This window comes from Arachis ipaensis, chromosome B8 (genome assembly GCF_059453495.1).
Source record: "Arachis ipaensis isolate K30076 ecotype BB chromosome B8, ASM5945349v1, whole genome shotgun sequence".
NCBI classification, from domain to species: Eukaryota; Viridiplantae; Streptophyta; class Magnoliopsida; order Fabales; family Fabaceae; genus Arachis; species Arachis ipaensis.
In genome coordinates this window covers 63,151,249-63,223,337 of record NC_142443.1, presented here as the reverse complement: position 1 = coordinate 63,223,337, position 72,089 = coordinate 63,151,249, and the positions used below count along the sequence as shown (strand labels likewise).

The 72,089-nt window shown below is 40.5% G+C and overlaps 2 non-coding genes across 2 annotated transcripts; both read left to right on the top strand.

The window, feature by feature from the left end:
• The first annotated feature begins 31,224 nt into the window (after positions 1-31,224).
• Positions 31,225-31,332, top strand: LOC148548338 (small nucleolar RNA R71). Its single transcript, XR_015898846.1, has one exon. It is a non-coding gene; the product is annotated as a small nucleolar RNA R71 (small nucleolar RNA).
• A 7,321-nt stretch (positions 31,333-38,653) lies between these two features.
• LOC148548337 (small nucleolar RNA R71) lies at positions 38,654-38,760 on the top strand. The gene has a single exon (XR_015898173.1). It is a non-coding gene; the product is annotated as a small nucleolar RNA R71 (small nucleolar RNA).
• Positions 38,761-72,089: the final 33,329 nt, after the last annotated feature.

Sequence of the window (72,089 nt, the reverse complement as noted above, 5' to 3'; positions counted from 1 at the left end):
AGTGAGCTAATAAGTGAATCCTTGATTAGTCTAAGATCTCACCTAACATACATATTTTGTAATTCAAAGTTTCTTAACCTATTTGCCCAACTTTTCTCACTTTGTACTGCAAGCTCATGCATTAACTTTAATTTTATCCCATGTGCATTGATTCTTTTTTTATTTTGCAGTTGGGGAATTTTTTGTGTCCCCTTAATTAAATACCGAAAATAAATTTTTTTTAATGCACATGGTAATTCAATTGTTTTGAATTTACATGAGCATGCTTCCCAAATTTTTGAATCATCTTTATTCTTTTTAACTTTCCACCTTTGTATCTATCATCCATGTTCCCATAAAGTTTCCCACACTTAAACAATACACACTTTCTATCTTAAGCTAACCAAAGATTCAACTTGGGATTTTTATTTTGTTTTTCTGCTTAAGGCTAGTAATGTGGTTTATAGAATAAGAGGGGATTAAAAAGCTCAAGGGGGCTAACAAGGGTGATGTAAAAGGTAGGCTAATTTGGGATAAGTGAGCAAATATTTCAAGCAACGGCCTCAATCATCTCTTAGTATGTATCTATATTCTATATTGGACATATAGATTAAAACAAAGCAAAGAACATCAGAATAAAAAGAAGGGCGAAATACACGGAAATAAAAATTATGGTTTGAATGTCACCATACAATTAAGCTCAAAACTCACAGGCTATGTGTTTTCTAGCTCAAAAATCATATATCAGTTACACATGTCATGCAAGTAGAATTTAAGAGTTCCCATTATTCTCAATGTAAAATTTTTTTTTGGGTGGCTTTAAAGTTTTAGTGTTCCTCCTTGATGAAATGTTGTTAACTAACTAACATGTTATGTTCTATATACAAGGTGTGTGGATTGTTTTTGATTATGTTAAAGTCTCTAGTTTACTTCCTTTTTATTTTCAATTTAAACCAAACTATCATATGCTAAAAGGGGTAAACTATACTAATTAATCCACATATTCTATAACTAATAAGTTTAGAATTGCAACTAAACTAAATGGATAAAATATAAACTAAAGTACAAAATGCGGAAATAAAGTAAAAATACCGCAAAAGAACAATGTATAAGTACTGAAAAGTAAAAATAAAGATAAAAATATAGAAAAATAAATAAAATAAAATAGAAAGAGTCTGTAGTGGTTCACCAAAAAGATACGCCAGAGATGGCGACCTCCCCACACATAAAATAAAGCATCGTCCTCGATGCTCACTCAAGCCGGGAGTGAAGGAGTGTCATCACTGGAAGGATGGGCTGCTGGAGTCTCGGTGGTGGCCTGAGGATCTGCAGACTGGATAAGGGTAGGAGGATCTGTCTGCTGCAGCGGAGGCTCTGACTGGATGGGAATCTCTGGAACTACGGCCTGAATCTGGTATGGCTCCTCCTGCTGTGGCGTAGCCTGCTCCGGGCCTGCCTGCTCAGCCTGGGCATGTGGCTCCTCCTCATGAGCGCTCGCCTCCGCCTTAAATGTGTCAGAAGGGGTGTCAGGTTCGGAGGAGATGTCGCCGCCGGATCGGATCATCAACTTGAGGTACAAGCGACGCTCTATACGGTCCAAGCGGGCGAAGAGTCGATGCACTAAATGGTAAATAGGCTCAGGAGCAGGTGGAGGTGCAGTGGGTGGGGCTGGTGCAGCAGTGGAAGAAGAGGGGGCAGCTGAAGGCATGGCTGTCTCATCAGAAGCAGTAAGGAATGGAGGTCTGTAGCCTAAAGCCAGAAACTTCCTGCTATGAGGAATGATCTTCTTGCAGTCGGCAGCAGTTGGCTTCACATCAGCATCCTCTCAAGGCACGTCAGCTCGACGGCCTAGCTGGGTAACCAGGTAAGGGAAAGGAAGGGTGCCTCTGATATGGACCCTGGCCATAAAGTGCCGGATGAATCGTGGGAGGTACAGGTCCTTACCCTCCATCACACACCAGAGAAGGGTGATCATAGTGGCAAGAAGCTCTGTCTCATGAGTGCTCGGCATAAAAAGTTGCTCAGGATCTGGTGCCAGAGCCGAGCCTCATCATTTAGGCATGGTGGTGTTCTTACCCATGACCCATGGGACAGTAGGGTCAAGGGCTATCCTCTCCTTGACAGCATCCCAGTCAAATGTCAGAAAGCGCATGTCCTCTTCAACCTTTTGGTAACCGTCAGGCTTATCTGACTTAGGCTGAAGTCGTAGAATATCCTCAACGGCCTCTTCAGTGACCAATATCTGTTTCCCTCTGAGGTGCACTGAATCCAGGGAAGTCTTGAAATAATTGCAGTAAAACTCTCTTACCCAGGAAGCATTGACCTCAGTCAAATTTCTCTCCAAGAAGAACCAGCCTCTTTGTTTGATCTGATCGGAGGTGTACTGCTGTAGTTCTTCTGGAATTTTCAAATTCCTCTCCAGGTACAGATTTCTGGAGGTCGCAAATACTGGATACTTCAGCTCACAGTATTGGTTTGCAAACTTAATTGGATCATTGGCAGGGAGGAGCTGGTCAGCCTTCTCCTGCGGGGTAAAGTACTTTTCCTGCCAGGAGTCATCATGCATAAGCTCCAGGAGAGTCATAGAGGATTCACCTCTTTTCGGTTTGCCAGTTATTGCCTTGCCTTTTCCTTTACGCTGAGGGTCAGATATCCTGAAAAACAGAAATCTAAGATATAATAAAAGCAGAAAAATAGGTAGGCAGATAACAAGATAAGCACAAAGTGGCAAAGGAGCAGTAGAATTATGACATGAGTTGAATAATTGTGCATTTTGGATTGTTTCGGAGTTAAAAAGCTAAGATGAGAGATTACAATCCAAAATGTATTATAAGGAGAATACTTTTTAATTAGGAGCAATAATAATCATGCCATGAGTTAAAAATTGAAAGAGTTAGTCAAAAAGCAGAGGGGAAAGTTAGAAAGTTAAAAGTGGTGAAACTTGAAAAAGAGGTTAGAAAGCGAAAATCAGTGAGTTAGTAAAAAAAAAGTCAGAGTAAGTGGCATGATGATTGGTTTCTAAGTAACAAGAATTTCACAATTTTAAGCAACAGACAACTCATATTCAAGCAAGGAAATCAAGTTGTTGATGATTCATATAGATATAGAAATAGCGAAAAGTGAAATCTAATCATCAATAATGTGATTTATTAACCGGGAAAACAAATGAATAGGAATGCTGGCCCGTGCATTCATAAATTGGTTTGGTAAAAGCTGAGGAGTGCCAAATTCAAATTGCCAAAACCAAAACATGAATGAATATCAAAACAATTTACAGAAAATTGGGCAGCATTCCGGCTAAAATTGGATGTTCTCGGGTAATAAACAGCAAGCAAAATAGTTCATATAAATTAAAGTAAAGCTGCAATTACATATACGGAATATGAATCATGAAAAAGCAGTGTAAAAAGCAACATGAAACAGAAAAGAACAGCATATGAATAGTACTAACATCACAGCAACAGCAGAATTACGAAAATGATAAAACAAGTAGCAAGAACAGCGCAATTAAACAGGCCTAAATCCACTAACCACATCCTAGCTACCTAACCACCTAGAATCAACTACAAACATGCATCTCTAACTAGCCTAATTTGAACATAATTGAAAACATATGCAACTATTTATGAATGAAAGAAAAATGGCGTTCGGCAGAACCTAGTAGGCGTATGAATGAAGCTAGGGAATAGAGAGATGGCGGGGGTGTGGTTGAAGAAGAATGGGGGTAAGGTTGGTGGTGGTGGAAGGCGCGGTGGCGATGGCGTGGTGGTGGTGGTGGTCGCGGAGGGGGTCAGTGGTGGTGGAGGGAAGAAGAAAAGAGAAAGAGAAGAAAGAGAGGGAAGGAAGAAGGGGGGTGGCGTCGCGGTCGTGGTTGAGTGGTCGAGGGTGGTGCAGCGGTTGGAGGTGGTTGGCTGGGAGTGGTGGTGGTTGGGGGGTGGGTTGCAGAGAAGAAAGGAAGAAGAAGGCGAATGGGGGGGTGCGCCAGGTAGGGTTTCGCGTCACTGGGGGTTAGTGAATTTGAATCCACGCGAATGCGTGGCGCACGCAGTCGCGTGGCTAGGGTGGACAGGGGATTGACGCGATCGCGTGAGTGACACGAACGCATGGAATGGGTAAAAGCGTGAATGACGCGGTCGCGTGAGGCATGCGACCGCGTCGCTGGAAATTGTGCTAAACGCACAATTCCAGCGTCGTTTCAGCGCAACTCTCTGTCTCCTTTGGGGTGTTGTGCAATCCACGCGATGCAAACGCGTCGCTCACGCTTTCGCGCGGGATGGGTGTTTTACAAGTGACGCGTTTTCGTGATGGACGCGAACGCATGGGCCCTTTTGTGTTACACGCACAACAGCTGCACGATTCCAGCCCAGTTTTCTGGGCGTTGGATTTTTATGCCGATTTCCAGATCACGCGGCCACGTGAATGACGCAGACACGTGGGGGTGTTTTTCGCAACTAACGCGAACGCTTGAGCGATGAGATCGCGTCGCACGCCTTCCTCCTTTTTTTTAATGCAATTATGCAGTTATGCAGTATGTAATGCTAATGCAAATTCTTACGAATAATATCCAGGTTTAATGAAAATAAAACAATATAAAAATAAACAAAACGAAATAAAATGGAAACAGGAATGATCATACCATGGTGGGTTGTCTCCCACCTAGCACTTTTAGTTAAAGTCCTTAAGTTGGACATTGGATGAGCTTTCTGTTATGGTGGCTTATGCTTAAATTCATCCAGAAATCTCCACCAATTTTTGGAATGCCAACAGCCTCCGGGGTCCCAAACTAGGCATGTGAAGCCTTTGAGTAGCTTCAAACAAGTTCTCAGGCTCCCGGGGTGGCGAATGTCAGAATAGATTCCAGGATCCCAAACTTTGCTTTTAAACTGCCTTTGTCTTGATCTATATTCTTTGATCCGGGCGATTTAGAAATTGTATTCTCACCAAGATAACCAAACTTTTCCCGAGATCCTTTCGATCGAACATGATACCAATCCGTGCACTTCGAATTAAAGCGTGGAACCTTATTGAATCTTGCACACCAGCTCTGAGTACGAGCCATTTCTCTCTTACTCTTAAAGCCGCAGAGAGATCTAAGCTGGCCATCTGTTTCAAACAAACCATATTCAAGTGGAAAAGTAAAGTTAAAGGTTAAGGATTGTACTCACTTGAAGCTTGTGTTGGGTGGTAATGGCCTTGGGATAAGTGTTTCCAGTGGTTCTGTAAGTTCTACTCCCTTGTAATCTTTTGTGAATTCCTCCACTTCCTTGCAAACTTCTTCAAATGCAACCACATCTTGATCAAATTCTTCGATATCTTCCGCATCACTCAAGTCATAAATTGGAGGTCGAGAAAAATCTACCTCGACAACATCTTTTTATTCACTTGGATAAGGTTCTTCAATCTCAGAGAATTCACTTGCGGATGCAAGTTCATGACTAGGAGAACTTGACTTGAGATTATCATCATCAAGAAAACGCGTTCGCGTCGCTGTCCTTTCACGCTAGGCATGCGGCCGCGTCGTCCATGCGTTCGCGTCGCTACCAGTTTCTTCAAAAACTCCATTTTGTGCTTTCCTTCTAGTTTTGTATGTTTTCTTTCCATCCTTTAAGTCATTCCTGCCTTAGAAGATCTGAAACTTCTAAACACACAAATCACGGTATCGAATGGTAATAAAGGGTAATTAAAATAAATAATTTCAAAGCATAGGAAATATGTATTTCACATATATCACATAATAAGGGAGAGTAAAACCATGCAATTTACATGAATAAGTGGGTGAAGGATTGAATAAGTCACCTAAATTGAGCACAATATATATCATAAAATATGGGTTTATCAGGGACCCCGGAATTCATTCTACCAATCAACACTCTTGGGGTCTTGTCACTTGCTTTAACTTGCTTGAAGGCTTTCTGCGTCTAGTTTGGGATCCCGGAGGCCATTGGAATCACAAACATTGGTGGAGATTTCTGGATGAATTCAAGCACAAGCCACCATAACAGGGAGCTCACCAAATGTCCAACTTAAGGACTTTAACTAAAAGTGCTACGTGGGAGACAACCCACCATGGTATGATCATTCCTTTTCAATTTTAATTTTATTTCATTTTGTTTATTTTTGAGTTTTATTTTATTTTATTGAACCTGGAATTATTCATAACATCTGCATCAGCATCTGCATACTGCATTCTGCATTTTGCATTAAATAAAAAAAGGGAAGCACGCACACGACGCGGTAGCGTCGCTTACGCGTCCGCGTCACAAGTGCATTAGGAAGAAAAGAAAGTAAACAGAGAGTCACGCGAAAGCGTGGCTGGAGGCGCATTTTAGGCACAAACATGCCCACGCGTCTGCGTCACCCACACGAACGCGTGCTCCAACAAATCGACGTAAAAGGAGTGCATGGCCGAAAGTTGTGCTGGAGTAAGGCTAGAACCGCGCTAGAAGCACAGGCCCTACCACGCGAACGCGTGCCCCACGTGTCCGCGTCGTTTTCCAAAAATGGCCATCCACGCGATCGCGTCAACCACGCGACCGCGTCACCCAAAAATTTGGCTAAAAGAGTTTCGACCAGAGAGTTGCGCGAACGCGAGGCTGCCCTCGCGCCAGTAGCACAGAACGAGTCACGCGTCCGCGTGACCGACGCGTCCGCGTCACTTGAACACATCGCATACCACGCGACCGCGTCACTCACACGTCCGCGTCACATGCGTCGCACAGCTTAACCAGATCAGTGCCAATTATCTTATCTTTTCTTCCCCAATCCTAATTTTCCCTCCCTCCTTTCTTACATACTACTTCTTCCGTTCTTTCCCTTCTCATTCTTCTTATCTTTCATTTTATTTTACTTAATTTATTTGCATATTTAATTCATTGCATCTTAATTTTGTGCATATTTTGTTTTCTTTTCTAAATTCATTATTTTTCGTTTGGTGTTAAAATTTTCTTATTTAACTGTTGCATCTTCTCTTGAAATATTTTGGGTTCTTAGTGACTTGTGTTATTCTTGTTAGGTAATATTATTTAAATCAATGCCAATCTTTTATACCTGTATTACTTTTGCATTGACATGAATTTATATTATCTTTCCTTACCCACTCTCTTCCCCATTGTTGCAAATTTTTGCACTCTTGATTTGCCATGTACTTCTACTGTTTTCTCACTTGCATGTTGTAGCTACCATGTAATTGGGACCCTTATTATCTGGCATTAACACCCATATTTTATTTATTTTCTATCTTTATTTTTAGGTTACTTTCTTCTTTTTCCTCTTCTTTCAGGATGGCCACCACGAAGGGAGAGGAAAAGCTTCTAAATGGAGAGACAAACAAGTCTATCAGCACAATCCTTGGAGAAAAGCATCAGTTAGAGAGACCCGTCCACTTGTACAACTTAGCATGCACCGAGGATGGTGCAATCTTTAAGTGTGGGGAGGTCGATACCGATCTCCATGGGTTAGCTATTTTCTTCTTTTCAACACCATTGTTTTATTTTCTTTGTTTGTTCATTATTGCATTTGCATGTTTTAATTGAATGTTTGTTTGATTTTATGCATTTAGCTACTGCTTGGTTGAGAAATAATAAGTTTCTTTTTAAAGACCCTATTTTTGAAAAATTTTCACTAATTTAAAATCAAAATTTTTGTGTTAAGGTAAAGGTGAGGATATATATAAAAAGCTAAGTGAGCTATAAGTTGAATCCTTGATTAGTCTAAGATCTCACCTAACATATACATTCTCTATAAAAATTTAGAATTATCCTGGTCTTCCCAATTTTCCCACTTTCTTATTACATACTCATTTACCAACTTTATTTTGATTTTACCTCATGTGCATTGATTTCTTTACTAAACTTCTTATTGGGGTAATTTTGTCCTCTTATTTATTTATATAATTAAAAAGAATTTTTTTAAACGTAAACACAACATATATCAATGCACATGGTATTTTAATTTAATATTGGTTTCACATGAGCATGCTCCCAAATTTCTGATTATTTTACTAATTTAATCCTTTCCTATCAACCCATGTTCCCACGTTTCCCAACACTTAGTGGATACACAATTTCTATCTTAAGCTAACCAAGGATTCAACTTGGAATTTTAATTTGTTTTTCTGCTTAAGGCTAGTGATGTGGTTATAGAATAAAAGGGGATTAAAAAGGCTCAAGGGGACTAACAAGGGTGATGTAGGAGGTAGGCTTTATTGGGGATAAGTGAGCAAAAATTCAAATAATGGCCTCAATCACATGCATGTATGTATCTACATTCTATATTGAACATTGGTGGACGAAATTGTGATTACACTTTGATTATGTAAAATTCATTGCTCTTTCTTTCCCTGGCAATGGCGCCACAAACATGATGCCAATACCATGGTTCACAACTTCGCACAACTGACCAGCAAGTGCACTGGGTCGTCCAAGTAATACCTTACGTGAGTAAGGGTCGAATCCCACGGAGATTGTTGGTATGAAGCAAGCTATGGTCACCTTGTAAATCTCAGTCAGGCGGATATAAAATAGTTATGGAGTTTTCGAAAATAAACAATAAACTAAAGATAGAAATACTTATGTAAATCATTGGTGAGAATTTCAGATAAGCGTATGGAGATGCATTCGTTCCTCTGAAACTCTGCTTTCCTGCTGTCTTCATCCAATCAATCTTACTCCTTTCTATGGCTGGCTTTATGTAAGGATGTCACCGGTGCCAATGGATACTTTCGATCTCTCTCGGGAAAATGGTCCAAATGCTCTGTCACAGCATGGCTAATCGTCTGGAGGCATCACCCTTGTCGTTGGTTGCATCCTATTCCTCTCTGTGAAAATGGTCCGATGCGCTGTCACTGCATGGTTAATCATCTTAGAGGTTCTCGATCATACTGGAATAGGATTTACTATTCTTTTGCGTCTATCACTACGCCCAGCACTCGCGAGTTTGGAGTTCGTCACAGTCATTCAATCCTAGAGTCCTACTCGGAATACCACGGACAAGGTTTAGACTTTCCGGACTCTCATGAATGCCGCCATCAATCTAGCTTATACCACGAAGATTCTGATTAAGAGATCTAAGAGATACTCATTCAATCTAAGGTAGAACGGAAGTGGTTGTCAGGCACGCGTTCATAGGGAATGATGATGATTGTCACATTCATCACATTCAGGTTGAAGTGCAAATGAATATCTTAGAAGCGAAATAAGATGAATTGAATAGAAAACAGTAGTACTTTGCATTAATCTTTGAGGAACAGCAGAGCTCCACACCTTAATCTATGGAGTGTAGAAACTCTACCGTTGAAAATACATAAGTGAAAGGTCCAGGCATGGCCGAATGGCCAGCCCCTCTGATCTAAGAACCAGGCGTCCAAAGATGTTCCAAAGATGTCTAATACAATAGTAAAAAGTCCTATTTATAATAAACTAGTTACTAGGGTATACAGAAGTAAGTAATTGATGCATAAATCCACTTCCAGGGCCCACTTGGTGTGTGCTTGGGCTGAGCTTGAGTGTTACATGTGTAGAGGTTATTCCTGGAGTTGAACGCCAGTTTTGGTGCCAGTTTGGGCGTTGAACTCCACTTTGCAACTTGTTTCTGGCGCTGGACGCCAGAATTAGGCAGAGAGCTGGCGTTGAACGCCAGTTTGCATCGTCTAAACTTGGGCAAAGTATGGACTATTATACATTGCTGGAAAGCCCTGGATGTCTACTTTCCAACGCAATTAGAAGCGCGCCATTTTGAGTTCTGTAGCTCCAGAAAATTCATTTTGAGTGCAGGGAGGTCAGAATCCAACAGCATCAGCAGTCCTTCTTCAACCTCTGAATCTGATTTTTGCTCAAGTCCCTCAATTTCAGCCAGAAAATACCTGAAATCACAGAAAAATACACAAACTCATAGTAAAGTCCAGAAATGTGAATTTAACATAAAAACTAATGAAAACATCCCTAAAAGTAACTAGATCCTACTAAAAACATACTAAAAAACAATGCCAAAAGCGTATAAATTATCCGCTCATCAAACATATAGGTTGAAACAAAGTTTAGATTACAAGCATAGAAAAGAAGTGCGAAACACACAGGAATGAAATTTATGGTTGAATGTAACCAAACAATTAAGCTCAAAAACTCACGGGTTGTGTGTTCTCTGGCTCAAAAACTATATATCAGTTATGTGAATCTTAGAATGGCTTTTTAAAGAAATCAAGAGTTTCCATTCAACTCAATGTGAATCTTAGAATGGCTTTTTATAAAATAAGTATTTTCCTTAAAAAATGTTGTCAATTAACCAACATTTATTGCTATATATATATATATATATATATATATATATATATATATATATATATATATATATATATATATATATATATATATATATATATATATATATAGCGTGTGGATTGTTGTGATTCTGTTAAACTAAAAGTTTCTTGTTTACTCTTTTTATTTTCAATTAAACCAATTCATCATATGCTAATAGGGTAAACTAAGCTAATTAATCCATATATTCTATATCACAACTAATGAGCTAAAAGTGCAAACTAAACTAAGTATCTAAGATATATATATAAACCAAAGTGCAAAATGCAGAAATAAAGTAAAAATACAGTAAAAGAAAAATGTGCAAGTACTGAAAGATAAATAAGATAAGATAAAATAAAAATAAAAATAAAAATAAAAATACAGAAAATAAACAAAATAGGATAAAAGAGAGTCTGAAAAGTGGTTCACCAAAATAAAGTTCGCCGGAGATGGCGACCTCCGCACACTTAAATAATAGCATCGTCCTCGATGCTCAATCAAACTGTGTGTGAAGAAGTGGCATCTCCGGAAGGATGTGCTGTAGGTGTCTCTGTGGTGATCTGAGGCTCTGCAGTCTGTATGAGGGTCAGAGGGTCTGTTTACTGAAGCGGAGGCTCTATCCATAGAGGGATCTCTGGATCAGCCGGCTGTATCTGATGGGGCTCCTCATGATGTGGTGCAGCCTGCTCAGGTCCTGCCTGCTCAGCCTCTCTCTGTGCAGCCTCCTCATGATCGTCCGCCTCCGCATCAGATGGCTCAGAAGGGGTGTCGGGCTCGGAAGGGATGTCACTGTCGGATCGGATCATCAACTTTAAGTGCTCATAGCATTGCTTGTTGCGACACTCCATACAATCCAGGCGTGCGAAGAATCGGTGCACGAGGTGATAAATGGGCACTGAAGCAGGTGGAGGTACTGTGGTGGTGCCTGGTGCAGCACTAGATGAAGGGGCAGCAGAAGATGTGGCCGCCTCAGCAGAGGCAGTGAGAAATGGAGGTCTGTAGTTCAAAGCCTGAAATTTCCTGCTGTGAGGGATGATCTTCTTGTAGTCGGCGGCGGTTGGCTTCTCATCTGCTAGCTCCCAGGGCACCTCAACTCGGTGGCCTAGTTGAGTAATCAAGTAGGGAAAGGGGAGAGTGCCTCTAACATGGACCCTGGCCATGTAATACCGGATAAAGTGGGGAAGATATAAGTCTTTTCCCTTCATCACACACCAGATGAGGGTAATCATAGCAGCTGGCACCTCAGTCTTATGAGTGCTCGGCATCACGTAGTTACTCAGAATCTGCTGCAAAGCCGAGCCTCATCATTCAGATAAATGAGCTTAATTCCCTTCGGGGCCACTGTGGACTTGCTCACGACCCATGGGACAGTAGGATCAAGAGCTATAGTCCTCTTGACTGCGTCCCAGTCAAATCTCATGAATCTCATATCCTCCTCAGTCTTTTGGTAACCGTCTGGCTGATTTGACTTAGGCTGAAGTTAGAAGATTTCTTCAATGGCTTCCTCAGTAATCAAAATTTGCTTTCCTCTAAGCTGTACTGCATCCAGGGACATTTTGAAGTAGTTACAGTAGAATTCTCTGACCCAGGATGAGTTGACTTTAGTCAGGTTTCTTTCCAAGAAGAACCAGCCTCTCTGTTTAATTTGTACTCAAGTGTATTGTTTGAGTTCTTCTAGAATTTTGAGGGTCCTTTCTAGGTATAGGTTCCTGGAAGTTGCAAAAACTGGATACTTTAGCTCACAGTATCTATTGGCAAACTTGACAGGGTCTGTGGCAGGCAGTAACTGATCAGCCTTTTCCTGCGGGGTAAAGTTCTTTTCCCGCCAGGAATCGTCATGGAGGATATCCAAAATAGAGGTAGAGGATTCTCCTCTTTTCCTTTTGCCAGTGGTTGCTTTGCCCTTTCTTTTGCTTTTAGGGTTAGACATCCTGAAAAGCAGAAATTCCAGGATACAGGTTAAGAACTAAAGCAAGAAAACAGGTAAGCAAATAGGAATTTATCAATAAAAGCATATAGGCAAAAGATGAATAAAAAAGCAATATAAGCATGAATTGAGTTAAATATAAGTAAATTTTGGACTTTATGCAAATAAAAAGTCCGAGAGTAAAAATCACAATCCAAAATCAATAATATGCAGAATTCTTGTTAATCAGGAATAGCAGGCATCATGCCTTGAAGTGGTTTGAAAGTGGTTAGTTGAAAACTAAAGAGTTAGAAAGTTAAAAGTGGTTAAGAGTTAAAGATGAAGTTAAAGTAAGTGGCATGGTGTGTTGGTTTCCAATTAACTAAAAATTGCACAAATATGAATAACAAGTAACTCACATTCAAGTAAATATTGCAGATTATTGATGATTAGTTAAAGAAAAGAAATGCAAAATTAAAGTGAAATCATCAATAATGTTGTTTAATGAATAAGGGAATCAGAAAATAAGAAAGCTAGCCCGTGCATTCATGAATTGTTTTGGTTGAAACCATTTAGTGCAAAATTGGAAATTTCCAAAACTAATTCATGAATGGTAGTTGAGTGAAACAATTTGCTTAAAAAAATTGGGCAGCATTTCGTCTAAAAATTGAACAATCCCGGGTAATAAAAAATAGCAAAAACAGTTCATATGATAATAAAATAGTGCAGAAAAGAGTAACAAATAGTAATTTACATGAATTCAAAATAAACAAACTCAATCTGCATAAAAGAATAGTAAAGAGCAACATATGAACAACATTATCATCACAACAAATTCAAATTGCGAAACAGATGAAACAATTAACAAGAATGGGGCAATTATCAGGCCTAAATCTACTAATCACATCCTAGCTACCTAACCACCTAAAATCCACTACGATCATGCATCTCTAACTATCCTAATTTGAACATAATTTGAAAAACTAACTAACTACGGAAAGAGGAATCACTGTTTAGCAGAACCTGGTGTGCAGAGGTATGGAATATGGAATCAGAGAGATGGTGGTGGTAGTGATCGGTGGTGCTGGAAGGCGGTCACCGCGGCGGTTCAGTGAAGGCAGGGTGGTGGTGTGGTGGTCTTAGTGAAGGAAGGGGGTTATGGGGGGAAAGAGAGGAAGGGGGCGAGGGGTGAGTGGTATGGTGGTGGTGGTGGTTGGCCGGAGGTCCTGGGATTTGGCGGCAGCACTCGGGCGGCTCGGTGACGGGGCGGGACTTGTGGAGGAGGAAGAGTGGTGGGGGAGGAAGAAGGGGAGAGGAAGAGAAGGGGGGTGGTTCCGACGAGGGTGGCACGGCGGTCTGGGTTGGCGACGGTGGTGGCGGTGGTCCTTGTTGGCGATGGTGGTGGTATGGTGGTTGGGGAGAGGAGAAGAGAGAGTGCATAGGGGGGTTGGGGGGGAGAAGTGACGCGGAATGGGTTAGGGTTTCGCATGGGTGGTGTTAGTGGATTCGAATCCACGCGAACGCGTGGGTCACGCGATCGCGTGATTGAGGCGAAAAGGCAATGACGCGAACGCGATCGCATGATTGAGAGATAATGAAAGTGACGCGGATGCGGACGCGTGGGGCACGCGTACGCGTCGCTCAGAATTGTGCTAAATGCACAATTCCAGCGTCGTTTTGGCGCAACTCTCTATTTCCAATTAGGGGGCTAAGATTTCCAAGCGACGTATACGCGTCGCCCACGCTTTCGGGTGGTGTGTGTGAAGTGAAGGTTCACGCATTTGCGTCACCGACGTGATCGAGTGGGAGAGGTATAATGAAAGTGATGCGTTAGCGTCACCTACGTGATCGCGCGGCCCAAATTGTGCCTAACGCATACCAGCCGCACGATTCCAGCTTAACTTTCTGGGCGTTGGATTATTACGTTGATTTGCAATCGACGCCAACGCGTGGCCCATGCGCACGCATGGGGTGCTCTCTTCTTTTTTTATATATATATGCAGTGTGCAAATGCAAATGCAGGTATGGATGTTATGAATAATTCCAGGTTCAATAAAAATAGAATAAAAATTAAAAACAAACAAAACGTAATAAAATAAAAATTGAAAAAGGAACGATCATACCATGGTGGGTTGTCTCCCACCTAGCACTTTTGGTTAAAGTCCTTAAGTTGGACATTTGCTGAGCTCCGTATTATGGTGGCTTGTGCTTGAATTCATCTAAAAATCTCCACCACTGTTTGGAATGCCAACAGCCTTCGGGGTCCCAAACTAGGCATATAAAGCCTTTGAGTAAATTCAAACAGGTGTTCAGGTTCCCGGGGTGTTGAACGTCAGAATATATTCCAGGATCCCAAACCTTGCTTTTGTATTCGCCTTTGTCTTGATCTACATTTTTCCAGCCGGGCAGTACGAGATTTGAATTCTCACTAAGATGACCAAACATCTTTTGAGACCCATTCAATCGAACTCGAAACCAATTCTTGTACCTCAAATTGAAGTGTGGAACTTCATGGAATCTTGCATACCAGCTCTGAGTGCGAACCATTTCTCTTTTACTCTTAAAGCCGCAAAGAGCTCTAAGCTGGCCATCTGTTTCAAGCAAACCATATTCAAGTGGAAAAGTAAAGATAAAAGCTAAGGATTTTACCCACTTGAAGTTTGTATTGGATGGTAATGGCCTTGGAAAAGGTGTTTTCAGGGGTTTCGCAAGCTCTACTCCCTTGTATTCTTCTGTGAATTCCTCTACTTCTCTGCAAACTTCTTCGACTGCAACCACGTCTTGATCAAAGTCTTCGATATCTTCCTCATCACTCAGGTCATAATTTGGAGGTTGAGAAAAGTCTACCTCTGCATCATCTTCGTATTCACTTGGGGAAGATTCTTCAGTCTCAAAGAATTCACTTGCAGATGCAAGTTCATTACTAGGAGAACTTGACTCGTGATTATCATTATCAAGAAAACTCGCTTCTTGAGTTGTTCCGTCTAGTTCTTCATAAGATACCTGCTTCAGGGGCTGTGCACTATCTTCCTTAGCATCAATTGCAAATTCCTTGACGGAATTCTCCATAATTCTGGATTTCCATAGAGGTTCAACATCTCCTAAGTCTTCAATCAATTCTTCTTCTTCGATAATTTCAGCTTCCTTCACTTGTTCCAGTTCAAAGTCATGCTCCTTACTGTCCATTGGAGTTTCTAGTATCTCCTTCATGCTACGTTCTTCATTAGATTGCCCACAGGAAGCCATGGGGGTTCCTTGAGTGTCCGAACGTCGGGAAGGTAATCGATTGATCGCTTGCTCCAGTTGGTGAAGGGTTGCATGAAATTTTTCCACTGTTTCCTTGAGACGCTCCCGTGATTCTTGGGTCGATGGATATGGACATGGTGCATAGGAAAGTGGTGGTTCTTGGGAGTAATAGGATTGGAATTGGGGTGGATATGGGTTAGGGTCATATGGAGGTGAATGGTGGTAGGGGGCTTGTGAGTATGGTGTTTCAAAGCTATGTTGAGGAGGTGGTTCATTGGCATATGATGGAGCTTGCTGGTAACTACAAGGGTTACCATATCTATCATCTTGGTACGCACCTCGCAATGGCTCTTGACCATAGTAGTTTGGTGGAGGTGGTTTGTCACGGAGGGGTCCACCATAACTATTGTCTTGGTATGCATTGTAGGATGGTCGTTGTCCATGGTATCTTGGAAGGTGTTGTTCCCGAAAGAGTTGATCAGATCCTCGTGGCTCCTTCCATCTGTGATTGTTTCGACCTTGATGCATGTTCCTGTTATAGCTTCCGTTCCTTACAACAACATTAGAACCAAACTCAAAGCGACGGGGTGAGAACTCATAGTAACTAATAAAATTAAAAACAAAAATAAAAACAAATAAATAAGCAAAATAAAATATTTACAATAACCAATAATAAGGCACACGTTTGCAATTCCCCGGCAACGGCGCCATTTCGATGAACTGAAAATTGATGGTTTAGAATTCACAATAAATTCTCGTTGCAAGTATAGTTTCTAAACCAAGAAATAATCCTTTCATACAAAAATTTGGTTGTCACAAGTAACAAAACCCAATAAAATTTATAACCGAAGTATTTAAACCTCGGGTCGTCTTCTCGAGGAATTGCAGGGAGGTATGATTTATTATTGGTTGTGGAAAAAGGTGTATTTTTGGGTTTTTGAAATAGGGAATAAGTAATTTAAATGGCAAGGAAAATAAATTAATAATTAAGAGAATCTCTTGGCAAGGTATAAGAACTGGAAATTCTATCCTGATTATCCTTATTAGGTGTGATGAGAATTGTTTGTTGCTCCCACTTAGTTAACCCTTACTAAATAAATGAAAGTCAAGTGGACTAATTAATTTGATCCTCAAGTCCTAGTCAACTCCTGTGGAAAGACTGGCTTTAGAGCGATCCAAATCAATCAGCAATTCCCAAATCTCAATCAACTGCTGAGTTTGACAACTCAAGTGTTACCAATTACTTAACCAAAACCAAAAGGGGAAAAAATAAATCTAAATTACATTGAAAGCATCATAAATAGAATAAAACAATCATTAATCGAAATACCTCAAATTGCATTAAATAGAATATTCAAATCTTAACATGAAAAGTTCATAAGCCAACTTAGGAATATTAACAAGTGAAAGCATTGGAACAAATAAAAGCAGAAAATAAATTAAAGGAACTTTAAACCTGTGATTGTAGAAGCAATCCTAAAATAAGAGAAATCCTAATCCTAAATCCTAAGAGAGAGGAGAGAACCTCTCTCTCTAAAAGCTACATCTAAATCCTAATAATTGTGAATTATGAATGTTGTGTGAATTGTTCTCTCACTTTCTACTTTGATTCCCCCATTCTCTGGCTTATATTATGTGTTTCTGGCTTGGATTTGGGCCGAAAAAAGGTCCAGAAATTGCTGAGGGCATTTTCTGCAGATTCCTGCACGTGGCGTCCGTCACGCGTACGCGTGGGTCACGCGTTCGCGTGGTTTAGAGTTTTCCCTTGTCACGCGTACGCGTCAGTCACGCGTACGCGTCATTTGCGTTCTGCTAAAAGCACGCGTCCGCGTCGTCCACGCGTATGCATCGCTGCCTTTTCTTTAAAACTCTTTTTTTGTGCTTTTCTTCCATTTTTGTATGTTTCCTTTCTGTCTTCTAAGACATTCCTGCCTTATGAAACCTAAAAACACTTAACACACAGATCACGGCATTGAATGGTAATAAAGGATACTTATTTTTAATATTTTTAAAGCATAAGAAACATGTTTTCACATACATTATAAAATAAGGAAGGGAAAGTAAAACCATTCAATTCATATGAATAAGTGGTTGAAGAATTGATAAAAACACTCAATTTGAGCCCAAGATGAATCATAAAATAGGGGTTTATCAGTGACTACCTGTGAGTCGCTGAAGATAATAAGCTTTTGAGCTCCTACTTCCTTAGCCAGCTTCAAATAAGCTAGTAGTGCCTCATATTCGGCTTGGTTATTTGAAGCAGGGATCCCGAATTTGAGGGAAAGTTCGATTTTGGTTCCCTAATTGCTTTCTATTATCACGCCTGCGCCACTTCTGGTTTTGTTTGAGGAACCGTCTACGTAGAGATTCCATTTTGTAGGGATTTCTTGGGTGTCCATAAACTCTGCAATGAAGTCGGCTAGATACTGTGATTTGATGGCTGTCCGAGCTTCATATTGGAGGTCGAATTCGGAAAACTCGACTGCCCATTGCAAAATTCTTCCTGCTAAATCTGTTTTCTGTAGAATGCCTTTTATGGGCTGGTTGGTCCGAACCCTGATGATGTGGGCTTGAAAATATGGGCGAAGTCATCGGGATGTTAGTATGAGAGCATAGGCAAATTTTTCTATTTTTTGATAGTTAAGTTCGGACCCTTGTAATGCTTTGCTGATGAAGTATATAGGTTGTTGTCCACTGTTGCCTTCTCGGACCAGTGCTGAGGCTATTGCCCGATTTCCTACTGTGAGGTACAATAGAAGTGGTTCTCCTTTCCGTGGCTGAGTTAGAATAGGTGGTTGTCCCAGGAACCTTTTGAAATCCTGGAAGGCCTGCTCGCATTATGTTGTCCATTCAAACCTCTTTCCCTTCCTCAGTGTGGCGTAGAAGGGGAGAGATCTTACTGCCGATCCAGCTAGAAATTTGGACAATGCTGCCAATCTTTCGTTGAGTTGTTGTACCTCTTTAACGCTGGTCGGACTCTTCATGTCGAGTATGGCCTGGCATTTATCCTCTTTGTGTGAGCATAAAACCTAAGAACTTGCCAGCTTCTACTGCGAAGGTGCATTTTGCAGGGTTAAGTCGCATGCCATGCCTTCTTATAGTGTCGAATACTTGGGTGAGATCGGACAATAACGATTCTTTACTTTGTGTCTTTATTAACATGTCTTCCACGTAGACTTCCATGACTTTCCCGATGTGATCTACGAAGACCTTATTCATTAATCTTTGATAAGTGGCTCCTGCGTTTTTGAGTCTGAACGGCATGATGATGTAGCAGTAGTTTGCTTTTGGGGTTAAAAATGAGGTTTTTTTCTTGGTCAGGTGGGTACATCGGGATTTGATTGTATCCTGAATAGGCATCCATAAACGAGAGGTATTTGTAACCGGAGGAGGCATCCACCAGAGCGTCGATACTTGGGAGTGGATAAGGATCTTTTGGGCAGGCTTTGTTGAGATCAGTGTAGTCAGTGCATATCCGCCAACTACCATTTGATTTTTTCACCAAGACGACGTTAGCTAGCCATAGTGGGTACTTGACTTCTCTTATGAATCCTGCTTCCAGTAGAGCTTGTACCTGCTCTTCCACAGCTTGAAATCATTCTGGTCTGAGTTTTCTACGTCTCTACTGTACTGGCCGAGATCCTGGGTAAACTGCCAACTTGTGGCACATTAACTTAGGGTCTATGCCCGGCATGTCTGCGGCCTTCCATACAAAGAGGTCGACATTGTCTCTTAAGAACTGTATGAGGGACTCCTTTACGTCTCCTTTTAGGATTATGCCAATGTTAGTTATTTTTTCTGAAGTATTTCTGATTTGGACTTTTTCTGTCTCACCTTCAAGTTGTGGACGAAGTTCTTCCCGCTCTCGAACTCTCCCGAGTTCAATGGTGTAGATTTCTTCTCCTTTGCCCCTGAGGTTCATATTTTCGTTGTAAGTTGTAACAGCGGCGTGCTATCTTCTGATCTGCTCTTATTGTAGCGATCCCTTCTGTGGTTGGAAACTTCATGCACAGATGTGGAGTCGAGACTACTGCGCCGAGTTGATTTAGCGTTGTCCGACCTATCAGGGTGTTGTAGGTTGTACTCACATCGACCACGATGTAGTCTATGTTGAGTATCTTTGTCCGGTTTCCTTTCCCAAAGGTTGTGTGAAGTGAGATGTATCCAAGCGGTTGAATTGGTGTGTCTCCCAGCTCGAATAGGCTATTCGGATATGCTCTAAGTTCTTTTTCCTCTAGGCTGAGTTTGTCGAAGGCGGTTTTGAACAGTATGTCATCCGAGCTTCCCTAGAAAACCAATGTGTGGTGGAGGTTGGCGTTGGCCAATATGATAGTGATGACCATGGGATCGTCATGTCCCGGGATGATGCCGGCTGCGTCTTCTTTGGTGAAGGTGATAGTGGGGAGGTCGGGTGCTCCTTCCCCTCCCTCGACATGATATACTTCCTTTGGATGTCGTTTGCGAGATGATCTAGAGATTTCTCCTCCCGCAAATCCTCTGTGTATCATGTGGACATGTCTCTTCAGGGTACGAGGTGGTCGTTCAGGTCGTCCGACTTCCTCGTCCCTTCTTCTTTTTCTTGGATCATCTAATTTGTTAGCTAAGTACCGATCTAGCCTCCCTTCTATTACCAATTTTTCTATGACATTCTTCAAATCAAAGCACTCGTTGGTGGGATGTCCATAGATTCGATGGTATTCACAGTATTCTGTTCGATTTCCTCCTCCTTTCTTGCTTTTGAGTGGTCGAGGTGGAGGTATTTTTTCAGTATGGCATACTTCATGATAGACATCTACAAGAGATACCCGGAGAGGGGTGTAATTGTGGTATTTCTTGGTCTTTTCTCCATGTTGGTCTTCTTTTTTCTTGGGCTCTTTATCCTTATCTCGGGAGGAGTAGGAGAATCCAGATTTTGAGGTCTCTCCTAGTCGAGAGTTTTCCTACATGTTGATGTATTTCTCAGCTCGTTCCTGCACTTCATTTAGAGATGTGGGATGTCTTTTTGATATGGAGTGACTAAAAGGTCCCTCTCGTAAGCCATTGATAAGACCCATAATGGCTGCTTCTATTGGTAGACTTTGTATGTCCAAACATGCCTTGTTGAATCTTTCCATGTAGCTACAGAGACTTTCCCGATCTCCTTGCTTGATCCCTAGTAGATTTGGGGCGTGTTTAGTTTTATCCTTCTGAGTGGAGAATCTAGCTAGAAATTTTTTGGCTAAGTCGTCAAAGCTTGAGATGGACCTGGGGGGCAAATTGTCGAACCATTTAATTGCTATCTTTGTCAAGGTAGTCGGGAAGGCTTTGCAGCGGACCGCATCTGAGGCGTCGGTAAGATACATTCTACTTCTGAAGTTACTGAGATGATGGCTGGGATCTGATGTGCCATCGTATAGAGTCATGTCGAGGGGTTTGAAATCTTTTGGGATTTTGGCCTTCATAATCTCTTTGGTGAATGGGTCTTGATCCTTGCGGGAGCTATTTTCGTGGCTGGATCGGGTAGTTTTAGCTTTGAGATCGGCTTCGAGCTTTAGAAGCTTATCCTCTAAGTCGTGGCGTCGCCTAGCCTCCCTTTTTCGAGTTGATACTCTACCACTTTTTCGAGTTGTTTTAGGCGATCCTGAAGTGCCTCCATGGCTTCCGTGTTTGGTGAGTTCTTGTCTTTGTTAGGTTGAGAAGTATCGTCTAGTGTGACTTCCGCGTTCTTATGTGGTGCTCTGTTCTCCAAATCAGAGTTGTGGTCATTGTCAAGGTTGTCCGCCATGGTGATGGAATGACTTCCAGGTTCCCCGGCAACGGCGCCAATGTTCCGAGGGTCACCTGAAACTGTAGGTCGATCTCGGACGAGATCTTCTGTGCTGGTGGGAGATGACGTGTCCGGCTTGTGGGCGGTGGCTGGAGCTGTCGTGTCCAACTTGTTGAACTGGCGATGCTGTTGATCCTTTGTCACCGGAGGGTGGTGGTACCTGCAAGGGACTCCGATGCTTAAGTTAGCAAGGGTATTAAGCAGGTTTTTAGTAGAATCAGAGTATGAATTATACCTGGGTGCTCTAGTGTATTTATAATAGTGTGGAATGACCTTACTGGGGATAAGATAGTTATCTTATCTTATCTTTGAGTGAAGTCATCTTTATCTTTAAGGGAACTGCCCTTATCCTTTCTAAGCCTGGGTTGCCTTTGGATCTGGGTTGAGTTCCTTTATTTGGGCCTGCTTTGGGCCTCTATTGTTGATTTGGCCGACCTCTTTAAGAAGAGATCGGGGATTCCAGACTTAGACAGGTCGGTCGTTTTGTCGTTGATCATCCCGGGTCGGGCACCTCGACCCGGGGTGTGAACAGTGACCAATTGGGATTTCTTGAGAAGAGAGTTTCTAGACAAATTCTTTCTGCCGGAGAAAACTGATTAAATCCGGAAGGAGATCTCGGGTATAATGCAAAGGGACCAAGAGAGTTTGTATGAGTATTGGACTCGGTTCAAGAGGCTATTGGAATCTTGTTCACACTATGGATTAAACACTCACTTGCTCATTAGTTACTTCACCAGAGGTCTTTGTGCAGAAGATAGAAGATTTCTCACCGCTTTTAGTGATGGTTCCCTTTCAAAAAATAAGACGGAGGGAGAAGCTTGGAAATTGATAAATGAGGTTGCCGAGGCTACACAACATGTAAGGGTGAGAAGTAATCCTCTCAAGGGTGTGGTAGAACCATCCCCTTCCGAAGCAAGCTTAAGCAAGGCGCTTGGGCATATGACCACTATCCTTACACAAATACAAAAAGATCAAAGAAATACTACTCCATCCAATCCATCCAAGCCCCACCCCAAGTTTCTCAACTTGAAGGCCCTCCTAGAATTTGTGGTTTGTGCTCTAGCACCACACATTACACGGATCAATGCCATCAAATTCAAGAGGAGCATGCCCTTGTCGTGGCCAATGTGAATTACAACAACCGTCCGCCCTATCCTTCTCAAGGCCAAAACAACTACTCTCATAGTAGTAATCAAAATCAAGGGTGGAGGGATAACGCACAAGGGAGCAATCAAAACCAAAGATGGAACAACTCTTCTTCTCATCACAATAACAACCAATCTTCTTCTCAATACCACCATAACAACAACAACCACCAAGCCAACCAAAATCACCACAACCAAAACCAAAACAACTACACCAAATACCAAGCACCACACCAAAGACAACAATCCAACCAAACCTATTCATCTTCCACCAATCAAGTTGATGAGCTTAGAGCCACTATGGAGAAACGGGACGAGAGCAACAAGGCTCAATTCGATGCCTTAGGCGCTCAATTGGCCAACATCGCCGACATGATTTCAAAGATGTCCATGTCCTCCTCCAACAATAACACCAACCAACCCTCAAGCTCTTCTAATCTTCCATCCCAACCCCTTCAAAACCCCAAGGGCGGTCTCAACGCCATCACTCTACGATCGGGGACTACATTGGAGGAGATACCTCCTAGGGTCATGGAAGACATTCATGAGGAAGAAATGGTTGTTGAAGCTCTGCATGAAGAAGATGAGGAAGACAAAAGACATGAGGAAGATGGCGTAAACCTTAAGGAACCCAAGAGGAAAGCTATAGTGGATGAGTCTATTCCTATCCCATTCCCTTCCATGGTGAAGAAAGCAAAGAAGACTCCGGAATTTGATTTGAACATGGTTCAAGTGTTCAAGAAGGTTGAGGTAACCATAACACTTCTTGATGCTATCCAACAAATTCCGAAGTATGCAAAATTTTTGAAAGACTTGTGTACACACAAGGATAGGATAGGAGAGTTGGAGACATTATCCTTTGGTAGTTCGATTTCTTCCTTGATGGAGCCTATTCCAAAGAAATGTGGTGACCCTGGGTCTTGTTTGGTGTCTTGTTGTATTAGTGGGCGCACTTTTCATGATTGTATGTGTGATCTAGGAGCTTGCGTAAGCATCATGCCGCTTTCTATCTTTGTGCGGTTGAATTTAGCTCCATTAAAGAAGTCGGCGGTGAAGTTTGCCTTAGCCGATAAAAGTGTGATCACTGTGATCGGAATAGCAGAAGATGTACTTGTGGCGATCAAGGATTTAGTCTTTCCGGTTGACTTTTACATCCTTGAAATGCCCCCAACAGAAAATAGAAGCTCATCCTCTGTTCTACTTGGTGGAACCTTCCTTAAGACCTCTAAATTCAAGTTAGATGCCTTCACCGGCACATATTCCTTTGAGGTCGAAGACAAGACTATCAAGTTCAATTTGGAAGAAGCCATGAAGTATCCTCCCGAAGAGCATTCGATTCTCCGATGTGATGTAATCGATGAAGTGGTAGTGGAAGTGCAAAAAGAAGACCACAACAAGTTATGCTACCCCATTGTTGAGAAAACGGATGACCAAGAGGATGAACAAGAGAAAATTGTTAAGAATGAACTCCGTGAGCTTGATGAAAAGGAACCTTAGCTTGAGGCAAAGAGTGAACTGAAGCCTCTTTCATCTCATTTGAAGTATGCTTTCTTAGAGGACAACCAAAGGTTTTCGGTCATTATTGCTAGTGAACTTTCTAGTGAAGAAGAAGGGATGCTCCTAGATGTTCTAAGAAAGTACAAGAAGGTAATCGGTTGGAGCCTAGCCGATATTGTGGGGATTGACCCCCGCAAGTGCATGCATCATATATTTCTCCAAGAGGGAGCTCGGCCGGTTAAGCAACTGCAAAGGAGGCTCAACCCAACCATCCTTGATGTGGTAAAGAAGGAGGTTACTAGGCTACTTGATGCGGGTATCATATACCCAATTTCTGACAGTGAGTGGGTGAGCCCGGTCCAGGTTGTTCCCAAGAATTCGGGCATCACTGTGGTTAAAAAGGATGATGGTGAAGTGGTCACCAAGAGAGTACAAATTGCATGGCGAGTGTGCATCGATTATAGAAGATTGAACGCCGCTACAAGGAAGGACCACTACCCTTAGCCCTTTATCGATCAGATGTTGGACCGTTTGGCAGGTAAATCCCATTATTTCTTTCTTGATGGATTCACTGGTTACTTCTAGATTCACATTGCCCCTGAGGATCAGGAAAAGACCACATTCACTTGCCCTTTTGGCACCTTTGCCTACAAAAGGATGCCATTTGGACTATGTAATTGGTGCACGAAATTGTGATCTCAGGCAACGGCGCCAAAAACTCTATACGCACGTCTTAATAAATCGTTTTTCATTCACAACTTCGATACAACTAACCAGCAAGTGCACTGGGTCATCCAAGTAATAAACCTTACGTGAGTAAGGGTCGATCCCACGGAGATTGTTGGTATGAAGCAAGCTATGGTCACCTTGTAAATCTCAGTCAGGTGGATATAAAATAGTTATGGAGTTTTCGAACATAAATAATAAATAGATAGAAAATAAGGATAAAAACACTTATGTATATCATTGGTGAGAATTTCAGATAAGTGTATAAAGATGCTTTCATTCCTCTGAACCTCTGCTTTCCTGCTGTCTTCATCCAATCAGTCTTACTCCTTTCCATGGCTGGCTTTATGTAAGAACATCACTGTTGTCAATGGCTACTTTTAATCCTCTCTGGAAAATGGTTCGACGCGCTGTCACTGCATGGCTAATCGTCTGGAGGCATCACCCTTGCCAATGGCTGCATCCTATCCTCTTGTGAAAATGGTCCAAATGCTCTGTCACAGCACGGCTAATCATCTGAGGTTCTCGATCATACTGGAATAGGATTCACCCTTCTTTTGTGTCTGTCACTACGCCCAGCACTCGTGAGTTTGAAGTTTGTCACAGTCATTCAATCCCAGAGTCTTACTCGGAATACCACAGACAAGGTTTAGACTTTCCGGACTCTCATGAATGCCGCCATCAATCTAGCTTATACCACGAAGATTCTGATTAAGAGATCCAAGAGATGCTCATTCAATCTAAAGTAGAACGGAAGTGGTTGTCAGGCATGCATTCATAGGGAATGATGATGATTGTCACGTTCATCACATTCAGGTTGAAGTGCGAATGAACATCTTAGAAGCGGAACAAGTTGAATTGAATAGAAAAACAGTAGTACTTTGCATTAATCTTTGAGGAACAGCAGAGCTCCACACCTTAATCTATGGAGTGTAGAAACTCTACCATTGAAAATACAAAAGTGAAAGGTTCAGACATGGCCGAATGGCCAGCCCCCATGATCTAAGAACAAAACATCCCAGGATGTCTAATGCAATAGTAAACAGTCCTATTTATACTAAACTAGTTACTAGGGTTTACAGAAGTAAGTAATTGATGCATAAATCCACTTCCGGGGCCCACTTGGTGTGTGCTTGGGCTGAGCTTGAATGTTACACGTGCAGAGGCTCTTTCTGGAGTTGAACGCCAGGTTGTAACATATTTCTGGCGTTCAACTCTGGTTTGTGACGTGTTTCTGGCGTTTAACTCCAGACAGCAGCGTAGAACTGGCGTTCAACGCCCTTTTACATCATCTAAACGCGGCCAAAGTATGGACTATTATACATTGCTGGAAAGCCCTGGATGTCTACTTTCCAACGCAATTAGAAGCGCACCATTTTGAGTTCTGTAGCTCCAGAAAATCCACTTTGATTGCAGGGAGGTCAGAATCCAACAGCATCAGCAGTCCTTCTTCTACCTCTGAATCTGATTTTTGCTCAAGTCCCTCAATTTCAGCCTGAAAATACCTGAAATCACAGAAAAACACACAAACTCATAGTAAAGTCCAGAAATGTGAATTTAACATAAAAACTAATGAAAACATCTCTAAAAGTAACCAGATTCTACTAAAAATATACTAAAAACAGTGCCAAAAAGCGTATAAATTATCCGCTCATCACAACACCAAACTTAAATTATTGCTTGTCCCCAAGCAACTGAAAATCAAATAGGATAAAAAGAAGAGAATATACTATAAATTCCAAACTATCAATGAAACATAGCTCCAATTAAATGAGCGGGACTTGTAGCTTTTTGCCTCTTGAATAGTTTTGGCATCTCACTTTATCCATTGAAGTTCAGAATGATTGGCATCTATTGGAACTCAGAGTTCAGATAGTGTTATTGATTCTCCTAGTTCAGTATGATGATTCTTGAACACAGCTATTTTATGAGTCTTGGCCGTGGCCCTAAGCACTTTGTTTTCCTGTATTACCACCGGATACATAAATGCCACAGACACATAATTGGGTGAACCTTTTCAGATTGTGACTCAGCTTTGCTAAAGTCCCCAATTAGAGGTGTCCAGGGTTCTTAAGCACACTCTTCTTTTGCTTTGGACCTTGACTTTAACCGCTCAGTCTCAAGTTTTCACTTGACACCTTCACGCCACAAGCACATGGTTAGGGGCAGCTTGGTTTAGCAGCTTAGGCCAGGATTTTATTCCTTTAGGCCCTCCTATCCACTGATGCTCAAAGCCTTGGGATCCTTTTTATTTACCCTTGCCTTTTGGTTTTAAGGGTTATTGGCTTTTTTCTCTTGCTTCTTGGTTTTAAGAGCTTTTGGCTTTTTCTGCTTGCTTTTTATTTTTATTTTTATTTTTTTCGCCTATATTTTTTTTCTTTTTTTTTTCTGCAAGCTTTGTTCTTTGTTGCTTTTTCTTGCTTCAAGAATCATTTTTATGATTTTTCAGATTATCAAATAACATGTCTCCTTATCATCATTCTTTCAAGAGCCAACATATTTAACATTCTTAAACAACAACTTCAAAAGACATATGCACTGTTCAAGCATTCATTCAGAAAATAAGGAGCATTGTCACCACATCAATATAATTAAACTAAGTTCAAGGATAAATTTGAAACTCATGTACTTCTTGTTATTTTGAATTAAAACAGTTTTCATTTAAGAGAGGTGATGGATTCATAGGACATTCATAACTTTAAGACAAAGTTACTAAATACTAATGATCATGTAATGAAGACACAAACATGGATAAGCACTTAACATAGAGAAAACGAAAAACAGAGAATGTAAGAACAAGGAATGAGTCCACCTTAGTGATGGTGGCGTTTCCTTCTTGAGGAACCAATGATGTCTTTGAGCTCTTCTATGTCTCTTCCTTGTCTTTTTTGCTCCTCCCTCATTGCTTTTTGATCTTCTCTTATTTCATGAAGGATGATGGAGTGCTCTTGATGTTCCACCCTTAATCGTCCCATGTTGGAACTTAATTCTCCTAGGGAGGTGTTGATTTGCTCCCAATAGTTTTTTGGAGGAAAATGCATTTGAGGCATCTCCGGGATCTCATGGTGATGAGCTTCATGCGTCTCTTGAGATCCATGAATGGGCTCTCTTGCTTGCTCCATCCTTTTCTTAGTGATGGGCTTCTCTTCCTCAATGGGAATGTCTCTTTCTATGAAAGCTCCAGCTGAGTAACATAGATGGCAAATAAGATGAGGAAAAGCTAGCCTTGCCCCAGGAGAGGGCTTTTTGGCTATTTTGTAGAATTCAAGGGAGATGACTTCATGAACTTCTACTTCCTCTCCAATCATGATGCTATGAATCATGATGGCCCGATCCACAGTAACTTCAGATCGGTTGCTAGTGGGGATGATGGAGCGTTGGATGAACTCCAACCATCCTCTAGCCACAGGCTTGAGGTCCAGTCTTCTTAATTGAACTGGCTTGCCTTTGGAGTCAATCTTCCATTGAGCTCCTTCCACACATATGTCCATGAGGATTTGGTCCAACCTTTGATTAAAGTTGACCCTTCTAGTGTAGGGGCGTGCATCTCCTTGCATCATAGGCAAGTTAAACGCCAACCTCACATTTTCCGGACTAAAATCTAAGTATTTCCCCCGAACCATTGTGATATAATTCTTTGGGTTTGGGTTCTTACTTTGATCATGGTTCCTAGTGATCCATGCATTGGCATAGAACTCTTGAACCATTAGGATGCCGACTTGTTGGATGGGGTTTGTTAGAACTTCCCAACCTCTTCTTTGGATTTCATGTCGGATCTCCGGATACTCATTCTTCTTGAGCTTGAAAGGGACCTCGGGGATCCCCTTCTTCTTGGCCACAACATCATAGAAGTGGTCTTGATGAGCTTTGGAGATGAATCTTTCTATCTCCCATGACTCGGAGGTGGAAGCTTTTGTCTTCCCTTTCCCTTTTCTAGAGGATTCTCCAGTCTTAGGTGCCATCAATGGTAATGGAAAAACAAAAAGCTTATGCTTTTACCACACCAAACTTAGAATATTGCTCGCCTTCGAGCAAGAGAAGAGAGAATAGATGAAGAAGAAGAAGAAAATATGGATGAGAGGAGGGAGAGGTGTATTCGGCCAAGAAGGGGAAGAGAGGGTTGTGTTGTGTGAAAATGAAGAAGAATGGAGGGCTATATATAGGGAAGGGAGGGGGGTTAATTTCGGCCATATAGGTTGGGTTTTTGTGGGAAATTGATTTTGAATTTTGAAGGTAGGTGGAGTTTATGAGTTAGGTTTATGGGGAAGAGTGGATGTATGTGAGTGGTGAAGTGTTTTGGGGAAGAGAGATTGAGGTGATTGGTGAAGAGTTTTGGGGAAGAGTGTTTATGGGATTGTGTGAAAGAGGGGTGAGAAGAAGTGAGTGGAGGTAGGTGGGGATCCTGTGGGGTCCACAGATCCTGAGGTGATTTTGTGGGGTCCACAGATCCTGAGGTGTTCAAGGATTTACAACCTTGCACCAAATTAGGCATGCAAAATGCCCTTGCACACAACTCTGGGCGTTCAGCGCCAGATTGGTGCTTGTTCTGGGCGTTGAACGCCCATTTGTTGCCCATTTCTGGCGTTGAACGCCAGAACCATGCTTGTTCTGGGCGTTCAGCGCCAGCTCTTCTCCAGGGTACAATTCTGGCATTCAAACGCCTAGATGCTGCCCATTTTGGGCATTCAGCACCAGAACCTTGCTCTGTTCTGGCGTTGAACGCCAGCCAGATGCTTCTTACTGGCGTTTAAACGCCAGTAAGGTCTTCCTCCAGGGTGTGATTTTTCTTCTGCTGTTTTTGATTCCGTTTTCAATTTTTATATTTATTTTGTGACTGCACATGATCATGAACCTAATAAAACATGAAAGAAAAGGAAAAATAAAATTAGATAAATAAAAATTGGGTTGCCTCCCAACAAGCGCTTCTTTAATGTCAATAGCTTGACAGTGGGCTCTCATGGAGCCTCACAGATGTTCAGAGCATTGTTGAGACTTCCTAACACCAAACTTAGAGTTTGGTTGTGGCCTCCCAACACCAAACTTAGAGTTTGACTGTGGGGGCTCTGGTTGACTCTGCAGAGGGAGAAGCTTACTGTGCCTTTTTTTCATGTTTACAGAAGGATAACCTTGAGTTGTAAACACAAGGGAGTCCCCATTCAATTGAAGGACTAATTCACCTCTGTCAACATCAATCACAGCTCTTGCTGTGGCTAGGAATGGTCTTCCAAGGATGATGAATTCATCCTCATCCTTCCCAGTATCTAGGACTATGAAATCAGCAGGGATGTAAAGGCCTTTGACCTTTACTAATACGTCCTCTACTTGTCCATAAGCCTGTTTTCTTAAATTGTCAGCCATCTCTAATGAGATTTTAGCAGCTTGCACCCCATAGATTCCCAGTGTCTCTATTACAGAGAGGGGCATGAGGTTTATCCCTGAACCAAGGTCACACAGAGCCTTTTCAAAGATCATGTTGCCTATGTTACAAGGTATTACGAACTTTCCAAGATCCTGTTTCTTCTGAGGCAATGTCAGTTGATCCAGATCACTTAGTTCATTGGTGAACAAGGGAGGTTCATCTTCCCAAGTCTCAATACCAAATAATTTGGCATTCAGCTTCATGATTGCACCAAGGTACTTGGTAACTTGCTCCTTAGTAACATCCTCATTCTCTTCAGAAAAGGAATACTCATCAGAGCTCATGAACGGCATAAGGAGGTTCAATGGAATCTCTATGCTCTCTAGATGAGCCTCAGATTCCTTTGGTTCCTCAGAGGGAAACTCCTTATTGATCACTGGACGTCCCAAGAGGTCTTCCTCTTTGGGATTCACGTCCTCTCCTTCCTTCTTGGAATCGGCCATGATGGTCATTTCAATGGCCTTGCACTCTCCTTTTGGATTTTCTTCTGTATTGCTTGGGAGAGTACTAGGAGGGATTTCAGTGATCCTTTTACTCAGCTGGCCCACTTGTGCCTCCAAATTTCTAATGGAGGACCTTGTTTCATTCATGAAACTTACAGTGGCCTTAGATAGATTAGAGACTAAGTTTGCTAAATTAGATGTATTTTGTTCAGAGTTCTCTGTCTGTTGCTGAGTGGATGATGGAAAAGGTTTACTATTGTTAAACCTATTTCTTCCACCATTATTAAAGCCTTGTTGAGGCCTTTATTGATCCTTCCATGAGAGATTTGGGTAATTTCTCCATGAGGGGTTATAGGTGTTTCCATAAGGTTCACCCATGTAATTCACCTCTGCTATTGCAGGGTTTTCAGGATCATAAGCTTCTTCTTCAGAAGTTGCCTCTTGAGTACTGTTGGATGCAGCTTGCATTCCATTTAGACTCTGAGAAATCATATTGACTTGCTGAGTCAATATTTTATTCTGAGCCAATATGGCATTCATAGTATCAATTTCAAGAACTCCCTTCTTCATAGGCGTCCCATTACTCACAGGATTCCTCTCAGAAGTGTACATGAACTGGTTATTAGCAACCATGTCAATGAGTTCTTGAGCTTCTGCAGGCGTTTTCTTTAGGTGTATGGATCCACCTGCAGAAGTATCCAATGACATTTTAGCCAATTCGGATAGACCATCATAGAATATATCCAGGATAGTCCATTCTGAAAGCATGTCAGAAGGACACTTTTTGATCAGTCCTTTGTATCTCTCCCAAGCTTCATAGAGGGATTCACCTTCTTTCTGTCTGAAGGTCTGAACATCGACTCTAAGCTTACTCAGCTTTTGAGGAGGAAATAACTTGGCTAAGAAAGCCTTGACCAGCTTATCCCAAGAGTTCAGGCTATCCTTAGGTTGAGAGTCCAACCATATTCTAGCTCTGTCTCTCACAGCAAAAGGGAAAAGCATGAGCCTGTAGACTTCAGGATCTAGTCCATTAGTCTTAACAGTATCACAGATCTGCAAGAATTCAATTAAGAACTGAAAAGGATCTTCAGATGGAAGTCCATGAAACTTGCAGTTCTGCTGCATCAGAGAAACTAATTCAGGTTTCAGCTCAAAATTGTTTGCTCCAATGGCAGAAATGGAGATGCTTCTTCCATGTAAATTGGAATTAGGTGCAGTAAAGTCACCAAGCATCCTCCTTGCATTATTATTATTTTCGGCTGCCATCTCCTCTTCCTATTCGAAAATTTCTGAAAGGTGCTTGCTGGATTGTTATAATTTAGCTTCTCTTAGTTTCCTCTTCAGAGTCCTTTCAGGTTCTGGATCTGCTTCAACAAGAATGTTCTTGTCCTTGCTCCTGCTCATATGAAAAAGAGGGACAGAAAAATAATAATAATAGGGGTCCTTTTTACCACAGTATAGAGGTCCTTGTGTGAGTAGAAAAAAATTCGAACACAGATGGAAGAAGGGGTTCGAATTTGGGTGAGATGAAGTATTAGTAGATGAATAAATAAATAGAAGGGGATAAGAGAGAGAGATAGAATTTTCGAAAATTATTTTTGAAAAAGAGTTAGTGATTATCAAAAATAGTTTTTGAAAAAGGTTAGTAATTTTTCGAAAATTAAAATCAAAAATTAAAATAATTAGTTAATTAAAAAAATTTTGAAAAAGAGGGAAGATATTTTCAAAAATTAGAGAGAGAGGGAGTTAGTTAGGTAGTTTTGAAAAAGATAAGAAACAAACAAAAAGTTAGTTAGTTAGTTGAAACAATTTTTGAAAATCAATTTTTAAAAGATAAGAAGATAAGAAGTTAGAAAAGATATTTTAAAATCAAATTTTTGAAAAAGATATGATTTTGAAAAAGATAAGATAGAAAGATATTTTTGAAAAGATATGATTGAAATTAGTTTTGAAAAAGATTTGATTTTTAAAATCACAATTAATGACTTGATTCACAAGAAATCACAAGATATGATTCTAGAACTCAAAGTTTGAATCTTTCTTAACAAGCAAGTAACAAACTTGAAATTTTTGAATCAAAACATTAATTGATGATGTTATTTTCGAAAATTATGTGATAAAATTAAGAAAAAGATTTTTGAAAAATATTTTTAAAATTTTCGAAATTAAACGAGAAGAAAAAGGGGAAGATATTTTTTTGATTTTTGAATTTTTTTATGATGAGAGAGAAAAACATGAAAATGATGCAATGCATGAAAATTTTGGATCAAAACAATGAATGCATGCAAGAATGCTATGAATTTCAAGATGAATACCAAGAACACTTTGAATGTCAAGATGAACATCAAGAACTTATTTTTGAAAAATTTTTAATGCAAAGAAAACATGCAAGACACCAAACTTAAAAATTTTTCATGTATAGACACTATGGATGCAAGAATGCATATGAAAAACAAGAAAAGACACAAAACATGAAAACATCAAGATCAAACAAGAAGACTTACCAAGAACAACTTGAAGATCATGAAGAACACTATGAATGCATGAATTTTTGGAAAAATGTAAGATGAATATTGGTACGCGGAATCGTGATTACACTTCAATTATGTAAAATTCATTGCTCTTTCTTTCCCTGGAAATGGCGCCAAAAACATGATGCCAAGACCATGGTTCACAACTCCGTGTAACTAACCAGCAAGTGCACTGGGTCGTGCAAGTAATACCTTACTTGAGTAAGGGTCGAATCCCACGGAGATTGTTGGTATGAAGCAAGCTATGGTCACCTTGCAAATCTCAGTTAGGCAGATATAAATTGATAATGGTGTTTTCAAATAATAAATAATAGAATAGGGATAGAGGTACTTATGTAAATCATTGGTAGGAATTTCAGATAAGCGAATGGAGATGCTTTTCGTTCTTCTGAACCTCTGCTTTCCTGCTATCTTCATCCAATCAGTCTCACTCCTTTCCATGGCTGGCTTTATGTGATACATCACCATTGTCAACGGCTACTTTCGGTCATCTCTCGGGAAAATGATCCAATGCCCTGTCACGGCACGGCTAATCGTCTGGAGGCATCACCCTTGTCAATGGCTTCATCTTATCCTCTCAGTGAAAATGATCAACGCACCCTGTCACGGCACGGCTATTCATCTGTCGGTTCTCGATCATGCTGGAATAGGATTTACTATCCTTTTGCGTCTGTCACTAACGCCCTGCAATCGTGAGTTAGGAGCTCGTCACAGTCATTCATTCATTGAATCCTACTCGAAATACCACAGACAAGGTTTAGACTTTCTGGATTCTCTTGAATGCCGCCATCATTCTAGCTTACGCCACGAAGATTCTGATTAAGAGATCTAAGAGATACTCATTCAGTCGAAGGTAGAACGGAAGTGGTTGTCAGGCACGCGTTCATAGGGAATGATGATGATTGTCACGTTCATCCCATTCAGATTGAAGTACGAATGAATATCTTAGAAGCGAAATAAGATGGATTGAATAGAAAACAGTAGTACTTTGCATTAATCTTTGAGGAACAGCAGAGCTCCACACCTTAATCTATGGAGTGTAGAAACTCTACCGTGAGAATACATAAGTGAAAGGTCCAGGCATGGCCGAGATGGCCAGCCCCCAAAACATGATCAATAGATCAAAAGATAATCCAAAGATCCAAAGATGTCAAATACAATAGTGAAATGTCCTATTTATAATAAACTAGTCACTGGGGTTTACAGAAATAAGTAATTGATGCATAAATCCACTTCCGGGGTCCACTTGGTGTGTGCTTGGGCTGAGCTTGAGTGTTGCACGTGTAGAGGTCCTTCTTGGAGTTGAACGCCAGTATTTGTGCCAGTTTGGGCGTTCAACTCTGGTTTTGGATCATTTTCTGGCGCCGGATGCCAGAATTGGGTAGAGAGCTGGCGTTGAACGCCAGTTTACGTCATGTATTCTTGGCCAAAGTATGGGCTATTATATATTGCTGGAAAGCTCTGGATGTCTACTTTCCAACGAAATTGGAAGCGCGCCATTTCGAGTTTTGTATCTCCAGAAAATCCACTTTGAGTGCAGGGAGGTCAGAATCCAACAGCATCAGCAGTCCTTCTTCAACCTCTGAATCTGATTTCTGCTCAAGTCCCTCAATTTCAGCCGGAAAATACCTGAAATCACAGAAAAACACACAAACTCATAGTAAAGTCCAGAAATGTGAATTTAACATAAAAACTAATGAAAACATCCCTAAAAGCAACTAGATCCTACTAAAAACATACTAAAAACAATGTCAAAAAGCGTATAAATTATCCGCTCATCACAACACCAAACTTAAATTGTTGCTTGTCCCCAAGCAACTGAAAATCAAACAGGATAAAAAGAAGAGAATATACTATAAATTCCAAACTATCAATGAAACATAGCTCCAATCAAATGAGCGGGACTTGTAGCTTTTTGCCTCTTGAATAGTTTTGGCATCTCACTTTATCCATTGAAGTTCGGAATGATTAGCTTCTATAGGAACTCAGAGTTTAGATAGTGTTATTGACTCTCCTAGTTCAGTATGATGATCCTTGAACACAGCTATTTTATGAGTCTTGGCCATGGCCCTAAGCACTTTGTTTTCCAGTATTACCACCGGATACATAACTGCCACAGACACATAATTGGGTGAACCTTTTCAGATTGTGACTCAGCTTTGCTAAAGTTCCCAATTAGAGGTGTCCAGGGTTCTTAAGCACACTCTTTTTTTGCTTTGGACCCTGACTTTAACCGCTCAGTCTCAAGTTTTCACTTGACACCTTCATGCCACAAGCACATGGTTAGGGACAGCTTGGTTTAGCCGCTTAGACCAGGATTTTATTCCTTTAGGCCCTCCTATCCACTGATGCTCAAAGCCTTGGGATCCTTTTTATTTACCCTTGCCTTTTGATTTTAAGGGTTATTGGCTTTTTGCTCTTGCCTCTTGGTTTTAAGAGCTTTGGCTTTTTCTGCTTGCTTTTTCTTTTTCTTTCTATTTTTTTTTTCGCCTAATTTTTTTTTCTGCTAGCTTTGTTCTTTGATGCTTTTTCTTGCTTCAAGAATCATTTTTATGATTTTTTAGATTATCAAATAACATGTCTCCTAGTCATCATTCTTTCAAGATCCAACATATTTAACATTCTTAAACAACAACTTCAAAAGACATATGCACTGTTCAAGCATACATTCAGAAAACAAGAAGCATTGTCACCATATCAATATAATTAAACTAAGTTCAAGGATAAATTCGAAACTCATGTACTTCTTGTTCTTTTGAATTAAAATATTTTTCATTTAAGAGAGGTGATGGATTCATAGGACATTCATAACTTTAAGACAAAGTTACTAACTACTAATGATCATGTAATGAAGACAGAAACATAGATAAGCACATAACATAGAAACGAAAAATAGAAGAAACAAGAACAAGGAATGAATCCACCTTAGTGATGGTGGCATTTCCCTCTTGAGGAACCAATGATGTCCTTGAGCTCTTCTATGTCTCTTCCTTGTCTTTGTTGCTCCTCCCTCATTGCTTTTAGATCTTCTCTGATTTCATGAAGGATGATGGAGTGCTCTTGATGTTCCACCCTTAGTTGCTTCCAATAATTGTGTGGAAGAAAATGTATCCCCTGAGGTATCTCAGGGATCTCTTAATTTGCAGTCAAATGTTCTACCACTGAGCTATAGACCCTTGATGGAAGCTTTTGTCTTCTCTTTCCTCTTTCTAGAGGTTTCTCTGGCCTTAGGTGCCATCAATGGTTATGGAAAAAAAACAAAAAAGCTATGCTTTTACCACACCAAACTTAGAATGTTGCTCGCCCTCGAGCAAAAGAAGAAAGAATAGAAGAAGAAGAAGAAGAAGATATGGAGGAGATGGATGGGTGTGTGTATTCGGCCATATGGGTGGGATTGGGTGGGAGAGAGATGTTGAATTTTGAAGGTAGTGGGTGTATGGATGTGAGTGGTAAATGGAAAACAGAAGGGATGATCATGAATAGAAAAAGAGATGATGAGGTAGGTGGGGATCCTGTGGGGTCCACAGATCCTGAGGTGTCAAGGCATTTACATCCCTGCACCAATTTAGGCATGTAAAATGCCCTTGCACACAACTCTGGGCGTTCAGCGCCAGGTTGGTGCCCATTTTGGGCGTTCAACGCCCATTTGTGTGCCATTTCTGGCGTTGAACGCCAGAACCATGCTTGTTCTGGCGTTCAGCGCCCAGAAGCTGCCCATTTTGGGCGTTCAGTGCCAGAACCATGCTCTGTTCTGGCGCTGAACGCCAGACAGATGCTCCTCCAGGGTGTGATTTTTCTTTTGCTGTTTTTGATTCCGTTTTCAATTTTTATATTTATTTTGTGACTCCACATGATCATGAACCTACAAAGACATATAACTAAGAAAAATATAGTTAGATAAATAAAAATTGGGTTGCCTCCCAACAAGCGCTTCTTTAATGTCAATAGCTTGACAGTGGGCTCTCATGGAGCCTCACAGATATGCAGAGCATTATTGAAACTCTCCAACACCAAACTTAGAGTTTGGATATGGGAGTTCAACACCAAACTTAGAGTTTGGTTGTGGCCTCCCAACACCAAACTTAGAGTTTGACTGTGGGGGCTCTAGTTGACTCTGCTTTGAGAGAAGCTTTTTATGCTTCCTCTCCATGTTTGCAGAGGGAGATCCTTGAGTTTTAAACACAAGGGAGTCCTCATTCCATTGAAGGAATATTTCACCTCTGTCAACATCAATCACAGCTCTTGCTGTGGCCAGGAAAGGTCTTCCTAGGATGATGGATTCATCCTCTTCCTTTCCAGTATCCAGGACTATGAAATCAGCAGGGATGTAAAGGCCTTCAACCTTTACTAACACGTCCTCTACTTGTCCATAAGCCTATTTTCTTGAACTGTCTGCCATCTCTAATGAGATTTTAGCAGCTTGCACCCCATAGATTCCCAGTTTCTCTATTACAGAGTGGGGCATGAGGTTTATTCCTGAACCAAGGTCACACAGAGCCTTAAAGATCATGGTGCCTATGGTACAGGGTATTATGAACTTTCCCGGATCCTGTCTCTTCTGAGGCAATGTTAGTTGATCCAGATCACTTAGTTCATTGATGAACAAGGGAGGTTCAACTTCCCAAGTATCAATGCCAAATAATTTGGCATTCAGCTTTATGATTGCACCAAGAAACTTGGCAGTTTGCTCTTCAGTAACATCCTCATTCTCTTCAGAAGAGGAATACTCATCAGAGCTCATGAAGGGCATAAGGAGGTTCAATGGAATCTCTATGGTCTCTAGATGAGTCTCAGAGTCCTTTGGTTCCTCAGAGGGAAGCTCCTTATTGATCACTGGACGTCCCAAGAGGTCTTCCTCCTTGGGATTCACGTCCTCTCCTCTCCTCACAGGTTCGGCCATGGTGCTTATGTCAATGGCCTTGCACTCTCCTTTTGGATTCTCTTCTGTATTGCTTGGGAGAGTACTAGGAGGGATTTCAGTGATACTTTTACTCAGCTGGCCCACTTGTGCTTCCAAATTTCTAATGGAAGACCTTGTTTCATTCATGAAACTTACAGTGGCCTTAGATAGATCAGAGACTAAGTTTGCCAAATTGGAAGTATTTTGTTTAGAGTCCTCTATCTGTTGCTGAGTGGATGATGGAAAAGGTTTATTATTGCTAAACCTGTTTCTTCCACCATTATTAAAGCCTTGTTGAGGCTTTTGATCCTTCCATGAGAAATTTGGATGATTTCTCCATGATGAGTTATAGGTGTTTCCATAAGGTTCACCTAAATAATTTACCTCTGCTATTGCAGGGTTTTCAGGATCATAAGCTTCTTCTTCAGAAGATGCCTCTTGAGTACTGTTGGATGCAGCTTGTATTCCATTCAGACTCTGAGAGATCATATTGACTTGCTGAGTCAATATTTTATTCTGAGCCAATATGGCATTCAGAGTATCAACTTCAAGAACTCCCTTCTTCATAGGCATCCCATTACTCACAGGATTCCTCTCAGAAGTGTACATGAACTGGTTATTAGCAACCATGTCAATGAGTTCTTGAGCTTCTGCAGGCGTTTTCTTTAGGTGAATGGATCCACCTGTAGAAGTATCCAATGACATCTTTGATAACTCAGATAAACCATCATAGAATATATCCAGGATGGTCCATTCTGAAAAATTGTCAGAAGGACACTTTTTGGTCAACTGTTTGTATCTTTCCCAAGCTTCATAGAGGGATTTACCTTCTTTCTGTCTGAAGGTTTGAACATCAGCTCTAAGCTTGCTCAGCTTTTGAGGAGGAAAGTACTTGGCTAAGAAAGCCGTGACCAGCTTATCCCAAGAGTTCAGGCTGTCTTTGGGTAGAGAATCCAACCATAATCTAGCTCTGTCTCTTACAGCAAAAGGGAAAAGCATGAGCCTGTAGACTTCAGGATCTACTCCATTAGTCTTAACAGTATCACATATCTGCAAGAATTCAGTTAAGAACTGAAAAGGATCTTCAGATGGAAGTCCATGAAACTTGCAGTTCTGCTGCATCAGAGAAACTAATTGAGGTTTCAGCTCAAAGTTGTTTGCTCCAATGGCAGGAATGGAGATGCTTCTTCCATGTAAATTGGAACTAGGTACAGTAAAGTCACCAAGCATCTTCCTTACATTATTATTATTTTCGGCTGCCATCTCCTCTTCCTGTTCGAAAATTTCTGAAAGGTTATCTCTGGATTGTTGTATTTTAGCTTCTCTTAGTTTTCTTTTCAGAGTCCTTTCAGGTTCTGGATCTGGCTCCACAAGAATGTTCTTATCCTTGCTCCTGCTCATATGACAAAGAAGAGGGCACAGAAAAATAATAATAATTGGGATCCTCTTTACCACAGTATAAAGGTCCTTGTGTGAGTAGAAGAAAAGAAGAAGAGGAAATTCGAACACAGATGGAAGAGGGGGTTCGAATTTAGTGAGTGATGTGAGATGAAGAGAAGTGTTGGTAGATGAATAAATAAAATAGAAGTAGATGAGAGAGAGAGAATTTTTCGAAAATTATTTTTGAAAAAGGTTAGTAGTTTTCGAAAATTAAAATTAAAAATTAAAATAATTAATTAATTAAAAAGAAATTTTGAAAAAGGGGGGGAGATATTTTCGAAAATTAGAGAGAGAGAGTTAGTTAGGTGGTTTTGAAAAAGATAAGAAACAAACAAAAAGTTAGTTAGTTAGTTGAAACAAATATTGAAAAGATAAGAAGTTAGGAAGTTAGAAAAGATATTTTGAAATCATATTTTTGAAAAAGATAAGATGAGAAGATATTTTAGAATTTAGTTTTGAAAAAGATTTGATTTTTAAAATCTCAATTAATGACTTGATTCATAAGAAATCACAAGATATGATTCTAGAACTTAAAGTTTGAATCTTTCTTAACAAGCAAGTAACAAACTTCAAATTTTTGAATCAAAACATTAATTGACTATGTAATTTTCGAAAATTTGATAGAAAAATAAGAAAAAGATTTTTGAAAAATATTTTTAGAATTTTCGAAAATAACTAAGAATTTTGAAAAAGATTTGATTTTTGAAAAAGATTTTGAAAAAGATAAGTGATGGGATATTTTCGCGGAAAAACGAATTTCTCCAAAACACCCAAACTTAACCGGCAAGTGCACCGGGTCGCATCAAGTAATAATAACTCACGGGAGTGAGGTCGATCCCACAGGGATTGAAGGATTGAGCAATTTTAGTTTAGTGGTTGATTTAGTCAAGCGAATCAAGATTTGGTTGAGAGATTTGTGATTTGCAGAAATTAAATTGCATAGAAAGTAAAGGGAATGGGTAATTGGCATGAAATTAAAGAGAACAGGAATTAAAGTGCTGAATCTTAAAGAACAAGAAATTAAATGGCAGAAACTTAGAATGCAAGAAATGTAAATTGCAAAATCTTAAAGTGCAAGAAATGTAAATGGCTTGAATTGTAAAGGGAATCGGGAGTTGGATTTGCAGAAATTAAACAAGGAAAAGTAAATTGCAAAAAACAGAGAAGTAAAGGATGTCTTGAATCAAACCGGATCTTAAAACAGAAATGTAAATAAGCATGAAAACAGTAAACAGGGAATGGGAAATGGGAAATCCGGATCTCAGGACCCAAGAGACTAGAAAACCAAGTCTAGATCTCAATGCCTTCCTAGATCCAACAAGAACAATTGCAAAGGAGATTGTAAATTGCAAAGAAAGTAGATGACGAAGCAAGTAACCGAAACTGAAATTCAATTAAGCAGAAAATTAAACAAGATTACAAGGTGAGATTGAAACAGAATTTCTTCAATTCTCCACCCAAAATCCAAGACAAGAAAAGTAAAGAGTGCTGGGCAAGAACAAGGAAGAAGAGAGATCAATTCTCCCCCCAAATTCTCTTGAATTAAACAACAATGCTAAGAAAAATAAAGGTGAGCTCTAAGCAAAACTGAAAAGCTAGCTCTTCTGAAAAACTAAAAGAGAAGCTCCCTGAAAACTTAAATCCTATGCTATTTATACACTTTCTTCAAATGGTCTTCAAGCCTTCAATTGGGCCTTTGCTCTTGGTGGAATTGGGTTGAGAGAGGCCTTGGTTGATTGCTCTTGGAGTTTGGAGAAGAACCGAATTGAACCGGGTTGGAATCATGAAAGCTTGAGTAAAAGTTGGAGTAAAAGTTAGGGTCTAACTTTTGCTCCAACTTTTCACATCAGCACCCTTGTTTTGCTGATACCAACGTTGGGGCAAAAGTTAGGGGTCTAACTTTTGCTCCAACATTGGCCTCCCCTTAGTTATTCATGGCGCCAACGTTAGCCAGAAAGTTAGGGGCTAACGTTGGCGCAAACCTTTGCTAGCCCAGGGAGTTTTTCAGGCGCCAACGTTAGCCAAAAAGTTAGGGGCTAACGTTGGCGCAAACTTTTGGTGCATCCAGGGAGTGTTTTTCATGCCAAAAGTTAGCCAAAAAGTTAGGGGCTAACTTTTGGTCCAGCTTTTGCCCAAAAGTTAGCCAAAAAGTTAGGGGCTAACTTTTGCTCCAGCTTTTGCTTCCTGGTTCATAATTAATCCAAGACTCAAGTCATTCCTCCTAGCCATTCCTTCTTGCATCAACCTTTCTCGAAGCTTTCTTCACCTATCATTAATCAACCAAACACATCAAAGCTATGCTCAAAATCATGAGATATTCATTCTTTCATAATATATGACAATTATATCATAAAACCTCATGAAATAGCATGAATTCATACATGGTTGATTAAATCAAAGGAAACATGAAAATCTACCCAATTGGCTTGCTTTTGGCTCAAGAAAGTGCATAATTCAATTGAAAACAAAAGAAAAAGGCTAGTGAAACTAGGCTAGGATGACTTGTCATCACAACACCAAACTTAAAGCTTGCTTGTCCCCAAGCAAGAAATGAATTATGCTCAATGGTTCTTTCATTTAAGATGGATTGAAAAACAACTTGTAAAGTCCTGTGAGTGAAGTGATTAAGTAACAGTGGGGTGAACTCTAAATTATATGCTCATACAAGGGCTTCAGTGCTTACTAGTCCTCACATATTGGGAGTCTTAGGTCTTAGGATTTTCATCCAAATGGTATCATGGAGATCTCTTTATATGTAGTCACCTTGAAGCAGCTTATAGTTTCTTTGCTTTGGCCTTGACTCTAAGTGTCATGTCTCAAAGCGGCTCTTTAAATAAGCTTTCAATCAATACTCCTAAACCAGTTGGTTTTAAGGTATTAGGTGTTGAAGCACCCCTAAGGATTTACTTGCTCAAGCCTCTTTCTTTGACACAACTCAACCACAAGCATTTTACTAGGCTAACAACTCTTTGAGTCATTATTTCTTCTTTCTTTTCTGCCTAGTAATTGATGCTCAGAGCCTTGGGCCATGTTCTTTTTGTCTTTGTATTTTCTTTTCTTTCTTTTGTTTTGTTTGCTGCTTCTTGGATCAATAGATTTTTGAGAATCTCCACAATACTTCTTTGAACTTCATGTCCTGCCTATGAGCTCCCATGCAAGTTTTCACAAGCATGCAACCTCAATACATAATCATACAACTAGAACCACCACTTCTCCTAATCTCTTGCTTGCCTCAAAATTGTTTAATTCCTCAATCCTTCTTTTCAAAGAACTTTCATGTGATGCAATTTTTGAACATTGAGTGCAAACAAGTTTTGAAAAGTGTAGTGTTGTGAATAGTCAAGCATCTTAGTTATTGAATTACAGAAAAACTATGCTATGCAGGCAGGCAGGGGTATTATGTAACTTTCAATTTAGCAGCATTTGATACAGAATAATCACTGGACAATACAACCTTTTGGAGTTCGCTTGCTTTCCTCTTCCTCATCATTATTGCCGATCTTTACATTCCTCTCTCTTCCTTTTGATAGATGATGCTTAATTTTTCCATAAACTTGTATGATGCTCTGCAATGATATTGAAAGTTGCTTGTTCCCCAAGCACTTAGAAACAATGGTTAGCATGCAGGATTTATTTGTGGGCCTTTGTACTTACTTTGGTGTGGGAACACCAAACTTAGTACCTTGCCAATGGTTCTTGTGCATCAGATTAACCATGTGTAAAACTCTTTTTCTTTTTCAAAAGTGACAAAACTGAAAACTAGGAAACAGCAGACTAGTTAACTAATTCATCCAACATGCTTGAAGCCAGCATTATGCAGAAAATGAGAATGTGTTTTATGATGGGATTTTGGTGGAACACCAAACTTAGAATCCTTCATTCTCCCTTAGATTGTTTTGGTGTGCAACACCAAACTTAGCTTCTTGCAATATAGATAAAACTAGTTACCCATTTTATTAAAATAGTTATGAACAGAAAACTACCTCAGGTTGGGTTGCCTCCCAATAAGCGCTCTTTTATTGTCACTAGCTTGACATCCTTCACATTGTGCTCATGAAAGTTGAGGCTTCTGTTGCCTTAGGTTTCCTCCTCTTGCTATGGACTTCCTTCCCTCTGTTTCTCTTTCTATAGCCTTCTTACTTTCCTCCATGACTCCCTTCTCTTTCAACACAGCATCCTTTTCATGGCTCTTTGGGTTCAGAGTCCCCTTCTTCTCACCCAATTCAGCAAGGTTTTGAACTAGTTGTTCCATCTGCCTTTCAAGTCTTCTGAGTGAGGCCTCTTGGTTCTTGCTTATCATCTCTTGATGTTTCTTTATGTCTTCCTGCTCTATTGCCATCATTTCTTGAATTTTTATGAACCTCTCCATCAGCATTTCTAGAATATAGATTCTTTGAAAGGTAGGAAGTGGTTGTGGCTGTGTCAATTGTGGTGGTCGCTGAAGGTCATTTTGGGCGAATGGTGAGGTAGGACGGGGTTGGAAGTGTATGTGATTGTTGTTGTGGGGGTGTGTTTTTTGTTGATTTTTGAAGTTGGGATTGTTGCAGTTGAAGTCCCTTGGTCTTTGGTTTTGGTTCTCAACCCCCCTCCCATTAGAATGAGTTCTCCAAGGTGGATTGTACACATCATTCTGAGGCCTGTGTTGGAGCACGCTAGAGTGATTGCTTGGAGATTGTAGTTGCTCATAACTTTGTTGCTCATGGTTAATGACCCCAAAACTGTGTTCAGCTTGATTACACCCATATGAGCTTTGAGTCAGGTTGTATGTATGTACTACAGCATGTCTCAACTCAGTGATTTTTCTGGCCATCACGTCTAGTTGTTGTAGAGTCTGCTGATGCATCTGCTTGTTTTGGCTTATGACTGCACGAGCACCTTCAATTTCTTTCTCTTGTGTGAATGGATGCACTTCTGCCTCTGGCTTAATAACTCTCTGTGATGGGTTCAACTTGACTAGGAGTTCACTCATCAGTTCTTCCCATCCGATAATGTTTCCTTGTGGAAAAGCTTCAAACCATTGGGTAACATCATTCATGGCTATGGATAGTTGCTTCGAACTATGGGTTGCATTATCATCCAAGGTGGGGATATTACTCTCATGATTGCTAGCATTTGTTGAGTTCCCCTCCATGATCTACACACTCACAAACAATTCAAGTGATGATTGAATATTTTCAAGCTCAGAATGTGATTCAGAAGGTTAGCTGGCACAAAGTATCAAACAGTTGATGGACTTGGGAGATTAGTGGCAGAAATTGCTTCTCTTGTATAAGCAAGAGCATTGCATAGAGCCAGAAATTTTCCGGAAAACTTCACTTTGTTGCTAAAGCGAAGTTTCAGTCATCTCAGGCAAAAATTCAAACAGTTAGTGGGTTAATTGAAAATTAAAGGAACATAAAATAAAAATGCTAGATCTAGATCACCACCTCACTTAATCATTATCAATCTAATTCAATCCCCGGCAACGGCGCCAAAACCTTGATGGGATATTTTCGCGGAAAAACGAATTTCTCCAAAACACCCAAACTTAACCGGCAAGTGCACCAGGTCGCATCAAGTAATAATAACTCACGGGAGTGAGGTCAATCCCACAGGGATTGAAGGATTGAGCAATTTTAGTTTAGTGGTTGATTTAGTCAAGCAAATCAAGATTTGGTTGAGAGATTTATGATTTGCAGAAATTAAATTGCATAGAAAGTAAAGGGAATGGGTAATTGGCATGAAATTAAAGAGAACAGGAATTAAAGTGCTGAATCTTAAAGAACAAGAAATTAAATGGCAGAAACTTAGAACGCAAGAAATGTAAATTGCAAAATCTTAAAGTGCAAGAAATGTAAATGGCTTGAATTGTAAAGGGAATCGGGAGTTGGATTTGCAGAAATTAAACAAGGAAAAGTAAATTGCAACAAACAGAGAAGTAAAGGATGTCTTGAATCAAACCGGATCTTAAAACAGAAATGTAAATAAGCATGAAAACAGTAAACAGGGAATGGGAAATGGGAAATCCGGATCTCAGGACCCAAGAGACTAGAAAACCAAGTCTAGATCTCAATGCCTTCCTAGATCCAACAAGAACAATTGCAAAGGAGATTGTAAATTGCAAAGAAAGTAGATGACGAAGCAAGTAACCGAAACTGAAATTCAATTAAGCAGAAAATTAAACAAGATCCCAAGGTGAGATTGAAACAGAATTTCTTCAATTCTCCACCCAAAATCCAAGACAAGAAAAGTAAAGAGTGCTGGGCAAGAACAAGGAAGAAGAGAGATCAATTCTCCCCCCAAATTCTCTTGAATTAAACAACAATGCTAAGAAAAATAAAGGTGAGCTCTAAGCAAAACTGAAAAGCTAGCTCTTCTGAAAAACTAAAAGAGAAGCTCCCTGAAAACTTAAATCCTACGCTATTTATACACTTTCTTCAAATGGTCTTCAAGCCTTCAATTGGGCCTTTGCTCTTGGTGGAATTGGGTTGAGAGAGGCCTTGGTTGATTGCTCTTGGAGTTTGGAGAAGAACCGAATTGAACCGGGTTGGAATCATGAAAGCTTGAGTAAAAGTTGGAGTAAAAGTTAGGGTCTAACTTTTGCTCCAACTTTTCACATCAGCACCCTTGTTTTGCTGATACCAACGTTGGGGCAAAAGTTAGGGGTCTAAATTTTGCTCCAACGTTGGCCTCCCCTTAGTTATTCATGGCGCCAACGTTAGCCAGAAAGTTAGGGGCTAACGTTGGCGCAAACTTTTGCTAGCCCAGGGAGTTTTTCAGGCGCCAACGTTAGCCAAAAAGTTAGGGGCTAACGTTGGCGCAAACTTTTGGTGCATCCAGGGAGTGTTTTTCATGCCAAAAGTTAGCCAAAAAGTTAGGGGCTAACTTTTGGTCCAGCTTTTGCCCAAAAGTTAGCCAAAAAGTTAGGGGCTAACTTTTGCTCCAGCTTTTGCTTCCTGGTTCATAATTAATCCAAGACTCAAGTCATTCCTCCTAGCCATTCCTTCTTGCATCAACCTTTCTCCAAGCTTTCTTCACCTATCATTAATCAACCAAACACATCAAAGCTATGCTCAAAATCATGAGATATTCATTCTTTCATAATATATGACAATTATATCATAAAACCTCATGAAATAGCATGAATTCATACATGGTTGATTAAATCAAAGGAAACATGAAAATCTACCCAATTGGCTTGCTTTTGGCTCAAGAAAGTGCATAATTCAATTGAAAACAAAAGAAAAAGGCTAGTGAAACTAGGCTAAGATGACTTGTCATCAATAAGATTTTCAAATTGAAAATTTGATTTGACTCATAAGAAACAACTTGATTTTAAAATTTTTTGAAAAAGTCAACTCAAATTTTCGAATTTGATGAGAGAAAAAGGGAAAGAGATTTTTTTTTATTTTTGAATTTTTATGATGAGAGAGAAAAACAACAAAAAGACTCAATGCATGAAAATTTCGAATCAAAACAATGAATGCATGCATGAATGATATGAATGTCAAGATGAACACCAAGAACACTTTGAATGTCAAGATGAACATCAAGAACATATTTTTGAAAAATTTTTTATGCAAAGAAAACATGTAGGACACCAAACTTAGAAATCTTTCATGTTTAGACTCTAAGAAACGAAAAATGCACATGTAAAACAAGAAAAGACACAAAACATGAAAACATCAAGATCAAACAAGAAGACTTACCAAGAATAACTTGAAGATCATGAAGAACACTATGAATGCATGATATTTTCGAAAAATGCAAGATGCATATGCAAGTGACACCAAACTTATGATATGACTCAAGACTCAAACAAGAAACACAAAAAATATTTTTGATTTTTATGATTTTCTAATTTTTTTGTATTTTCTTTTAATTAATTTTTTTTTCAAAAATTATTGTGAGAAGTAAAAATAAGGATTCCAAAATTTTTAATATGAATTCCAGGAATCTTGCCATGTTAGTTTTAAAGCTCCAATCAAAGGGTCAGGCATGGCTTAATAGCCAGCCAAGCTTTAATAAAAATATGAGTGTAATTCAAACATGACAAGCCTAACATACCCTATCCAGAAGGATTGGGCATGACTCCACTGAGGTGATTAGTTAAAGGCCAATCCCAAAGCAGTTTGGGTATGGCTTTACAGCCAGATAGGCTTCAACATACTTCATGAAACACTAGAATTCATTCTTAAAAATTCTGAAGCCATAGAATAATTTATTTTTGAAAATTTTTTTTTTTCGAAAACAAAGGAAAAATTTTTTTTTTTTGAAAAATTTTTGGAAAATTTTTTAAAACAACACAAAAAGAAAATTACCTGATCTGAGCAACAAGATGAACCGTCAGTTGTCCATACTCGAACAATCCCCGGCAACGGCGCCAAAAACTTGGTACGCGGAATCGTGATTACACTTCAATTATGTAAAATTCATTGCTCTTTCTTTCCCTGGAAATGGCGCCAAAAACATGATGCCAAGACCATGGTTCACAACTCCGTGTAACTAACCAGCAAGTGCACTGGGTCGTCCAAGTAATACCTTACGTGAGTAAGGGTCGAATCCCACGGAGATTGTTGGTATGAAGCAAGCTATGGTCACCTTGCAAATCTCAGTTAGGTAGATATAAATTGATAATGGTGTTTTCGAATAATAAATAATAGAATAGGGATAGAGGTACTTATGTAAATCATTGGTAGGAATTTCAGATAAGCGAATGGAGATGCTTTTCGTTCTTCTGAACCTCTGCTTTCCTGCTATCTTCATCCAATCAGTCTTACTCCTTTCCATGGCTGGCTTTATGTGATACATCACCATTGTCAATGGCTACTTTCGGTCATCTCTCGGGAAAATGATCTAATGCCCTGTCACGGCACGGCTAATCGTCTGGAGGCATCACCCTTGTCAATGGCTTCATCTTATCCTCTCAGTGAAAATGATCAACGCACCCTGTCACGGCACGGCTATTCATCTGTCGGTTCTCGATCATGCTGGAATAGGATTTACTATCCTTTTGCGTCTGTCACTAACGCCCTGCAATCGAGAGTTAGGAGCTCGTCACAGTCATTCATTCATTGAATCCTACTCGGAATACCACAGAAAAGGTTTAGACTTTCCAGATCCTCTTGAATGACGCCATCATTCTAGCTTACGCCACGAAGATTCTGATTAAGAGATCTAAGAGATACTCATTCAGTCGAAGGTAGAACAGAAATGGTTGTCAGGCACGCGTTCATAGGGAATCATGATGATTGTCACGTTCATCCCATTCAGATTGAAGTACGAATGAATATCTTAGAAGCAAAATAAGATGGATTGAATAGAAAACAGTAGTACTTTGCATTAATCTTTGAGGAACAGCAGAGCTCCACACCTTAATCTATGGAGTGTAGAAACTCTACCGTGAGAATACATAAGTGAAAGGTCCAGGCATGGCCAAGATGGCCAGCCCCCAAAACGTGATCAATAGATCAAAAGATAATCCAAAGATCCAAAGATGTCAAATACAATAGTGAAATGTCCTATTTATAATAAACTAGTCACTAGGGTTTACAGAAATAAGTAATTGATGCATAAATCCACTTCCGGGGCCCACTTGGTGTGTGCTTGGGCTGAGCTTGAGTGTTGCACGTGTAGAGGTCCTTCTTGGAGTTGAACGCCAGTATTTGTGCCAGTTTGGGCATTCAACTCTGGTTTTGGATCCTTTTCTGGCGCTGGACGCCAGAATTGGGCAGAGAGCTGGCGTTGAACGCCAGTTTACGTCGTCTATTCTTGGCCAAAGTATAGACTATTATATATTGCTGGAAAGCCCTGGATGTCTACTTTCCAACGCAATTAAAAGCGCGCCATTTCAAGTTCTGTAGCTCCAGAAAATCCACTTTGAGTGCAGGGAGGTTAGAATCCAACAGCATCAGCAGTCCTTCTTCAACCTCTGAATCTGAATTCTGCTCAAGTCCCTCAATTTCAGCCAGAAAATACCTGAAATCACAGAAAAACACACAAACTCATAGTAAAGTCCAGAAATATGAATTTAACATAAAAACTAATGAAAACATCCCTAAAAGTAACTAGATCCTACTAAAAACATACTAAAAACAATGTCAAAAAGCGTATAAATTATCCGCTCATCAAATATGCAATTGACACCAAACTTTCAACTTGACTCAAGACTCAAACAAGAGACATGAAATATTTTTTATTTTTATGATTTTTTATTTTTTTGGATTTTTCGAAAATTAATGTGAAAAAGAAAAATAAGGATTCCAAAATTTTTTAATATGAATTCCAAGAATCTTGTGCTCTTTAGTCTAAAGCTCCAATCTAAGGGTTAGGCATGGCTTAATAGCCAGCCAAGCTTTAGTATGCTATTACATGCATTGAAGTGATTAGTTGAATCCTCAGTCCAAAGGAATTTGAACATGGCTTCACAGCCAGCCAGGATTCAACAAATCATCATGAAACACTAGAATTCATTCTTAAAAATTCTGAAGAAAAATATATTTTTTGAAAACATTTTTTTTCTTCGAAAACAGATGAGAAATTTTTTTGAAAGGTTTTTGAAAAATTTTTGAAAATAAAACAAAAAGAAAATTACCTAATCTGAGCAACAAGATGAACCGTCAGTTGTCCAAACTCGAACAATCCCCGACAACGGCGCCAAAAACTTGGTGCACGAAATTGTGATCTCAGGCAACGGTGCCAAAAACTCTGTACGCACGTCTTAATAAATCGTTTTTCATTCACAACTTCGATACAACTAACCAGCAAGTGTACTGGGTCGTCCAAGTAATAAACCTTACGTGAGTAAGGGTCGATCCCACGGAGATTGTTGGTATGAAGCAAGCTATGGTCACCTTGTAAATCTCAGTCAGGCGGATATAAAATAGTTATGGAGTTTTCGAACATAAATAATAAATAGATAGAAAATAAGGATAGAAACACTTATGTATATCATTGGTGAGAATTTCAGATAAGTGTATAAAGATGCTTTCGTTCCTCTGAACCTCTGCTTTCCTGCTGTCTTCATCCAATCAGTCTTACTCCTTTCCATGGCTGGCTTTATGTAAGGACATCACCGTTGTCAATGGCTACTTTTAATCCTCTCTGGAAAATGGTCCGATACGCTGTCACTGCATGACTAATCGTCTGGAGGCATCACCCTTGCCAATGGCTGCATCCTATCCTCTTGTGAAAATGGTCCAAATGCTCTGTCACAGCACGGCTAATCATCTGAGGTTCTCGATCATACTGGAATAGGATTCACCCTCCTTTTGCGTCTGTCACTACGCCCAGCACTCGTGAGTTTGAAGTTCGTCACAGTCATTCAATCCCAGAGTCCTACTCGGAATACCACAGACAAGGTTTAGACTTTCCGGACTCTCATGAATGCCGCCATCAATCTAGCTTATACCACGAAGATTCTGATTAAGAGATCCAAGAGATGCTCATTCAATCTAAAGTAGAACGGAAGTGGTTGTCAGGAACGCGTTCATAGGGATTGATGATGATTGTCACGTTCATCACATTCAGGTTGAAGTGTGAATGAACATCTTAGAAGCGGAACAAGTTGAATTGAATAGAAAAACAGTAGTACTTTGCATTAATCTTTGAGAAACAGCAGAGCTCCACACCTTAATCTATGGAGTGTAGAAACTCTACCGTTGAAAATACATAAGTGAAAGGTTCAAGCATGGCCGAATGGCCAGCCCCCATGATCTAAGAACAAAACATCCCAGGATGTCTAATACAATAGTAAAAGTCCTATTTATACTAAACTAGTTACTAGGGTTTACAAAAGTAAGTAATTGATGCATAAATCCACTTCCGGGGCCCACTTGGTGTGTGCTTGGGCTGAGCTTGAATGTTACACGTGCAGAGGCTCTTTCTGGAGTTGAACGCCAGGTTGTAACGTATTTCTGGCGTTCAACTCTGGTTTGTGACGTGTTTCTGGCGTTTAACTCCAGACAGCAGCGTAGAACTGGCATTCAACGCCCTTTTACATCGTCTAAACGCGGCGAAAGTATGGACTATTATACATTGCGGGAAAGCCCTGGATGTCTACTTTCCAACGCAAATGGAAGCGCGCCATTTTGAGTTCTGTAGTTCCAGAAAATCCACTTTGAGTGCAGGGAGGTCAGAATCCAACAACATCAGCAGTCCTTCTTCTACCTCTGAATCTTATTTTTGCTCAAGTCCCTCAATTTCAGCCAGAAAATACCTGAAATTACAGAAAAACACACAAGCTCATAGTAAAGTCCATAAATGTGAATTTAACATAAAAACTAATGAAAACATCCCTAAAAGTAACCAGATTCTACTAAAAACATACTAAAAACAGTGCCAAAAAGCATATAAATTATCCGCTCATCAGTAATGCGCCTGCTACTTTTCAGCGGTGTATGGCGAGTGTCTTTTCCGATCTGATGGAGAATTGTCTGGAAGTCTTTATGGATGACTTCAGTGTTTATGGAACTTCATTTGATTGTTGCTTAGAGAACTTGGCCAAGGTCTTAGCTAGATGTGTTGACACTAACCTTGTCTTAAACTTTGAAAAATGCCACTTTAAGGTAAGACAAGGTATAGTGTTAGGACATGTAGTATCTCATGAAGGCATTTCTGTAGACCCGGCCAAGGTCAATGTTATCACCACTTTACCTCACCCCTCATCTTTAAGGGAGGTCCGCTCGTTTTTGGGTCATGCAGGATTTTACAGGCGCTTTATTAAGGATTTCAGCAAGATTGCTTTGCCATTGTCGCGCCTACTCCAAAAAGATGTGGACTTTGAGTTTGACAGTGCATGTGTAAGTGCGTTTGAAGAGTTAAGGAGAGTTCTTACCACAGCACCGATTGTGCGAGGCCCCAATTGGACGCTGCCATTCGAGATAATGTGCGATGCGTCAAACCGTGTTGTAGGTGCCGCGCTTGCACAGCGTGATGGTAAACTTCCTTATGTCATTGCTTACTCTTCTAAAACATTGGATGCAGCACAATCCAACTATACCACTACAGAAAAGGAGCTCCTAGCTATTGTTCATGCTTTAGATAAATTCAGATCTTATTTGCTAGGGTCCAAGATAGTGGTATACACGGATCATGCAGCTTTGAAGTACTTATTGACAAAGAATGAGTCAAAACCTAGACTCATACGTTGGATGTTACTTTTGCAAGAATTCGATATTGAGATTAGGGACCGGAGTCGGTCTCAAAACTTGGTTGCGGATCATTTAAGCCGCCTTGAGAATTTAAAATTTAACCCATTTCCAATCGATGACTCATTCCCATTGGATAGTTTGCATGCTGTGTCGAATAGCTTTCCTTGGTTTGCACCAAGGGCAAACTAATTGGTTGCAAAAATCTTCCCTCCTAACTTTTCTAAACACCAAAGATATAAGTTGAGGAGTAATTCCAAATACTACAATTGGGATGACCCTCACTTGTGGAAGAGAGGAGTGGACCAAGTAATTCGAAGATGCATCCCGGAATCTGAAATCCAACCCATTCTTGAAGCTTGCCATTCGTCCAAATGTGGTGGCCACTTTGGCCCACAGTGGACAGCTAAAAAGGTGTTGGATTGTGGATTCTGGTGGCCAACCTTATTCAAGGATACTAACCGGTTCTGTGTGTCTTGCCATCAGTGTCAGAAGTCAGGAAACACGTCCCAAAGGGATGAGATGCCTCAGCAACCTATGTTGTTCTGTGAGATATTTGATGTGTGGGGCATTGACTTCATGGGACTGAAGAACTGAGGATTGATGGTTTAGAAGTTATAATAAACTCTCGTTGTAAGTATAGTTACTAAACCAAGCAATCAACCGTTCTTACAAACATTTTTGGGTGTCACAAGTAACAAACCCCTTTAAAAATTGTTAACCGAGTATTCAAACCTCGGGTCGTCTTCTCAAGGAACTGCAAGGAGGTATGTTCTTATTATTGGCTATAAAGGTTGTAATCGGGGTTTAGAAGGTGAGAAGCAAGTGATTTAAATGACAAGTGAAGTAGATGACAATTAAAGTAAATAAATACTGTAAAGCAATCCTTTGGCAAGGTAAGAGAAATTGGAAGTCCAACTTAGTTATCTCTCTCAACAATAATGAAAGTTGAACCTAAATTCCACTTAGTTAACCTTTACTAAAGTAAAGGAAAGTCAAGGGACTAATTAGTTTGACCTTCGAATCCTATTTATTTCCTAAGAAAAAGTTGGGATTATTGAAGTTCAGTTCAATTAGCAAGATAACGATTATCAATTATGCTGAGTTGAATAATGTTGAGTTACTGATTTCTTAACCAAGACCAAAAGGGGAAAAAGTGAAATTGTTGGAATAAAAATGTCCTTAGATAGAAAGCAATGGTAACACAAATTAAGGAGAAAGCAATCAATAACTGAAATACCTCAAATAATCATTAATTCAAATCATAACATGAAAAGGGTTCATAAGTCAAGTTGGCAACATTTATAGGTACGAATAAAAGCATTAAAATAAATATTAAACCTGGATCGAGAGTCACTCTTACAAACTAAGAGAAGTCCTAAATCCTAATCCTAATCCTAAGAGAGAGAGGAGAGAACCTCTCGCAAACTAAATCTAAATCATGGAAAGTGAAAATTGGCGAGCTCCCACTGAATGGATGCGTTCCCCCACTTTGTAACCTCTGGTCTATGCCTTCTGGACTTGGATTTGGGCCAAAAAGGGCTTCAGAATTTGCTATGAGCATTTTCTGCAATTTCTGGTACGTGGCCTCTGTCACGCGTCCGCGTGGGTCACGCGGTCGCGTCATTCGGAGCATTTCGTTTCCACGCGGTCGCATCAGTCATGCGACCGCGTCATGTGCGTTCTGCTTAAGGCGCGCGGTCGCGTCAGTCATGCGGCCGCGTCGCTGCTGATTCGCGCTTGGCACGCGATCGCTTCATCCATGCGATCGCGTGGATGCCAGTTTCTTCAGAAGCTCCATTTTGTGCTTTCCTTCCATTTTTGTATGTTTCCTTTCCATCCTTTAAGTCATTCCTACCTTAGAAGATCTGAAACTACTCAACACATTAATCACGGCATCGAATGGAAATAAAGGTAATTAAAAATAATTAATATTAAAGCATAGGAAATATGTTTTTCACATACATCACATAATAAAGAAGGGAAAGTAAAACCATGCAATTAATATGAATAAGTGGGTGAAGGATTGAATAAATCACTCAAATTAAGCACAAAATATATCATAAAATATGGGTTTATCAACCTCCCCACACTTAAACAATAGCATGTCCTCATGCTAAATCCAAGGTAAAGAATAAGGTAAGGTTAAAGTGGTGGAATGTTATGCAATGCAACGTATTCTAAATGCATCTACCTAAATGAGTCATGCAATTCCAATTTATCCACTCATATATAAAGCTTACATGTAGTCAAATTAATTTACATCCTCAAGGAGTCATATATATATATATATATATATATATATATATATATATATATATATATATATATATATATATATATATAGCTAACCCTTAAATAATAAAGCATTTTAGCAAATGAGATGGGAAATGAAAATATTGTACAAACTTGCAAAACAATTAGTAAATTAAGCACAGATATATGTTGATGAGTTATTGAACCCTCACTGGATTTTGTGTTTACCCTCTAGTCACTCAATGTTTATTGGGTTTATTCACTCTACTTTTCTTTTTATTTTTACTTTCTATAACTTTATTCTTCATCTAACCAATCAACAATTATAGAGTACAGTCATACCAAAAGTCATGAGGTCTTTAATTAAGGTTGTAATGGGGCCAAGGTAAAGGTAGGGATATATGTATAAGGCTAAGTGAGCTAATAAGTGAATCCTTAATTAGACTAAGATCTCACCTAACATACATATTTAGTAGAACAAGCTTCTTTACCAATTCTCCCATATTATCCCACTTGTTGTTACATGCTCATGTTTCAATTTTATTTTTATCCCATGTGCATTGCTTTTATTTTGCATTGGGGAATTCTTTTGTATCCCCTTTTATTAAATGCTGAAAAATAACTCTCTTTTTTTTTAATGCACATGGTAATTGATCACTTTGATTTCTCATGAGCATGCTTCCCAAATTTTCTGAATTATTTTATCTCTTTCAACTTTTCTACCTTTTGTTTCTATCATCCATGTTCCCAATAGGTTTCCCACATTTTAATCTATTCATAATTTTCTATCTTAACCTAACCAAGGATTCAACTTGGGATTTTATTTTGTTTTTCTGCTTAAGGCTAGTAGTGTGGCTAAAATAGAATAAAAGGGATTTTAAAGGCTCAAGGGGCTAACAAGGGTGATGTGAAAGGTAGGTTATTTTGGGGTAAGTGAGCTAAAATCAAATGATGGCCTCAATCATTCTTTTGGCATGTATCTATATTCTATAATTGGACATATAGATTAAAGCAAAGTAAAGAACATCAGAATAAAAAGAAACGAAACACACAGAAATGAAATTATGGTTTGAATGCAACCATACAACTAAGCTCAATACTCACAGGCTGTGTGTTTTCTAACTCAAGCATCATATATCATTCATACATATTATGCAGGTTTAGTTAAAAATTCCCATTATTCTCATAAAAAAATTATTTAGGGTAGCCTTTAAAGTTTTAATGTTCCTCCTTGATGAAATGTTGTCAACTTAACTATATGATGTAATACTATATATACAAGGTTTATGGATTTAAATCTGTTATGTTCAATTTCCTAGCTTACTTCCTTTTTATATTTTTCAATTTAACTATGCTATCTTATGCTAAAAAGGGTAAACTATACTAATTAATCCACTAATAAGTCAGAATTGCAAACTAAACTAAATAACTAAAAATATAAACTAAAAATGCAAAATGCAAAAATATAGTAAGAATACATAAAAGCAGCGATGTATAAGTACTCAGAAAAAAGAAAAAAAAATACAGAAAAATATCCAAAATAAAAGAAAAAAGAGATGTAGTGGTTCACCAAAATAAAACGCCAGAGATGGCGACCTCCCCACATTTAAAATGAAGCATCGTCCCTGATGCTCAGTCAAGCCAGGTGTGAAAGGGTGTCATCACTGGTAGGGATGGTAGCTGGAGGCTCTGTGGTGGTGGTGGGATGAGGGTCTGGCTGCTGTAGAGGCAGTGCTGACTGGATCGGGATCTCCGGATCTGCAGCCTCTATCTGATGCGTAACCTCCTGATGCGGGGCAGCCGGCTCTGTGTTTGCCTGCTGATGGGTCTCCTCCTGGAAGTGAGTCTCCTCCTCGTGCTCATCCTCCTCCTCCTCTGATGGCTCTGATGGTGTGTCGGGCTCAGAGGGGATGTCACCACCCTATCGGATCATCAGCTTCAGATGCGAATAGCGTCGCTGGCTGCGACGCTCCAATCTCTCATACCGGCGCCGGTTACGGCGCTCCATCTGATCAAGCTGTCGGAATAGGCGGTGCACGAGGCGGTAGACGGGCTCAGAGGCAGGTGGAGGTGCAGTGGTAGCAGCAGGGGCAGCAGTGGCAGCTGTGGATGAAGAGGGTCCAGTAGACGGTGGGGCTGTCTCATCAGTAGCAGTGAAGGGTGGTGGTCTGTAGCCCAAGGCTAGGAAGTTCCTGCTGTGAGGAATGATCTTCCTGCAGTCCGCCGCTGGTGGTCTCTCATCGGCATCCTCCCATGGCACGTCAGCTCGACGGCCTAGCTGTGTAACCAGGTACGGAAAAGGGAGGGTGCCTCGGACGTGGACCCTGGCCATATAATGCCAGATAAAGCGTGGTAGATAAAGGTCCTTACCCTCCAGCACACACCATAGGAGGGTGATCATAGCAGCTGGGATCTCCGTTTCGTGAGTACTCGGCATCACATAATTACTCAAGATCTGGTGCCATAACTGAGCCTCATCATTTAAGTACGCCCTCTTGATCCCTCTAGACATGGTGGTGTCCTGACCAATCTCCCAAGGAACAGTCGGGTCGAGAGCTATCCGTGCCTTTACAGCATCCCAATCAAACTGCATCAGGCGCATGTCCTCCTCAACCTTTGAATAACCATCAGGCTGATCGGACTTGGCTAGGAGCTAGAGAATGTCCTCTAAGGCCTCCTCAGTGACCAGAATTTGTTTTCCTCTCAGGTGTACGACATCTAGGGTGGTGAGGTAGTAGTTGCAGTAGAATTCCCGGACCCAAGATGCGTTGACCTCTGTCAGTGTTCTCTCCAGAAAGAACCAGCCTCTCTGCTTGATTTGCTCAGTGGTGTACTGCTGGAGTGCTTCTGGAATCTTCAGAGTTCTCTCCAAGTATAGATTCTTGGAGTTTGCAAAAGCCGGGTACTTCAGCTCACAGTATCGGTTTGCAAATTGTATTGGATCAGTTGCAGGGGGCAGCTGGTCAGCTTTTTCCTGCTGTGTAAAGTTCTTCTCCCGCCATGAGGAATCATGCATGAGGGCAATGATGGACTGGGAGGAATCTGCTCTCTTGCGCTTGCCAGTAGCCTTGCCTTTTCCTTTCCTCTGTGAGGTAGACATCCTGAAAAATGGGAAACCAGGATACGGATAAAAATAGGGAAGCAAATAGGCAATTAAACAAAGAAAACTCAAAGCGGGAAAGGAGAAATAGAATGAGGTAAATGAGTCAAGTAAATGTGCATTAAGGATTGTTTAGTAGTTGAAAATTTGGAAAGGAAGAATTTACAATAAAAAATATATCAGAATTCAAGTTAAATAGAAAAATTGTCATTATGCCATGGTTAGAATGTTAGAGGAAAGTAAAAAAAAAACCGAAAAGAGATTTTGAAAAGGTTAGTAATGTTAGAATTTGAAAAAGAAGTTATTAAATTAAAATTAGTGAGTCAGGAAAATGTAGGTTAAGGTAAGTGGCATAAAGAAAATATTCCATATAACAAGAATTCACAATTATGACTAGAATTAACTCAAAACCTAACAAGGAAAACAGGGTGATGTTGATTCACAGAGATATAAAGAAAGCAAGAATTGGAATCAGAATATCACAGATGCAGTTTATAAACCAGGGAATCAAAGAGGATAAGAAAGTCTGCCATAGCATTCATGAAGTGGTTTGGGTAAGGCAGAGGACAACAGAGTTTAGATTGCCAAACCAAAACATGAATGAAAACAATTCACAAAAAATTTGGGCAGCATTCCAGCTAAAATTGGATTGTCCCGGAAAATAAACAGCAAACAAGGCAGTTCATATGAATTAAAAACTTGCTGCAGTTATCTATAATTAATAGAAACATGAAAATTCAGAGTAACAAGCAGCAAATGCAGGAAATCACAGCATATGAACAAGGTCACAAGAACAGTAGAATTGCAGTTATGATAAAACAGAAGCATGAACAGTGCAAGTAAACAAACCTAGATCCACTAACCACAGCCTAAGCTACCCAACAACCTAAAAATCCACTACAGCATGCATATCTATCTATCCTAATTATGAACAAAAACAGAAAAAATTGTAAAATAACTGCGAAGGATAGGAAGGCGGCGTTCATCGGAACTTGGTAGGCGTGAGGAGTAGAACGGGGTAAGAAAGTGGCTGGGTGGTGGCTGCGACGGCGTCCGGCGCAGTGGAGGGGTACGGCGGCGCGGTGGCGGCTGAGGGGGCAGTGGCGAAGGGGGTAATGGGGATAGGGTTTAGGGTAATTGATAGAGGAAGGGAGGGGGTAGCTTGTGGGTGGCGGAGGGGGCGCGGCTGGGTTGGGGGCGGCGGTGTGAGGTGGTGGTCTGCGGAGGGGAGTGGCGGAGAGGGGGGGGAAGAGAGGAAGAGAGGAAGAAAAAAGAAGAAAGAAGGGGAGGGGGGTACGGCGGCAGTGTCTGGGTGGTGGCGCGGTGGTTGTTGGGTGGTGCTGGGTGGTGGCTGGGTGGAGGTTGGGAGAAGAAGAAGAAGAGAGGGAAAAGAGGGTTGGGGGGCTGCGCGACTGATAGGGTTCGCGTGGCTGGGGGGTTATATTTTCGAATCCACGCGGCCGCGTGGAGCACGCGGTCGCGTGGTTGGGGTGAAAACGGGAGTGACGCGATCGCGTGGGGCGCGCGATCGCATGAAAGGGGTGGAAGAGGGGATGACGCGATCGCGTGGGTCATGCGATCACGTCGCTGGAAATTGTGCTAAACGCACGACTCCAGCACCGTTTCAGCACAACTCTCTGTCTCCTTCTAGGGTGATGTGCAATCCATGTGACGCGATCGCATCGCTCATGCGGTCGCGTGGATTGGTAGTGTGCAAGTGACGCGATCGCATGGGGCATGCGATCACGTGGGCCAAATTGTGCAAAACGCACAAGGGCCGCACGATTCCAGCCTAACTCTCTGGACGTTGGATTTTTGACGCCGATCTCTAAGGCACGCGGCCGCGTGGATGACGCTGTCGCATGGATAGTGTATTCGCAGTATGACGCGATCGCATGGGGCATGCGGTCGCGTCGTGCACCCCCTTTTTTTTTTTAATTGAATGCAGGATGCAATGCTTAATGTGAATGCTTATGCATGATTCCAGGTTTAAATAAAATAAAATTCAAAAACAAACAAAACAAAATAAAATTAAAATTAAAATTGCAAAAGGAATGATCATACCATGGTGGGTTGTCTCCCACCTAGCACTTTTAGTTAAAGTCCTTAAGTTGGACATTAGAAGGGCTTCCTGTTATGGTGGCTTGTGTTTAAATTCATCCAGAAATCTCCACCACTGCTTGGAATGCCAATAGCCTCCGGGGTCCCATACTAGGCATGTAAAGCTTCTGAGCAGCTTCAGACAAATTTTCAGGCTCCCGGGGTGACGAATGTCAGAATAGATTCCAGGATCCCAAGCTTTGCTATTAAATCCGCCTCCGTCTTAATATATATGTTTCCATCCGGGCGGTTTAAAGAGTAAAATCTCACCATGGTGACCAAACGTTCTCCGTGATCCATGCAATTGAGCATGATACCAATCCGTGTACTTTGAGGTGAAGCGTGGAACCTTATTGCGCCTTATGCACCAGCTCTGAGTACAAGCCATTTCCCTCTTACTCTTAAAGCCGCAAAGAGCTATAAGCTGGCCATCTGTTTCAAGTAAACCATATTCAAGTGAATAAGCAAAGCTAAAGGTTAAGGATTGTACCCACTTGAAGCTTGTATTAGGTGGTAATGGCCTTGGGATAGGTGTTTCCAGTGGTTCTGTAAGTTCTACTCCCTTGTGCTCTTCTGTGAATTTCTCCACTTCCTTGCAAGGTTCTACAATTGTATCTATGTCCTGGTCAAAGTCTTCTATGTCCTCCTCATCACTTGAGTCATAGATTGGAGGTTGAGAGAAATCTACCTCCGCATCATCTTCATATTCACTTGGGAAAGATTCTTTGATCTCAGAGAATTCACTTGCGGATGCAAGTTCATTACTAAGAGAATTTGACTTGTGACTATCATTATCAAGGGAATTTGTGTCCTGGGTTATTCCGTCTGATTCTTCATAAACAACTTGCCTTGGAGGTTGTACAATATCCTCCTTAGCATCAACTGTAGCGTCCTTGATGGAGTTCTCCTCAGTTCTGGATTCCCATGGAGGTTCAGCATCTCCTAGATCTTCAACCAACTCTTCTTCTTGAACAATGACAACTTCTTTTACTTGTTCTAGTACGAATTCATTCTCTGTCTTATCCACTGGAGTTTCTGGTATCTCCTTCATGCTACGCTCTTCGTTAGACTGTTCACATGGGGCTGTGGTTGATCCTTGTGTATTTGAGCGTCTAGAAACCCGTTGAATTACTACTTGCTCTAGTTGTCGAACGGTTGTTTGAAATTTATTTACTGTTTCCTTTAGGCGAACCTCTGCTTCTCGGGTTGCCGGACTTGGACATGATACAAAGGAAAGTGGTGGTGACTGGGAGTGATTGGATTGGTACTGGGGTAAGGAAGGATCATATGGTGGCGAATGGTGAAGAGAAGCTTGTGAGTGTGGTGGTTCGAGGTTATGTTGAAAGGATGGTTTATATGCACGGGGTGGGGCTTGTTGGTAGTTACAAGGTTGTCCACCATATCTTTCAGCTGGGTATACATGGTAGAATGGTCTTTGTCCAGGATATCTCGGAGGGTGTTGCTGCCTAAAAGGTTGATTAAATCCTCTTGGCTCCATCCATCCTTGATTGGTCTGACCTTGATGCATATTCCTGCTGTAACTTCTATTTCCTTCAACAAAGTTAGAACCAAACTCAAAGCGAGAGGGGTGAGAATTCATGGTAGCAAATAAAGATGAAAAGGAAAAGCAAAAATAAATAAACAACCAAAAGAAAAATATTTACAATAACCAATAATAAGGCACACGTTAGCAGTTCCCCGGCAACGGCGCCATTTTGAAGAACTGAGGATTGATGGTTTAGAAGTTATAATAAACTCTCGTTGTAAGTATAGTTACTAAACCAAGCAATCAACCGTTCTTACAAACGTTTTTGGGTGTCACAAGTAACAAACCCCTTTAAAAATTGTTAACCGAGTATTCAAACCTCGGGTCGTCTTCTCAAGAAACTGCAAGGAGGTATGTTCTTATTATTGGCTATAAAGGTTGTAATCGGGGTTTAAAAGGTGAGAAGCAAGTGATTTAAATGACAGGTGAAGTAGATGGCAATTAAAGTAAATAAATACTGTAAAGCAATCCTTTGGCAAGGTAAGAGAAATTGGAAGTTCAACTTAGTTATCTCTCTCAACGATAATGAAAGTTGAATCTAAATTCCACTTAGTTAACCTCTACTAAAGTAAAGGAAAGTCAAGGGACTAATTAGTTTGACCTTCGAATCCTATTTATTTCCTAAGAAAAAGTTGGGATTATTGAAGTTCAGTTCAATTAGCAAGATAACGATTATCAATTATGCTGAGTTGAATAATGTTGAGTTACTGATTTCTTAACCAAGACCAAAAGGGGAAAAAGTGAAATTGTTGGAATAAAAATGTCCTTAGATAGAAAACAATGGTAACACAAATTAAGGAGAAAGCAATCAATAACTGAAATACCTCAAATAATCATTAATTCAAATTATAACATGAAAAGGGTTCATAAGTCAAGTTGGCAACATTTATAGGTACGAATAAAAGCATTAAAATAAATATTAAACCTGGATCGAGAGTCACTCTTACAAACTAAGAGAAGTCCTAAATCCTAATCCTAATCCTAAGAGAGAGAGGAGAGAACCTCTCTCAAACTAAATCTAAATCATGGAAAGTGAAAATTGGCGAGCTCCCCCTGAATGGATGCGTTCCCCCACTTTGTAACCTCTGGTCTATGCCTTCTGGACTTGGATTTGGGCCAAAAAGGGCTTCAGAATTCGCTACGAGCGTTTCCTGCAATTTCTGGTTCGTGGCCTCTGTCACGCGTCCGCGTGGGTCACGCGGTCGCGTCATTCGGAGCATTTCCTTTCCATGCGGTCGCGTCAGTCATGCGGCCGCGTCGCTGCTGATTCGCGCTTGGCACGCGATCGCTTCGTCCATGCGATCGCGTGGATGCCAGCTTTTTCAGAAGCTCCGTTTGGTGCTTTCCTTCCATTTTTGTATGTTTCCTTTCCATCCTTTAAGTCATTCTTACCTTAGAAGATCTGAAACTACTCAACACACTAATCACGGCATCGAATGGAAATAAAGGTAATTAAAAATAATTAATATTAAAGCATAAGAAATATGTTTTTCACATACATCACATAATAAGGAAGGGAAAGTAAAACCATGCAATTAATATGAATAAGTGGGTGAAGGATTGAATAAATCACTCAAATTAAGCACAAAATATATCATAAAATATGGGTTTATCAGGGACCGTTCTCCAACTCAAGTGGGTATCTATATAATCTGTTAGCAGTTGATTACGTGTCAAAGTGGGAAGAAGCAATACCTACCCGCCTTGACGACGCCAACACCGTCATTTCTTTTATTAGGAATAATATTGTATGCGGTTATGGGTCGCCACGAGCAATCGTGAGTGACCAAGGATCCCACTTTTGTAACAAGAAGGTAGGGGCACTGCTCAAGCGCTATGGGGTATTGCATAAGGTTGCCACTGCTTATCACCCATAAACCAACGGACAAGCGGAAGTGTCCAACCGGGAGAATAAGAGAATCTTGGAGAAAGTGGTAAACCCACAAAGGAAGGATTGGAGACTCCGGCTAGGAGATGCACTATGGGCGTGTAGGACAGCCTACAAGACTCTGTTAGGGATGAGTCCCTTTCGGATCATCTATGGGAAGGCATGCCACCTTCCAGTGGAGATTGAGCATAAAGCCTATCGGGCGGTAAAGCAGTGTAACATGAATTTCACCAAGGCGGGTGTGGCTAGGAAATTACAACTAGAGGAGCTCGAGTGTTTAAGGAACGAAGCATATGAAAATGCCCGAATTTATAAGAAAAAGACTAAAGAATTTCATGATCATCACATCCGAAAGAAGGATTTTCAAGAAGGTGATAAGGTTCTCCTCTACAACTCGAGGCTTAGATTCATGCCTGGTAAGCTCCGTTCTAGATGGGAAGGACCCTTCAAGGTGAAGGAGATAAATCCCTATGGAGTAGTGGAATTGTTTGATCCTAAAAGTGAAGCAACTTTCAAGGTGAATGGACATAGAGTGAAGAAGTACCATGGCTACAAGTTTCCAAAAGAGCTAGAGGTGTTCCTACTACCGGATGCACCTAGAGGAGGAGAAGCTTGAGCGACTGACCGTCTAACTTAAGGACGTTAAAGAAAAGTACTTGGTGGGAGGCACCCCCACCGTGGTAAGATCTTCCTTGTGTATACCTTCTTGCTTTTAGCTCTAGATTTTTGTACATTTTGTGACTTTTTGATGTTGTTGATTATATAGGAATGCTAGTTTTGTTGATCTTGTTGGATAACTAGGATGTTTATATAGATTTCATCATTTTGTTATGGATGAATTGTTGAAGTAGAGAGAATGCTATGTTTTGAATAGTGCATGAATTTGTGAGTGTCTCCTTGACTACTAGCTTAAACACCTGCCAAGAATGTGTTAGAATAGCCCTTTCTATGTTGTTAAAAAAAAGAGGGGAAAAGGGGGGCATCCACGCGTGCACCGGTGGTGCATTTCACACTCTTGGTACAAAAACCCGAGAGTTATGCCCACCTTGTGCCCACTTCGTGCCAGGCACCCACGCGCAAGCGTGCGTGACGCCTGCGCGCCCCTCCCCACTTAGCCATCGACGCGCAAGCGCACTGTGCGCGCTCACGTTGGTTGTGCAATCTGACCTCCCTAGTACAAAAACCAGAGATTTGTGCCAAACATGTGCTTATTTTGTGTCCGCGACTGACGCGCAGGCGCACTTCACGCGTCCGCGCCGATCGCCACCTTCATCAGGCACGCGTCTGTGCAATTTGCGCGTCCGCGCCGCCTGTGCTACACGCCAACTCTAGTACAAAAAACCGAAAGTTAGGCCTACTTTGTGATAACTCTGTGCCAGGAGCCCAACTGTCTTCACGCGTACATGCCCTTGACGCGTACGCATCCCTCGCTCGACACTCACCGACGCGCAAGCGCACCGTGCGGGCGCGCGTCGTTCACACGAATGACGTTGGGATTTTTTGCCAGTAAAGAATTTTAATAAAACAGTCGCGTTGTAGATATAGTTTCTAAACCAACAAAAATCCCTTCGTACAAACGTTGTGGTTGTCACAAGTAACAAACCCCCATAAAATTGATAACCGAGTATTCAAACCTCGGGTCGTCTTCTCAAGGAGTTGCAGGGAGGTATGTTCTTATTATTGGTTATGAGTTTGTAAATTGGGGTTTTGGAAGTAAGGAGGGAATATGTTATATGACAAGTAAAATAAAATAATAATAATAAAATCTCTTGGCAAGGTATAAGAAATTAGAGGTCCTATCCTAGCTATCCTTATTAATGATGATGAAAATTGAGTCTTAATTCCACTTTGTTAACCTTTACTGAAGCAAAGGAAGGTCAAGGGACAAATTGGTTTGATCTTCGAATCCTATTTATTTCCTAAGAAAAGATTGGGATTATTGAAGTTCAATTCAATTGGCCAGATAACAATTATCAATTATGCTGTTGCATTGGATAACTCCTGAGTTACTGATTTCTTAACCAAAACCAAAAGGAAGAAAGTAATTCTACTGGAATAAAAATGCCTTCGATGGGAAGCAATAATGATGTAAATAAAAGAAAGCAATAATAATTCAAATACCTCAAATAACATTAATTCAAAGAGTAATCTGTAACATAGAAGAATTCATAAATAAAATTGGGAAAATAATAAAAAGAACATTGAACCTGGGATTGAAAGTCACTCCTAAAACTAAGAGAAATCCTAAATCCTAATCCTAAGAGAGAGGAGAGAACCTCTCTCTCTAAAAACTACATCTACTCCTAAAGTTGTGAATATGAAAGCTTTTTTTTGAATGGATGCAATCCCTCTACTTTATAACCTCAAATCTGTGTTTTCTGGGCCGAGAACTGGGTTAGAAACAGCTCAGAATTCGCTGGTTGCGAATTCAAACACGCTGATTTTCGTCACTGCGACTCGTCCGCATGGAACACGCGGTCGCGTCACCTAGCGTTAGAGCAACTATGGCATATTATATATCAAATCGAAGCCCTGGACGTTAACTTTCCAACGCAACTGAAACCGCATTGTTTGGACTTATGTAGCTAAAGTTATAGCCGTTTGAGTGAGAAGAGGTCAGGCTGGACAGCTTAGCAATTTCTCCAACTTCTTGTATTCCTTCCACTTTTGCATGCTTCCTTTCCATCCTCTGAGCCATTCCTTCCCCTATCAAGGCATCTAATGGTAATAAGATAGGATTAATAATAAGCAAATATAAGATCAAAGAAGCATGTTTTCAATCATAGCACAAAATCAGGAAGGAGTTGTAAAACCATGCAAATAGTATGAATAAGTGAGTAAAGAGTTGATAAAATTCACTCAATTGAGCACAAGATAAACCATAAAATATTGGTTTATCAACCTCCCCACACTTAAACATTAGCATGTCCTCATGCTAAGCTCAAGAGAAACTATAAAGGTGAAGGGGAATGATAGAATGTATGAAATGCAACCTATCTGTATGAATGCAACTATATACAGAATGTTTCTACCTACTTGGTTAAAAGTAAAATAAGTTCTCCAAGACAAATATAAATCAGATTCCACTAATTCAAATCATACAAAATAAAGTACAAGTAAACTTGTAAGAAGATAGCTCATGAAAGCAGAGAACAAGGGATTGAGCATCGAACCCTCACTGGTAATGTATACACTCTAATCACTCAAGTGTTTAAGGTTCGATTCTCTCAATTCTCCACTAACCTTGCTTTCTAAGGCTTGCACTTCATCTAACAATCAACATAAATTTAATGCACAGATACACATATCAAGAGGTCTTTTAAGGGTTGTAATGGGGTTAGGGTCAAGGTAGGATTGTATTTGGCCAAGTGGACTAAAATCTGAATCTTAATTAACTTAAACTTTCCACATAACTTTAGACAATCCATGTAATCATAATACCACATCTAACTATCCATTAACCATGTTTTCCACATATTCATGCATTCTAATTTCAAGTACAGTACATATGTATTGCTTTCACCATTTACTTTGGGGCATCTTGTCCCCTTTTACTTATTTGCTCTTTTTCTTTCTTTTTCTCTCTCTTTTATATATATATATATATATATTTTTTTTTTCTTTTGTTTTTCTCAATGCATATGATTAAATTATTGAATGCATGAACATGTCCTAAATATTTCTTTCACATTTTCATAAAAATATATAACACCCAATTCTCAAACCAAATGTTTCAAAACCCACTTTTCCCACACTTAAATCATAAGCACCCTCACTAGTCTAAGCTAACCAAGGATTCAAATTAAGGACATTATTGTTTTCTGCTTAGAGTTAGTGATGAGCTAAAATAAAGAATAAAAGGGGTAAAATAGGCTCAAATTAGTTTGCAAAGGATAATGAAAGGTAAGGCCATATGGGTATGTAAGCTCAGTGAAACAAAGGCCTCAATCATATAAGTGCATGTATACATCAAACCATGGAAATATAGAATTAAGAAAGACAAGGATCACAATTTTAGAGAGAAAAACACACACCAAAAATAAAATATTCGTTGGTAAAATGCAACCAATTCAAATAGGCTCAAAAATCTCACTGGTTTTGTATGTTCGAGCTCTAAACCATGTTCCAGTATAATATCTCTTAAAACAAGTGTAACATTAAATTTTATTCAAATTAGTGAAATGCTCTAAAAAGTTTCTTGAAAAAGAAAATATTACTTCAACCAAGTGGTAAAATATGCACAAAATTAAACAAATATGCAATCAAACATGCAAATGCAACAATGAACAAACAAATAAAATAAAAATTTTGGTGTTGAGTCAGGAAATAGTTAACCCATGGAGATCGGTATCGACCTCCCCACACTTAAAGATTGCACCGTCCTCGGTGCATGCTGAGATGTGCAGGTGGACGGGTTGCTCCAACTGATGCTTTTCTTCAAGATTTTGCAGATGGACTTGTCTGTCTCCCCATGCAAACGTCTTCCGGTTCCCTTTCGGGTGGCCATCCTGAAAGAAAAAGGGAAGAAAAAGTAACCCAGTAATAAAGATAAGAAAATAAATAAAGTATGGGTGGGTTAATGCCAAATGATAATGGTCTCATTTACATGGAAGCTTCAACATGTACGTGAGAAAACAATAGAAGCCATGGCATGCCAGTGGTATAAAATTTGTAACATAGGGGAGGAGTGTGGGTAATGGAAGTATCAATACAATCTGATGTCAATGCAAATGGAGTGCAAGTATCATAAAAGATTGGCATTGGCAGATAATTAATATCACCCCACAGTGTAAAACAAGTTACCAAAATAAATTCAAGAAAATATGCAACAGTTGAATAAAAATATTTTAACACCAATAGAAAAATAAAAAATTCAGAAAAGAAAATAAAAATATGCACAAATTTAAAATGCAATGAATGAAAATATGTAAATAAATTAAATAAAATAGAATGGAGGTGAAAGAAAATAAGAAAGGAAAAAGAAAGAAATAAGAAAAGATAAGAAAAATAAGGATTAGAGAAGAAAAGATAAGAAAATTGGCTGATCTGGATATTCTGTGCGCCGCTTGTGACGCGGACGCGTGAGTGACGCGGTCGCGTGGTTCGCGATAAGGTCAGGTGACGCGGACGCATGGGTCACGCGATCGCGTGACCTGTTTTGTGCGATTGGCGCAAGTGCAGCCTCGCGGTCGCGCAACTCTCTGTTCGAAACTCTTTTTGCCAAAAATCTGGGTGACGCGGTCGCGTGGTTGACGCGATCGCGTGGATGGCCATTTTCTTAAAATGACACGGATGCGTGGGGCACGCGGTCGCGTGGTAGGGCTTGGGCTTCCAGCACGAGTCCAGCACAATTCCAGCTCAACTTTCGGCCATACACCTTTTTACGTCGATTTACAGGGCCATGCGGTCGCGTGGGTGACGCGGATGCGTGGGGATGCATTTTTCCCACATGACGCGGACGCGTCAGTGACGCGGTCGCGTGGATCAATTTGTGCCAAAGGCACGCCTCCAGCCACGCTCTCGCGTGACTCTCTGTTCGATTTTTTCTTCCCAACGCACTAGTGACGCGGACGCGTCAGCAACGCTGCCGCGTCGCGTGCGTGCTTCTTTCTTTTTTTCTAATCTGAAAAAAATGCAGAATGCAGTGTTAATATGAATGTGATGCAAAACTCCAGGTTCAATATAATAAAATAAAATAAAACTCGAAAACAAATAAAACTAAATAAAAAATAAAAAGGAACGATTATACCATGGTGGGTTGTCTCCCACCTAGAACTTTTAGTTAAAGTCCTTAAGTTAGACATTTGATGAGCTTCATGTTATGGTGGCTTATGCTTGTATTCATCCAAAAATCTCCACCAGTGTTTGGAATTCCAATAGCCTCCGGGGTCCCTGGTATGCGAAATTGCTACCCAGGTTGTGAATTATTGTTCGAAATTGATTCCCTAGCAATGGCACCAAAAACGGATGCACAGGACCATGGTCTAAACATATCTTCACAACTTCGCATAACTAACCAGCAAGTGCACTGGGTCGTCCAAGTAATACCTTACGTGAGTAAGGGTCGAATCCCACGGAGATTGTCGGTATGAAGCAAGCTATGGTCACCTTGTAAATCTCAGTCAGGTGGATATCAAATGGTTATGGAGTTTTCGAAAATAATATAATAAAATAGGGATAGAAATACTTATGTAATTCATTGGTGAAAATTTCAGATAAGCAAATAGAGATGCTTTCGTTCCTCTGAACCTCTGCTTTCCTGCTATCTTCATCCAGTCAGTCTTACACCTTTCCATGGCTGGCTTTATGTGATACATCACCATTGTCAATGGCTACTTTCGGTCTTCTCTCGGGAAAATGATCCAAATGCCCTGTCACGGCACGGCTAATTGTCTGGAGGCATCACCCTTGTCAATTGCTTCATCTTATCCTCTCAGTGAAAATGGTCAACGCACCTTGTCACGGCACGGCTATTCATCTGTCGGTTCTCGATCATGCTGGAATAGGATTTACTATCCTTTTGCGTCTGTCACTAACGCCCCGCAATCGCGAGTTTGAATCTCGTCATAGTCATCCAATCATTGAATCCTACTCGGAATACCACAGACAAGGTTTAGACCTTCCGGATTCTCTTGAATGCCGCCATCATTCTAGCTTACACCACGAAGATTCTGGTTAGGAGATCTAAGAGATACTCATTCAGTCTAAGGTAGAACGGAAGTGGTTGTCAGGCACGCGTTCATAGGGAATGATGATGATTGTCACATTCATCACATTCAGATTGAAGTACGAATGAATATCTTAGAAGCAAAACAAGATGAATTGAATAGAAAACAGTAGTACTTTGCATTAATCTTTGAGGAACAGCAAAGCTCCACACCTTAATCTATGGAGTGTAGAAACTCTACCGTTAAAAATACATAAGTGAAAGTCCAGGCATGGCCGAGAGGCCAGCCCTCCAACGTGATCTAAGATAGCATACAACTGATCAAAGATACCTAATACAATAGTAAAAGGTCCTATTTATAATAAACTAGCTACTAGGGTTTACAGAAGTAAGTAATTGATGCATAAATCCACTTCCGGGGCCCACTTGGTGTGTGCTTGGGCTGAGCTTGAGTGTTGCACTTGTAGAGGTCCTTCTTGGAGTTGAACGCCAGTTTTTGTGCCAGTTTGGGCGTTCAACTCTGGTTTTGGATCCTTTTCTGGCGCTGGACGCCAGATTTGGGCAGAGAGCTGGCGTTGAACGCCAGTTTGCGTTATCTAAACTTGGCCAAAGTATGGACTATTATACATTGCTGGAAAGCCCTGGATGTCTACTTTCCAACGCAATTGGAAGCGCGCCATTTCGAGTTCTGTAGCTCCAGAATATCCACTTTGAGTGCAGGGAGGTCAGAATCCAACAGCATCAGCAATCCTTCTTTAACCTCTGAATCTGATTTTTGCTCAAGTCCCTCAATTTCAGCCAGAAAATACCTGAAATCACAGAAAAACACACAAACTCATAGTAAAGTCCAGAAATGTGAATTTAACATAAAAACTAATGAAAATATCCCTAAAAGTAACTAGATCCTACTAAAAACATACTAAAAACAATGTCAAAAAGCGTATAAATTATCCGCTCATCAGTCCCAAACTAGGCACGTAAAGCCTTTGAGCAGCTTTAAACAGATTCTTAGGCTCCCGGTGTGTTGGATGTCAGAACAGATTCCAGGATCCCAAACCTTGCTTTTGCACCTGTCTTCTTGTTGATCATCATGATTCCATCCGGGTGGTTCAGCCTTAGAATTCTCATTGAGGTGTCCAAACAACTTCCTAGATCCATTCAGTTGAGCTTTACACCAACCCTTGCATTTAAACTTTGAGTATGCAACCATGTTGAACCTTGCTTGACAACTCCAACCACTAACCATCGTCCTCTTACTCTTAATACCACAAAGAGCTCTAAGTTGACCATCCGTCTCCAGTAGCCCATATTCAAGTGGAATTAGAAAGCTAAGGGATATGAATTTTACCCACTTGAATGTTGTGAAGGATAATGGCAACTTAGGGGGAGGGGTCTCCAATAACTTTGGCAAGGTGATTCCAAGCTCCACTCCCTTGTGCTCTTTGACAACTTCCACCTCTTTGCAAGCTTCTTCAATTTCAACCTCTTCCTCTTGGTAGCTTTCTTCCAATTCAATCTCTTCTTCATTGCTTACCGAGGGCATGGGAGGCTGTGCTTCTTCTTCTTTAATCTCCATCTCTTGATCGACCTCTTCCAAGTTCTTAATCATGATATGCCTTGGAGGTTGTACACCCTCCTCAGCATCAATTTCAATCACCTTGGAAGGAGGTTCTGTAACCTGACTTTCCCATGCAGGTTCAGCATCTCCTAAGTCTGCAACCACTTCTTCTTCTTCTTCGATAATTACAGCTTCCTCCACTTGTTCCAGTACAAAGTCATGCTCCGTACTGTCCACTGGAGTTTCTAATATCTCCTTCATGCTACGTTCTTCATTAGATTGCCCACATGAAGCCACAGGAGCACCTTGAGTGTCCGAGCGTCGGGAACCTAATTGACTTATCGCTTGATTTAGTTGATATAGAGTTGCATGAATTTGGTCCGCTGCTTCCTTGAGATGATCCCTTGATTTTTCCTTCACTAATTCTTCAACCACTCCTTCGACTTCAAGGGTTTTTACTACCTTCACCTTTAGGGCCTCGTCTAGCTCCTTATGAAGTATGGATTCGCAAAGA